The sequence below is a fragment of the Sarcophilus harrisii genome, chromosome 1 (assembly GCF_902635505.1).
Source record: "Sarcophilus harrisii chromosome 1, mSarHar1.11, whole genome shotgun sequence".
NCBI lineage: Eukaryota > Metazoa > Chordata > Mammalia > Dasyuromorphia > Dasyuridae > Sarcophilus > Sarcophilus harrisii.
In genome coordinates this window covers 384937844-385009932 of record NC_045426.1, presented here as the reverse complement: position 1 = coordinate 385009932, position 72089 = coordinate 384937844, and the positions used below count along the sequence as shown (strand labels likewise).

At 34.1% G+C, this 72089-nt stretch overlaps 1 protein-coding gene across 1 annotated transcript; it reads left to right on the top strand.

Annotated features, from left to right (window-relative positions):
• The first annotated feature begins 22445 nt into the window (after nucleotides 1-22445).
• Nucleotides 22446-55492, top strand: CLPTM1L (CLPTM1 like). Its single transcript, XM_003759584.4, has 17 exons — nucleotides 22446-23077; nucleotides 24025-24125; nucleotides 26220-26409; nucleotides 29524-29669; nucleotides 30806-30884; nucleotides 35825-35942; nucleotides 36513-36607; nucleotides 37437-37521; nucleotides 40445-40548; nucleotides 41500-41565; nucleotides 43348-43398; nucleotides 44138-44220; nucleotides 46638-46672; nucleotides 48108-48163; nucleotides 48277-48321; nucleotides 50323-50438; nucleotides 52388-55492. The coding sequence occupies exons 1-17, from the start codon at nucleotides 22916-22918 to the stop codon at nucleotides 52470-52472; spliced, it is 1617 nt and encodes a 538-aa protein (XP_003759632.1). The 5' UTR covers nucleotides 22446-22915; the 3' UTR covers nucleotides 52473-55492.
• The last annotated feature ends 16597 nt before the right edge of the window (nucleotides 55493-72089 follow it).

Below are 72089 nucleotides of genomic sequence, written 5' to 3'. Positions count from 1 at the left end.
GAATAAATGAAGAAGGTAAAAAAAAGAAAGAAAGAAAATAGTTCTGGATTTGCAGTCAAAAACCGTGGGTTCAAATTCCAACTCTTCTATTTAACAGCTGAGTAATCTAAGGCAAGTCACTCTTCTTGTGGGGCCTCAATTTCTACAGTTGTACAATCAATGAGTTGAGTTAGTTGGCCTTTATGACATGATTTGGTAAAAAGAATACTGTACCTGAAGTCAAGAAACCGGATTTCAAACCCCAGTCCTGTCACTTCCTACTTATATGACCTTAAGATAGCCATCTCTCTGATCTTCTGTTTATTCAACCCTAAAATGTAGAGTTGAACTAGATGAATGACCTCAAAGGTCTATTCCTCCTAAATCTATGATTCTGTAATCCTAGTTTCTTTTATATCTAGGTTGATGATCTTACATAAGTCATGAGAATCGCTGCTAGATATGACTATGAGGGTTCTTCTTGTGTAAGACCTCCTTCTCCTCCTAAGTCCTACATTGGTCCACTCCACTCTAACGAATGAAGGGAGGGATTGTGTTAGGGGTGACATTCCCTTTTCTCTTCCCTTCCCACAAGTCTTTATGACTTTGTAGAATATAGCCTATAATTTCTCAATCAAGACCAACAATTCTTCATAGCATCCATCAATCCTTTCATACCATATCCCCAGTTAAAGATGAAGGCAAAAAATGTTTAGCTTTTTCTTCTAGTTTCCTTCTATTTCTCAATACAGGAGAGCTCCCCCACTTCTGTTTCACCTATTCATCTAGTTATCACCTGAATCCCGATGACTCTGGAAAAGAGAATGAGGTTGGTGACTTTGCACAGCCCTGCCCTCACTTACAAGTTATGGAATCGCTTCTTTGATGTTATGGTCCACTTCAAGAACGAAGGACAAACAACAATATCCCTATCCATCAGTATTTATATCTCTTGAAGAGGATACTTAATTTTTTTAATTACTCAAATAGGAAGGAAAAAAGCTTCTCATCACTCTTTATTTATGGCTTCATCTTTATAAAGCTCCTCAAAGATGAGAAAGGTTGATATTTCCATTTGAAAAATGGAAGAAATTAAACCTAATGGGGTTATGTGATCTGCATAGCAAATGAGCAGCATAAAGTCAGAACTAGTGTACAGATCTTCTAACTTCCAATTAAATGTTCTTTTCACCAGAGGTGTCAAACTGGAACCAGATGGCAATGGTCTGCAAAACTCCCTAGTGCAGCCAGAATCAAATTTTAATATAATTAGGAAATGTTTAACAAAATGAAATTTTAAAATGCAACATATTGTGTTAACTTGCATTTCTAAGTCAACATGAGCAATGTCCATTTCTAATTGAATTAGACAAAACTCTAGCAGATCAATTACCACCCTTGCCAGACTTCATCCCTATATCAGAGTTACCTCCATGTAAAAGTATTGACTATTTGACTTTATGCTGTGTAATATACAATATAAACAAAATTTCATTAATAGATATTTATCATTTAAAATCAAGATATAGCCTACTTCAGTTAGCAATCAGTAATCTTACTTATTTGATGTGCAAATAGAGAATTATTCATTAAGTTGACAAATATCTTTCCCCATAAGCACAACAAATTAGTACTTTCTATTTGCCATCATATATTTATTAAGATTGTGTAATTTTTTCTCCCAATCCCTTTTACCTATAGCTCCAGGAAGTGGCACAGCCACTAGAATAAGAGTATATGAAATCACCCAACATATACGTCCAGGAACTCTGATGGGATACCATAGCTATCTTTCTTAAGTACACCATATTACAAAATTCTTTCACAAACTACAAAGAAAAAAAATCAGTTAGAGACCAATCAATTTCTTAACGTAGGAAGAATTACTTGCCCCTTCATACCTGAGGAATGTGTACTTCCTGAAATTAAGAGGAAAAGAAAATCAAACTTATTTCTATTGTTAAAATTTTTTAAAGGAAAGCTAGACTGCAGCTCTAACTAATTTGCAACTGACAATCATTAGCCTTTATATAGCTATTATTTTATGACAACTGGAAGATAATAAAAGCAGAAAAGACTGAATTCTGTTTGATGTCAGTTCTATGTTAAAAAAAAAAATTTGGAGTGTATTGAATTGACTAATAGACCCACTTACTTAAAGAATACTTAAGGAATAATTTATTTTCTATCTTCCAAACTAATGTCATGAGTTTGAATATATTAATTTCATTTACAGCCTTTTGGTTTGTATATATTTTCCCATATATTATTGATTCTAGAGCAAAGCAGAATATAAACAAAAAAGACCACTGAAAAAATATTACAGAGCATTCTGCAACTCAATTGAATGAAAAGAAAACTATAACAATATGGAATCAAGGAAATGCATTTATTTGGCCTTTTTAAAAGGTACTATCTGGGAACGATGTTCTCTGTGGACCTTTGGACTGTTCTGCTCCCTTGGAGCTTCCCAGAGTGCTATAGATTTTAAGGAAGCAAGTGGCTGCTGAGAAGAATATCTGCTGAAGGGAAACCGAGTGAGGCTGAAGAATGAGGCTGGTCACTCCTGGTTTCTACTAAAACTTCCTGGCACCTGCAGGCCCAGAGATTATGGCAGTCTGGGATCATTCTCTTTAATTCTTTGATTGTGCCAAACTCACTAGACTTGGAGCCTGAATCTTGAATTTTATTTCTCATTATCTACCTCTTGGATCTTACTGAAATTTGTGCCTTTGGTCCAGCTTCCTTTGATTGGTTCTATCTGCCTGGTTTTTAACCTAATTTGTTTGAACTGTGTTCCTCATCCTTGTCAAGAATTTCCAGGCTGTCTAATCCTCCTGCTACTGATCATATTCAGAATCATGAATTTCATACAACTGGAGCTCTCGCAGCCATAACCCTGGCTTTGCTCTGGGCCAGCATTTGGGCAATAGTTCTTTTTTGTTGGACTCTGGGCAAATTCTTCATTTCTAAATATGGGGGAATTGGTAAGTATAACACTTATCCTTTGTAAATTTGTAGATTGTAAAAGTCCCACTAGAAAGGCAAAATTTCTGGGGGATGAGGAAACAAGCCCCAACTTTGGCAGAACACTAAGATTTAAACAAACAAACAAACAAACAAACAAACTGCATGATATCCCTAGGGGGAAGTAAACTTACTGCCATGGCAATCATTTTTGATTGCCCCTTTTTGGCAAGCCTAAACCACAGAGTGGCCACTGGGCAGCCACAGAGCCCTGCAGGAAAGTAGAATTCAACAGAGGAAAAGAAAATAGCATTGACTGTGGACTCCTATGAATCCATTGAGTTTTCACATTCCTCTAAGTGAAATAAAGGTTGTTCTATATTCAGTTTTTCTCTGTTAGCCTAGATGCTTGCATAGAAAAATGAGGTCCCTCTTACATTTCCTATAGAAGCCTAGATAACTAAGCCAAGTTCTGATGTCCATAGGAAAAAATTCTGGGTTGACCAAAAAGAAAATCAAATATTGAGGTTCTTAGGTGATTCAAAATGAAATAATGAAGCAAAGAGTGATTAGTGTGAATTCGCAAAGAGTAAATACATTCCATACAAATTCAGAGCCATGAGCTCTTACACAAGTTAAAGAAGTTAACAAGATTGTTTTTAAAAATTATTTTTAAGTAATTTAGTGGCAAATGATGTCTTGCAATTGACTTTGAACAGGGTGGAATAGTGATCTATGGTCTTACCACCTTTGAGGAATTTGTTACTAGTCTGAGAAGGCTAGCTGGAACCCTGTCTCTCCCAGAAGGCTACAATGACCTTAGCACTGTACGGTCTGGGTATATAAGAAATCAAGAGCAGTGATTCCTGCTCTTCATTTATAAATGAAAGTTTGACTAAATCATAATAAAAAGGGTTGGTAAATCTCGTAGCAGCCACCGTGATCATACGATTAACCCAAATTAACAGAAGAACGGCATAAAGGGTGTTTAAGCATTCAACCTACCAAATAAAGTTAAAGCTCAACTGCGCTGTAATACACCCTAGTTGATATTAAAATACGCAACTTACGGGTAAAATAGGCAATCGTGCTAAAAATTATAGATCTGAGATTGAAAGAGAGGCTAAAAGCATGAACACTGAATAGAAGCTGTTTGATAATATGTGGCAGCAAGACAGAAGATTTTTCTCCTGCCAAGTAAAGAATAGTTACCATTTGTTTGTTGGTTTTCACACATTGTTTAGCTTTCCATTTGCTTCAAAAATAGGTTTCCTGAGGTAACTACAAAACACATAATATTGACATCAAGTCATATTTAAATGTTAGTATTGCTTACTAACAGCCTGGGGTTTTGGGGTTTTTTTTTTTGGGGGGGGCTGTTTTTTCTTTGCAACACAATGAAATGATTAGGCTCTGAGTTGGTTACCTGAAACCTTCATTTGTACTGATTTCTCCTCCAATTAGAAATTTAAATATCAGTGAGGAAATGGAACTAATACCTTGTCAACTTCTGACAGACTTGACAAGTCTAATTTTTTTAGCACTAAGAATTGAACAGATCTAAATTTCAATTACTTTGGAGAAAATTCATCATGTATTATATACTAATACTTCCTTTCCCCATCAACATTCCTTCCTTCTAATTATATATAAATATACATATATATATATATAATTTCATACATATGTACATACATACCATATACAAAGTTAATATGCTTTGACATTCATCACCTATGAAATATTCATGTTTTTCAGCTTTTACTTTGGGATATTCCAAATCTTATGTATTCAAGTGAGTCTACTTCAGAAATTTAATCCAAGTTTAGGCTGATTAATTGTTTCCTATGTAAACCATATTTAGATATTAATATCATTCAAAATCAGAACTGCTGTCTCCTTTCACAGATATATTCCCAAAGTCTTAGGAATTTAACATCTTTGGATTTTGATAGTAGTGTATTTTTGACAGCATATACAGCAACTCATACAAACAAATTTCTCCTTGAAAACTGGGGTATATAGCTGTCCAAAAAAGATATATAATTGAGCATTTTGGAATAATTAGAACTCAAAAGCAAATAAATAAATATTTGTTCATCAAAAAATTGAAAGTTATCTCAGCTAGAAAACAACTTTGCACAGAAAACACTCAAATAATCCTAACAGCTATCCACATTACACGGTCTTTGAGAGGGAGAGAAGTACAAGGCGAGAGCAAAGGGAATGTCTTCTGACATATGAAAGAAAAGAAAACTGTTATTTTTGTTTTTTTAATTTTTTTTATTATTTTCTCAGTCTCATTCAAAATATTTTTTTTTACATTTGTTCTTAAGATTTTTGAGTTCTAGGTTCTCCCTCATCCCCACCTACAATTAAGAAACCACATGTGAAGTTATGCAAAACATTTCCATAAAAGTCAATTTGTGAAAGAAAACATAGATCTTCCACCCATGAAAATAAAAACCCTCAAAAATTATTAGAGAGAGAAAGAGACAGAAAGAGATAGAGAGTGACAAAGAGACAGAGAAAGAGAGAGAGAGAGAGAGAGAGAGATATTTGTGGATGATTGTACTACTGAGAATAACAAAATCATTTATAGTTGGTCACCCCAGAACATTGCTACTACTTTGTATACAGTATATTTCATTTTGTTCATGGAGGACTTTCCAGGTTTTTTCCCTGAGAGCATTCTACTCCTCATTTCCAGAGAACAATAATATTCTATCACAAACATATACCACAGTTTATTGAGCCATTCCCCAGTTGATGGGCATCCCCTCAATTTCTCATTTCTTTTTGTCCTGAGAAGAGAGCTACTAGAAAGCTGCTATTATGTGTGTGTATATATATATATATATATATATATATATATATATATATATAGTGATAGAATAGAGCAATAATGATACTTTGCTCAGGTACTAGTGAATTTGTCTTATAGGAAAATGGGTTGAAGCATTTTGGAATTCCTGGTAGAGTAAAGAAACAATGTGGGGGTTGGTGAGAGAAAGGTATCAAAAAGAAAAAGGACAAAGTATCACTCCCTATGTCCATTTGTTTTTATAATGACTTTACTTCTGGGAGTCATGTCTCTTTCTTAGAAAAAGAAAGGAATTTGGAAGGCAGATCATTTGAACTAGCTTCCAGGATGAGAAATCCTAACTTCTTCACTTTTAAGAAAGTTAGAATGGGAATGACCTAAGAGGAAATGCCTTTACTGTTTCTGATTTTGGGCAAAGTCTGGATCCCTTTCATTGGAATATATCTTTATTTCTCCTTTTCCTTTTGTTTACATATCTTTTAAGGTTCTTTAGGACCAACCTGGGACTGAGGGAGAATAGCAGGAACAAGAAGACTAATCTTCCATTGGTTAATGGGTCGTTGGATAGACAGACAGAAAGATTAAAAATAAAGCATTGTGGTAAGGCATGCTAGAACAATTACAAGGAAGAAGATAGTCCCTGCCTCAAAGAGCTTACTTTCTACTGAGAGAAAACATTTGACAAGTTGGGAAGGAGGAAAGATAAGGTGAAAACTCACATATATCAAAGCTCAGAATAGATTACTAGATAGGGGAATACATACAAAGTCCCTGATGGAAAGTAGTGGGGATAATAGCCAAAGTGGAAATGTTACACTTGGAAGTAGTAAAAAAAGGGTTTAATAGGCAGATCCAAGATCATCCTTATTTAGTACTGACCTCATCAAGGGAGAATAATGAAAACTCAGAAATGTCCTTCCCCTAACTTTGAGTAACCACTTCTTCAGATCTTCAGTCTGATCTTTAATGTCCAAATGGGATCAATTTGATGGTCTGTCGAACACCTCAAGATTTTTATTATATCTTCTATAGGCCACTACTAGCAATCTAGAAAGCAGCTAGAGTACACTAGAGGACATAATCACACCTAGATTTCCTTTGAATTTATTATGTGATGTTGGGCAAGTCATTTAATCTATATGAGCCTCAGTTCCTTTATTGGTACAATGGAATGATAGGGCTAAAGATCCCTTCTTCTAAGAATGTTCACCACATGGATTAGTCCAAGGTTTAATATCCTGGGCTGAATATTAGAATTGGAAAGAATCTTGGTGAAAACTTACCTAAGATAACATCTTCATTGTATAAATGAGGATACTGGAACCCAAAATGGTTAAGTGCCTTATCCAAGGTCACAGAAGTAATTAATAATTAAACACAAGTCCTCTCTTTTCAAATTCATTGGTTTTTTTTCTAATATACTAAGTAATTATGGAATTGGATATATCTTGGGAGTTTTCCAGGAAACATTTTGCCAGCCAAAAATATATTTAGTTTACATACCTCATTAAACTCATTGCATCTCCTGGTCATACTGCTTATAGGAAACTAGGTGGCACCAAAACTGCATCTCTGTTACTGGTTTCAGGCTATCAAATTCCCTTTTTAACCTAACCTTTTTCTTCCTGTATGACATCCAGTATATATATACTATAGTACAGTTTTTACTGATGGTGCAATGTGATTAACTAATTGTCATTAATGTAATGATAATGGCCTCTAAATGCTGAACATATACTAAATGTTAGTGAATTTCAGAGGACTGATTTTTTTTTTTTAAAAGGCAAATCAAACATTAAATCCAGTCAGAAAGATTTCTTGGAAACAATTTGTAACTGTGTGTGTGTGTGTGTGTGTGTATACATATGTATATGTGTGTAGCTATGTTTACCTATATATGGATTTAATGTTTGATTTGCTTTTTTTAAGTAGAAGCTATACTATAGTACATCTATACTGGATGTGTATGTGGATATATATAAATCCATACCTGTGTTAACACATATTCATATATTTTAAATCAATTTTCATTCATATCTAACTCTTTGTGATCCCATTTAGGGGTTTCCCTTTGTTAGTTTTGCCATTTCCTTCTTCAGCTTATCTTATAGATGAGGAAACTGAGGCAAACAGGGGTAAGTGACTTGTCCAGGATCATATGGTAAGTTTCTGAGGTAGGATTTGAATTCAGGAAGAAGGCTTTCTCTTGAATTCAGGATTCCTGGGCTGGGGTTCTATCTTAGTGCCACCATTATACATATTCTCATGTGTGTAAACATTTTTAGATCACAAATATATAAATATTTGTGTGTTACTTAGGATCACAGAAAGTTATTACAATCTCTTCATTTTGCTAATAAAGAAACAGAAGTCCAGAGAAGTGGAATTGTTCTCCCAAGGTGACTCAAGTAGGCGAAAGTCAAGGAAGTAGCACCAAGTTTGAATCCAGGTATTCTGAATCTAAATCCAGATTTCCATGACAATAAAACTATACTATAATACACACTATAATTCTGATTTCTCTTTGATTTATGCCAACTTTTCCCTAATACATACAAGTTGATGATATTTTATTCAACATTTAAATATAAAAATACCATAAGCAATAATAACCTATTTGAAATTCTTGACATTTGATTCACTTTCACTTTTGTCAGACTAGGTCAATCTCTAAAAGCTTGGAGGGTATATATAAAAGCAGATTAGTACTTTAAATGATATATGCCTTACTAATACTTCTGAGGATACTTTATTTCCATTTTTCTTACAAACACGCAATAAACCATGTTTGCTCCCCTATTGCTAGATGCCTCTGACTCAAGGAAACTCACATCGGTGACATTTGCTTAGAGCAATGTTAAGTCCTTGTCCATAGGTTGTACAAATAAAGTCAAGGATAACCCATTGCCTTAGGGGCTGAAGAATTCATCTTGAGGGGATTTGTGAGAGTTAAAGGGAGAGAAAAGTCAAGGAGGATTGAGGTAGGTTTCATAGTCTCTTCTGTAGTGTTTTATGAGTGTGAGGGGAAAAGTGCCTCAGGGATTTGGTGATTTGAATTTTGATTTCTCAGTTCTGAATGAAAGAAAACCACTTCAAGGTATCCATCTCACCCTCTTCCTCACCAACCCTCATACTCTTTTGTACAAGAAACAGCATGTCACAATAGGTAAGTATCCCAGACCAATGAGGGTTCCTATCCCAGCTCTGATGCTCTTGCTACTTTCTTCACCTCCTCTACTCCTTCACAAGAATTAGAATGGAATAGTGGCAAGCACTCAAAATGTAAAGCCAGAAAGTCTGTATTCAAATCCCAGTTTTGGTGCTTTCATGATTATACATGATTGTGACATGATTATAACTCAATTACTCAACCATTCTAAGGTTCAGCTTCCCGAACAGGGAAATATCAAGATTTATACTACCTATATCTTTGGGGGCATTGTAAAGAAAAGCACTTTACCACTAAATATTAGTTGTTATTTCTTTTCCTCCTTGCTTATCTCCCCTTTCTCAACCAAGGATGAATGGACAAGAGAGGCATTATTCTAACTTGAGGAGTATTATTCCTCCTCCCTAATTCCCCTTCCATCAAGGACTCAAGATACTCCAACTAACCGAATCTCTTAGCAGTACAATTTTCCCATTTTGTACTTGATTAGCTTATTTAATTACTATTTCACTCTTTAGAAAATATTAAGAATTCCTTTGGGGAGTTTAGTGCTTTCATTCATTCGCTCAACATTTATTAAGCACAAACTAATTATTTTTTCACTGTAAAAATATAAATAAGACATAGTCATCAAGGGACTTAGAATAAAAGTTGTACATTTGAGTTTTCAGTAATTAAAACTTCTTCCCTTGGATTACTTGCTAGCTTATTATGCTTCATTATTCCATCTAGTATTGAATACTGTTTTGTTTATGTGGCACCTTGGTCATATTATAATAATAATAGCTAAGATTTCTGTAGTTCTTTAAGTTTACAAAACACTTTCCTCACAACAACTCCCTGAGGGAGGTAGCAAGCATTAGTATACCTCTATAAAAGATAAAGTAAGTGAGGTTTTGTGTCAGGATCTCATACAACTAGAAGCAAAGCAGGAACTCACATCTTTATTTTCATATTTCAAGTCATAATCTGCTTAACTTTTTTCTTTATTGTTTTTATCAATCAGACACTAAAATTCATTTCTTCCTTCCCCCAATAAAATCCTCTCCTGTAAAACATATTCTGTTCAGCTCTGGACTCTTACCACTTACTACTAGGTGCAATAGGGGAATTAATACTATATTGATGCCCTTATCCAATGTGTAGGGATATAAGCCCTGACCTTAAGTCTCTCCTTACCAAGATTCTAGGCTGTTATAGATTGGGTTCAGTCTTAGGAGCTGACCAATCTTATCCCCAGAGGGTTGGATTTTCTCATTGGTTCATTTCCCCCCATTTAAAATTAATCCTGGAAAATCTCCAAAATAAAACCTATGATCTAAAACAAAAATGTAAAGCATTTAGTCCATCAGTGTCAGAACAACCTTCTGTCCCTTTTTCTCATAGCCCAAAACATTCTCTTCAAGATGGTTCTACCATCTTGTAAAACAATAAGCTGCAGCTATGTGACCCTAGGCAAGTCATTGAACCCCAATTGCCTCAGCAAAAACAAAAACAAAACAAACAAAAAACCCAATAAGCTGTCATTACTGCCTCTGGGAGAAAGCAGGAAAAGAGAAGCCCTCTCCTGCCCCTTTAAAGCATTTTGAAAGAACGCATAAGGGAAAAGGCAAAGACAGTCAAAAACATCTAGAGTCCAAGCAATTTGCTGTTGCTTCTTCTTCTTTTTTTTAATAGCCATAAGGGAGGAGGCAGATCCTTCTTCATTATGTGGTATTTAAAAAGTTTAAGAGATACAATTTCTGGGTGATTTAATGATAAAGGCTTGCTATGAATCAAACTTTGTCATATTGTTACCCTTCACTGTTAGAGCTAGGACTTGCTGAATATTGGTGTAAGTATTAAAGATTTCCCCACACTGCCTCTGGTCTTCTTACCACTAGATTGGAAGTTTGGCACATGTCTAATTTGCCTCCTTTGAAGCCATTTCCCTCACTTTAAAATTAAACTTCTGTTTGATTCTTGACTCTCTTGTATCAATATTTTTCCAATTATTTAGATCTGACTTTATTTATGCCATAACTATTTTATAATTGTGTTCATATATCTTCTAGATTTGTCTTGCCAGGAAGACTCCCAACTATTTTATATTATCTACATTTATTTTAAATGGAACTTCTATTTCTCTCTTTTGCTGCTGGACTTTGTTGGTAACATATAAATACTGATGGTTTATCTTGCCATATAGAAATAGAAACAGTTTGCCTTATTGAATTTCTTATATTTTCTCTTTCTTGAGTTTTTGCGGTTTTTTTAACTTTTTATGTTCCCTTTGAGTCATATATTTGGATATCAAAAAATTTTAAGCTCTAGTTTTTTAATTAGATATGCTTGAAAGTCCTCCATTTCATTAAAGATCCATCCCCTCCCCCCGCCAAACGATTATATTCAATTTTCCTAGGTGGAATCCTTTTTCCTTTGCTTTCTAGTATATCATATCCCAAGTCCTATTGTTCTTTAATAAAGAAGCTGCCAGGTCCTATATAATCCTGACTGTAGCTTCATGTTATTTGAATTGTTCCTTTTTGGCTTCTTTTGATACACTCTCCTTGATTTGTGAGCTCTAGAATTTAGCTATGATGTTCCTGGGAGTTTTCATTTTGGGATCTCTTTCGAGTATTAATTGGTGGACTCTTTAAATTTCTATTGTGTCCTCTGGTTCTGATATATAAGATTTTTTTTTATTATGGTTTTTAGGTAGTCCAGTAATCTTATCTCTCCTGGATTTGTTTTCTAGGTCAGTTGGTTTTTCCAATGAGAATTTCACCACTTCTTGTTCTTGTTTTTCTTCTTTCTTTTTTTCTTCTTTTTCTTTTCCTTTTTTGATTTTGTTTTTTCTTATCTTGATGTCTCATAAATTCATTAGTTTCTACTTTTTCGATTCTAGTGTTTAAGGAATTATTTCCTTTAGTGAGCTTTTTACTGTCTTCCATTTGACCAATTCTATTTTTAGTGAGTTTTTTTTTTCTCAGTAACTTGTATACCTTTTCCCATGCTATTGATTCTTTTTTAATGATTCTCTTATATTACTCTTATTTCTTTTCCAAATTATATTACTACTTATCTAATTTGCTTTTTAAAATCCTTTTTAAAAGCTCTTCTAGGAATTCTTTTTGGGGCCAGGAACAAATTAAATTTTTCTTTGAGGCTTTATATATAGCCATTTTGACACTATTGTCCTCTTTTAAGTTTATACCTTGAACCTCCCTGTCATCCCAGTAACATGGTCAAACTCTTTTTATTATATTTATTTTGCATGAAAAGTTTGTTTTTAGGTGAAAATTGGGCTCTGGTATTATACTGTCCCAAATGTTTATGCTGGGGCTCTGGGTCTTACTGCTGGCTTTCACTTGGTTTCAGGGCTTAGCTGTTTGCTTTCTCTGGAGGGTAGGCTTCTCTTCTGGCTTATACTGGGGGAATGGGAGCTCCCTGGTGGCCTTCCCTAGGTGGGGGAATTTATCTACTGACCTGCTCCAGAGATGGGAACCTAGCTGCTGTGTTGTTATGGTAACAGGTCTTTCTGCTTGTAGGCCCCAGGGGACATTTTTCCACCTGGTTAATTCTGAATCTTGTTTTTAACATTCTGTGACTAAATGATTGACTGTCAAATATGACTCATGCTTGGAATCATACAAAGCTAAGGGAGTTTTTCCTCGCTGTTATGACATAGCTATGTCCCTATTTTTCTTTTTATAGCAAATTTCTATAATCAAGAAATTTTTAAAGTACAATACCAAATTTATTAAATAATAGATTGATCCTGGAACATTTCTGAGTTACTATAATAGAATGCAAGTATGAATATCTTATAATTTTAACTTGTACTTTTGGTCACATTAAAATATAAGGATGATATCCTTCTAAGGGGGAAATGATTAGACAAAGTAATAAGATAGAAATAATGTGAAAGTTTTCTAATTAAAATTTTGAGTAAAGCAATAGGATAAAATGGTTTTCTCTAAAAACTAAATACAAATGGGTATAGTGTTTGCCTTCTCACTGGGCAAGGGAGAGACTAGAGGAAGGAAGATAATTTTTAAAAATAAATGTTAAAAAATTAAGTAAGTAAATACTTGTCAGGAAAAAAAAAGCACTATATACATATACATATGTACATGATTGGCTTCCAAGTTTATTTGTAATGGAAATTCAGGCTTTAAACATGTTTCAATAAGAAGTTTTCCAACTTAGATTAGATCTTACATAGTAAAGAAAGTGAAGTTATTACCCCACGTAAAAAGCATCTGATATTTTAAAAAGCAGAAGAACTTATTTTAGTTTGACCCTCATAAATTTTTAAAAGATTCTTATATCAGGTACAGGATTTAGATAAGGATAGAAACAGCAAATAAAAAATATAAATTGAAGTTTTTCAGAAGTTTCAGAATAGAACTAAATTTACTAAATTGTTTAAGTCTCCCTTCTCAAAATTAGTCCATTGTGAGCCCGTTAAGTAGTTTCATCTGTACTTTAGTGCAATTCTGATTATTAATTTATGAAAAACCTATTGAATTATGTGATCCTAGCTCTCCATGGCTAGGAAACTGAACTATCCCTTTGTGCTATATAAGGGACGTCTCACAAACTGAAATGAATCTGTAAGGATTTCTAATGTGAAAATGAAACATATCAATTAAACTTTTTTAAAAAATTAAATATTTTGCAAAAGAAAAAGTGGCTCTTAAACCTGGAAAAGTAAATCCAGAGCTAGATTCTGGGAATAGTTCTGAATAAGAGAGGGAGAGCTCAATTTCTAAAGTGAATAAGTGACAATTTTTTAAATTGAGAAATAATTTTGATATCCTGTTTTTTTAAATTAAATCAACAAATCAAGGGAAATGATTATGTAAGAATTCTTTGCATTTCTTCTTTACATATATCTGATATAAATGCAGGCACATATCAACCAAGATATTATTAATCATAATCATTTAATCTATTGAGAAAATAAAACAAACTAACACTTGGTTTTCCTCTGGGTAAAGGATTGCTTTATCCATTTCTTGTTTTAAGAAGACCATTGCTGTTTATTTATCTCTTTGTGGACTTCTTGAAGAGAAATGAGTGCACTTCTGACGTCAAGATATATTCTCTACCCAGATGCCTAGTTGCTATTTACATTTTCAGCTCCTGGCAAGATAAGGTAGTTTGTGTTTCATCTTCTCCACATAAGGGAATGAGCAATGGAATTGATTCACCTCTGATATTTGCAGTTCAAGCCTGTCAACTATACCCACTTCATTCATTCTTTAAATGGATTTTTGCTTCCAGTTGCACTAGAAAGGCCAAGTTGGAATGGTTACTGATGTTGAGGTTAGCCAGGTCTGTGAGCTGCTTTCCAAACATTGCCAATCCCTGCTATGAAGTAAATCAACCTTTCTAGGGCACCAATGCCACACTAATAAATAAGTTTGTATTTTTCTAGTTCCTTAATATTTCATTAAGTATTATTCTCATTTTAGATAAAGATGAAGCTCAGAAAGGTTAAGTAGGGTCCAGTCTCTTTCCTGCCTGGTCAAAGATTGGATGGGAGAGATGGTGATATGGGGAATAAGTCTTGCTCTGCTCCAGTCTGAGGTCAATGATGTGACCTGGGATTATGATTTCTGAATATGACTGGGAATTTTTTAAAAAGGAGAGCAATTTACCAGAACATCTGGGAGTGGAATCCATACTTTGGCCTCCAAGCCTGGAGGAGTCTATGGAATCAGGTCCATGATGACTCAAACTTGGATTCACTTGGCTATGCTGAATATGGAAGTGAACTTGGTGGTACCAGTGCAATGGAGAAACTTAATTACCTCTGAACTCATTATGTGGAGGAAGACTGTGGTCCCAAATATTGGAGGGAAATGCCTTGTTTTCTCTCCAAAGTAAATATCACTTTGTAGAAGTTATTGTTAACTAGTTGGGGTTTTATTTTTAAGGTTAAGTGACTTGTCCAAAGTCACAAGGCAGGATTTGAACCCAAGCTTCGCTAGTTTCAAAGCTAATGCTTTTTTTTTTTTCATTATATAGCATTATCTTTGTAGCAAAGTATAACATAAGCTGTTTACACACTTTCTGACATTTAAAATTCTTCACAGCCTTTCTCCCTTCCAACTTTTTTAATGTTACTTTTTTCTCCTCTCCACAAACTTTACCATCTAACCATATAGACATGTTCCTAATTCTTCAAACATGATATTCCATTTCCCATCTCAGTTCCCATACCTAGAATGCTTTCTCTCCCAACCTCTCTTTGGCTTCTTTTATGAGTCAACTTTATTACGACCTTACCCCATTGGCATTTCTGAGTCTCCACATCATCTCCAGGATAATCTTCCATCTACTTAGTATTTATTTTGTATGTACAGATTTATATGTGGTTTGTTCTTCATTCTAATATAAGCTCCTTGAGGGTGAGGCTGTTTTTGCTTTCCCTTTGTATTTCTAGCAATTAACACAGTGTTTGACATAGTAAACACTTAATAAAATGTTGATTGATTTTGATTATACACAGTAGATGTTGAAAAAAATACTTTTCATATTGTATCAAGGGCAGGGCATATTTCAGTTTTGCCTTTGTATCAATACTATCTACCATGATGTTTGTGGCAGTCCTCTTTGTAGTGGCCAGAAACTGGAAACTGAGTAGATGCCCATCAATTGGAGAATAGCTGAATAAATTGTGGTATATGAATATTATGGAATATTATTGTTCGGTAAAAAATGACCAACAGGATGATTTCAGAAAGACCTGGAGAGACTTACATGAACTGATGCTGAGTGAACTCAGCAGGACCAGGAGATCATTATATACTTCAACAACAATACTATATGATGATCAATTTTGATGGAGGTGGCCTTCTTCAGCAATAAGATGAACCAAATCAGTTCTAATGGAGAAGTAGTTAACTGAACCAGCTACAACCAGCGAAAAAACTCTGGGAGATGACAAAGAACCATTACAATGAATTCCTAATCCCTATATTTTTGCCTGCCTGCATTTTTTATTTCCTTCGCAGGCTAATTGTACAATATTTCGGAGTTCAATTCTTTTTGTACAACATGTTTGGACATGTATACTTATTTTGTATTTAATTTATACTCTAATATATTTAACATGTATTGGTCATCCTGCCATCTAGGGGAGGGGGTGGGGGGAAAGAGGGGAAAAATTGGAATAAAAGGTTTGGCAAATGTCAATGCTGTAAAATTACCCATGCATATAACATAAATAAAAAGCTATTATTAAAAAAAAAAAAAGTACTACCTATCATGGTGCCTTGCATCTAAAAGGCAATTTGTAAATGCTAGTTGAATTCATTAAATTGAATTAAATGATGCTGAAATGTCTTCTCTTGGGTGAGAGAGAGTGCAAATTCATCTATGAATATTATATAATTATGTTAAGATACATTATATTAAATGTGAGCCCATGGGAGAGATGGAAGACATCTTTTCTACATTCATTTGTATAGCAAAATGGTCTAGATAAAGTTCATAGATTTTAGAGCTGGAAGGAAACTTAGAGGCTGGGGTTTGCTGCAAGCAAGTTGTTAAAAATCAATTGTTAAAAAAAAAAAATCAATTGTTAAATTTTCAGTGTCAGCATTAACAGTTTAGTAATCTGAAAATATTCAAATCAGGGATTAATTTTTTTTTTCTTTGCAGATTATCTAGACATAAGAAAGTGATGGAAAAAATGTTTATGTTGCAAATTAAACTAAATTGGTGCTGCTTAAAGTCTCCACTCTATTTTAAAAAATCTTTCTCATAGCTGCCAGTAATTTTCCTTAATTGCAGATCTCTACTCAGTTAACTCCAATGACTTCTCTGTTTGGCACTTAAAATCCTTCATAACTTAAGATCAATTTGCTTTTCTGGCCTTGTATATTACTCCCCTGTGCACACACAATACAACTAAACTAGCAATCTCTCTATTCCTCCCACATAATGCTTCATCTCCAGTATTTGCACCATTTTACTGTCTGCCTCCATTCCTAGAATAAGAATCTCTTCCTTCAGAACCACTTTCTATCTGAAGCTTTTCTTGAAAACCCCTAACTGCTGTTGGTCTCCCTTCCCAGCACATTTGTATTCATTTGAATATATTCTTTGTACATTTATTCTATTTATGCTTATCTACATACATGTATATATAAACACACAAATAAATGTGCATACACATACACAGTGAGTTGATAAAGAGAGATTCCCTAACAGCAGTAAAGACCCAGTTGATGTTATATAACATAAATTTGTAGGAACCCAATCAGAATTGTTGCCATGATTTTTTCCATCTTTGTTCAGCAGCTCTCCTATTTTTTCAGTCTTACACTTACTCCTACTATACATTCTTTGATTATGTGACACTGCCCTCCTGGCTAGTTCTCAAACAAGACATTCCTCTCTTAGTTCTGAGCATTTTTTCTAGCTATCCACCATACCTGGAATGCTCTCCCTCCTCATCTCTGCTACCTCTGCTCCCAACCAAAATTACAAATTTTACAGATAACCCTATCCAAACTCTCTTAATTCTAGTGCTTTCCCTCTTTTAATTATTTCCTATTTGTCTTGTATGTAGCTTGTTTGCACATATTTGTTTGCTTCTTATCTCTCCCCCCACCCCCCATTAGATTGTGAGCTCTTTGAAGGCAGGGACTGTCCTTTGCCTCTTTTTTGCATCCTCTTAGTGTTGGCATCTGCCACATAGTAGGCCTTTAATAAGAGTTTGCTGATTGATTGAATTCCAGTGCCAAACAAAGTATTCTGTGGATAGCAGATACTAAATAAATGTGAAATTTGCCTATCTATGTGATTATACAGGCAGAATAATTTTTCCTGCACCAAGGACTGAATATATGCATGCTCACCGAATATCAGAACTGGAAAAGGATCTTAGAGATCCTTTTATCCAGCTTCCTTTCCAAGATAGACAAAGTGTGACTTGCCCAGTCGTATAATTAATAAATAGCAGAACTGGGTTTTGAATCAAGTTTATGCAAAATATAGTACTTTTTTCCACTCTATCTTTGAACCTTCCACATGTAAATAGTCCATCCTGTAGGTTACAATTGGTTTGTGGTCTTTACCTAAATATTCAGAACTACTTTCTGAGCAGATTTTTTTCAATCATGTGATGGGTAATCACCACCAGGGTGTTCTGTCATTTATTCTCTGAAAAAGGCTTTACCCACTGAGAGTTATGGTGTGGCAAACATTTTAATTCTGTTTATGTTTGGATTTGATTTTACTTGGTTATAAAATGATGGAGACTAGATAATCTATAAATCTTCTACATCTAAGAACCTAAATGCTGTCTGTATGCCATAGATTTCTGTTGAAAGCTTTGCCTTCCCATTGCCATATAACATTAACTTTGGCTCTCAAAATATCAGGCTAAGATCAATTTTGTCTTTGATTCCAATCTAATAAACATTTAATTAGTAACTCTTATGAGCAAAGTACTATGCTAGGCCTTTAAGTGATAAAGAATTTTGGATCCTCATTAAGAATTGATTCACTTCATAGAATGAGAGTTCATGGCTCAGGGTCTGTGTATGTACTTATAAAAACAAATTGGTAACTATTTTAATAATAGTTTAAATAGTTTAAAAACAGTAATTCTACTTTTTTAATCCTTGTAATCTATTTAATGCATTTAAAATGTTTATAATCTATTCTTTTCACTGCGCCCTCAACCAAAAAAAAAAAAATGAAAAAAGAAAATTTTCATTGCAAATACACGTAGTCCAACAAAACAAGTTCCCACCTTGACTGTGTCTGAATATATGCCTTTCTGTATTTCAAGTTCATCTTTTTGTCAAAAGGTGAGGGGATATATTTCATCTTCATTCTTTTAGATTCCTAGTTTAAGATTGCCTTTATCAGAGTTTTAAAGACTTCCAAATTGTTTTTTTCCCCTATAATGTTGTCCTGGTATAAATTGTTCTTATTCTGTTAATTTCATTCTTTTTTTAGGAACCTCCTCAATTTCCTCTGAAACTGTCCATTTTGTCTTTTTTTAAGGCACAACAATATTTCATTACATTCATATTATCAGATTCATATACATTCATATACTATAATTTGTTTAGCCATTCCCCATTAAGACAGCTCCTTAGTTTCCAATTTTCAGCTACCATGAAAAGAACTGTTATAAATATTTTTACACATATTGATTCTTCTTCCTTTGATCTCTTTGGGAATATATTCCAAACATATATTGATGGTTTCAAATTATTTTCTAGAATGGATGGACCGATTTATAATTTCACTAATAGTGTGCCTTGTTGTTGAATCATTTCAGTTGTGTCCACCTTTTAGAGACCCATTTGGGAGTTTCTTGGCAAAGAAAACTGGAATGGTTTGCTATTTCCTTCTCCAGCTCATTTTACAGATGAGGAAACTGAAGCAAACAGGGTGAAGTTACTTACTCAAAGTCACACAATACCTAAGGCCAAATGTGAACTCATGAAGATGGATCTTTCAGATCCCAAGCCCAGAGCTTTATCCATTGTGCCACCTAGATGTCCCATCTAGCACATGTGCTAGTGTTGCTGTTTTTCCAGCAATCCCTTTCAAAATGTCATTTTCCTTTCTTGTCATCTTTGTCAGTCTAATAGGTATGAAGGGGAACCTCAAAGTTGCTTTAATTTGCATTTCTTTGTTAGTGCTTTAGAACATTTTTTCATATAGTTGCTGAAAACTTCCTTTAGAAATACCTGTTCAAATCCATCAATGATTTATCTATTGACAAATGACTGTTACTCTTATAAATTCAAATAATTTCCTTAGTAATCTTAGATATAACAACCTCATCTAAGAAGCTTGATGCAAGCATTTTCCCAGTTTCTTATTTTTAATTTTAATTACTCTCTTCCCTCCCTCTTTCCCTCCTCCCTTCCCTCCACTTTCTCTCCCTCCTTTTCTTCCCTCCCTTCTTTTCCTTCCTTCCTTCCTCCCTCTCTTCTTTCTTCCCTTCCTTTCCTCCCTTTCTTCCTTCCCTTTCTTTGTCCATTTTTTTACAACATAATATTAGAAATATTTTGTATGGCAACATGTATAATGGGGGCAGCTAGATGGTACAGTGGACTGAGCCCTTGCCCTGGAGTCAAGAGGATCTGGATTCTAATATGATCTTAGACATTTACTAGTTGTGTGACCATGACGGGAGTGAACCCTGAAACTGTCCTCCTTGATTTTTGGGGTGAACTCTGAAACTCTCCTCTGACAGAGACCCACCCTTCAGGGCAGTTAAGTGGTTTCATTAAGATTAGCGCAGGACCATTCTCTACTTAGCGCAAATTTAAATGGTCTCATTCAGCTGGAGATCTGGACCTGATATAACTTAAGTGGTAATATTCAACTGAAAATCTAGGCCTGGGAGCAACATCGAAGGAATCTCATTCAGTTGAAACCCCAGTCTTGGATTTCTTATAAAAAGACAATTTTAAACTCATATCTTTGCAGAAGTCCAAAATTGTATGCTTTGCCAAAGGACCTCTCCTCTTGGCACAGCTGCCTACCAGGACTCCTGCCCACTGTGGAGAGACCTTCTCAGTGATAACCTTTTGTTATTTCTCTGCCAGGACTTCTTGCAACTGAGGAGTCAGTCTTCCTAGCAAAGCTGGCTTCTTAGCCAACAATAAACTTCCCTCTTGCTAATCAGACATTTTCGGGTTGGTGAATTCTTTCATGTTGGACCTGTTTCCCACCAAACGGGATTCCCACAACTTTCTTCACTGCCATTAACTGCATCAACCATAGACAAGCTGCTTAGCCTTGTTTACCTCAATTTCAGCTGAAAAATGAATTGGAAAAGGAAAAAATAAATCATTCCAGTAATTTTTGTCAAGGAAACCCTAAACAAGAATTAAGATACGATTGAAAACAACTAAACAATGTGTATAATTGCTATCTTATTGGCAGCCTTCTTGAGGGAGATAAGAAAAGAAAAGAATTTGGAATCAAAATTAGTTTTAATTTTATTTAATGTGATTGGGAAATATATAACAAAACATCATTTTTTTTTAAAGTGTAGAAAAAAAAAAAAAAAGCCCTAGATTTGGTTTGGATGCCTATGATTTTTCAGAACGGATGAGAGCTCTTTATTTTGTTGTGCCAAGGAAACTGAAGCAAATAAAAACTGATTTTATTTTAACGTGGAGAGTTTACCCGAATGGGACCGTTTCTAAAGCATATGGGTACCAGAGAAACTGAGGCACAGAGCTTATATGGAGTTTTAGCTAATTAAGGTTTGCAAGCAGAATACAAAAGCTGAGTATGCACTTAGTCTAACATTTTGCAGATGTTATCTTTGGGGAAACAAAGGCAGATTTGGGAGACAAGGAGACTTGGAAGGATAGGAGACAGCGAAGTGGGGGACAATAAGCAAAGTCCTGAGGGAGGAAAGGATCACCCTGGCAAGGAGGCAGAGATAAGGAAGAGGGCATCCTTCACTGTGACACACTGGTATGTGAAGGGAGGGTGGGGAGGATCGGAGCCTCACGGTTTAGGGCTCTCCAATTTGGAACTATGCCCAAAAAGTCATCAAACTCTGCATACCCTTTGATCCAGCAGTGTTACTACTGGGCTTATACCCCAAAGAGATCATAAAGAAGGGAAAGAGACCTGTATGTGCCAAATTGTTTGTGGCAGCCCTGTTTGTAGTGGCTAGAAACTGGAAAATGAATGGATGCACATCAACTGGAGAATGGTTGAGTAAATTGTGGTATATGAATGTTATGGAATAGTATTGTTCTGTAAGAAATGACCAGCAGGATGAATACAGAGAGGCTTGGAGAGACTTAAATGAACTGATGTTGAGTGAAATGAGCAGAACCAGTAGATCATTATATGATACTGTATGAGGATGTATTCTGATGGAAGTGGATTTCTTCAACAAAGAGAAGATCTAACTTAGTTTCAATTGATCAAGGATGGACAGAAGCAGCTACACCCAAAGAAAGAACACTAGGAAATGAATGTAAACTGTTTGCATTTTTGTTTTTCTTCCCGGGTTATTTATACCTTTTAAATCCTATTCTCCCTGAGCAACAAGAAAACTGTTCGGTTCTGCACAAAAACATTGTATCCAAGATCTACTGTAACCTATTTAACATGTATAGGACTGCTTGCCATTTGGGGGAGGGGAAAAATCGGAACAGAAGTGAGTGCAAGGGATAATATTGTAAAAAACAAAAATTACCCTGGCATGGGTTCTGTCAATAAAAAGTTATTAAAAAAAAAAAAAAAAAAAAAAAAGGTTTAGGGCTCTCTTCTAAACTCAATTTTCCTAGACCTAATTGCAAGAAGGGAGGGGGAAAAAGGGATGGACTATTATCCAGGCCCAGCAATTTATCCTTTGAGATCTGGAGGAAAAAGGTGGGGAAGGAGATCAAGACGCTTAAAGGGAGAAGTCCTCCGAGGCGCAAGGGATGCAGGTGGAGAAGACTACACTTCCCAGAGCGTAGCGGGGCAGCGGCAAGGGGCGGAAGGAGGGGTGGGGCTACTTCCGGAAAGGCGGTTCCTCCCTCCCCGGAAACGTTTTTTGAGTGTCCAGCTCGGCAAATCCCGCAGTGACAGGTTAGCGATGCCGCCGTTGGCCATAGACGAACTGGGAACATGAGAGGTGCCACGGATCCTCCTCGGGCGCAGCCCCCTTACGTGTCCCCGCGGCGGGGCCCGGAGCTCTCTCAGTGATTGGCTGCAGGCTGCGACAGCGGCGGCGTCCTCGAAGGCAGCCCAGGCTCCCGGTAGCTCCCTCTCGGGCCCGGGGCGGGGGAGGCGCTGCCTCGGACCTGGGGGAGGGAACGACCCTCCTCTGCTCTCCCTCACTCCCTCCCCCCACCGCGCGGGTGCGCGTGAGGGATTCGGGAGGGTGCGCGCCCCCGTCCCGCGGCCCCTCGCTCGCCCCCGTCCCGCGGCCCCTCGCTCGCCCCTTGGCCCACGTGCTGGGTGTCAGCTCCCCCTGAGGCGGCCCCGGCGCCATGTGGAGCAGCCGGAGTTCCTTCACTAGCCTCATCGTCGGCGTGTTCGTGGTGTATGTGGTGCACACCTGCTGGGTGATGTACGGGATCGTCTACACGCGGCCGTGCAGCGGGGACAGCAACTGCATCCAGCCGTACCTGGCGCGAAGGCCTAAGCTGCAGGTGAGTGCCCCTCCCCTGCCCGCCCCGTTCTGCGCTCGCCCTTCGCGATTCGTGTCATCGCGCTGCCTGAAGAGCCCCTTCCGGGCTCCCCAGTCAGAGCTCGCAAGATGTGTGTGCATTAAATGGGTGTCCTGTACATAAATCTATAACATGCTCAATCACATGTAACCGACACAACGTGTGTTACAGGCGTGTATGCATGCACACAGTAGATAAAATATACGCATAATCTGAGTATATGCACATATAGCAGCTATGGTATATAGTGCGTGCTGTGCGTTTTTGCGCACATATAACGGTATAACATGCCTGGGCACACACATAACGTGTTTGTGTGAGCATGTACATCTGTGTATGAGTTAATGAGTATATGTACAGAAATAAAAAGTAATAATAAGTAACAAATAACAAGTAATAACATGTGTTGTGTTGCATTATGCACTGTAACATTGTGTTGTTTATATAAGTGTATATAACACATGCGTGTCTGGTTATAAACTAGACGATGTCAGTCTACTGACCTATCTCCATGGGTTCGTGTTTATCTTGCTCTGGGGAATGAGGCAAAGTGAGGACTCCAATTGGGAGGATGACTGCCGCTCTATACTTCTGTGAATGAGAAAACAAATTGCTACTTTGAGAGTTTGTTCCTTAGTTTCTTCAAATAAATAAGATCTACAGTAAGGCAAAGATATTTGATTCCCTTCCTCCATTTTCAAGTGGTTTTTATTACTAGCTTTTGTAAATATATTATCAGGCCATCCCCAGGTGTTGCATATGTCGTCTTTAATTTTCAGAGATAAAACTTGTTGCCTATCTCTTCATCTGGTCATATTTTAAACGTATCAGTAGTTTGTATAGAATGGGGAAACTTTGTTGAATATGTGTACATTTTCTAACAAGAGTCCCTTGTGCACTAATTTTCCTTTATCATCATTGCTTGCCAGCTGAGTGTATACACCACTACAAGGTCCAATCTTGGTGCTGAGAATAATATAGATCTGGTTTTGAATGTGGAAGATTTTGATGTTGAGTCTAAATTTGAAAGGTATGATATTAGTGTTGTACATTTTTAAATGAACTTTTGTGTTTTTCTTGTTGAAATGCATTGTTTAAAAGCTAAGATCACAAATGTGACATTCTATTCTGCCTTATCTAATTTTATCAGGTTTAAGAACCAAAATATTACTATGTTCAGAAGTCATCATTAAAGCAACATGCCAGAGTGCCTAATATGTCTTTAGAAATCATACTTTATAATCACCCACATCCCAACCCGAAAGTACAGCAATCGGTGTGGTAAACAGGAAATAAAACATTTTCTAGAACTGAAAATAACTAACTTATTTGACAGAAGTTAATATGACTTTTTACACTGAGTATGTTTATGTTGTGTGTGGGTAGTGTATTTCACGCAATATGAAGAACTTGTGTTATCTTTGCTTGGTTTTGTTGACATATCTATATAAAAGTAAAGATTCTTGAGATAAGATTGAGTATGTAGAATTTATATATTGAATAATAGAAGATTGACTATGTAGGCTAAATAAGAGAAAAAGTCTAAATTATGTGAAATTAAATTATTTTTTTTAAATTGGAGACAAAAATGAATTCTATCTCATCCTCATTTTAAAAGTAGAAAGGTAATTCTTTTTAAGATTCTCATTTATCTTGTTTTCACAGTTATTCAGTTTTAAATGGAAATCATCACTATCAATTAAGGCCAGAAAATCCTACATTTCTGCTATAATAAAATTCTAATTAATATTTTTTGGCTGAAATTTTGGTTTCCTTAATATAAAGAACCCCCTAATGTAGAAGCACCCCCTACCTATGCAAATCAGCAACTGTCAGTCTTAGAGAGTTAGGAACACTGTGAGGTTATTATATATTATACAGTGTCAGGAGTGCTTGCTTTTGTGGTAAGAATTCAAAATTTGACAATAGAACATTAGATTTTTAAAACATACTGTTAGTGGATGCATGTTTTTTGTTTCTAGTAGAATGATCCTATCAAGAAAGTCCTAGAGTAATATTTGAGGAATGTATGAGACAAATACTTCTAATTCACTCTTTCTTTGAAGCTTGTAGTAAAATCCTACATGTGGAGATTTTTTTTTTTTAATAATAATTATGAGGTGTTTTTCATTGTATCTGTTACTACAATAGGAGTTATTTGGAGATAAAAAATGTTTGCTGTTTAAAATAATAATGTTTGAATGCTTTAATGCTATAAAAATTTAATGCAAGTGGAAATTGAATAATTCACTGCATTGGAATAAAAAATGTATGTGGTTCTTAAAAATTTTTATAGAGCAATAATTTAAGAAGCTGCTATGTAATTTAAACCTGTAATAGTTAACATAGGCAAAATTTGATTCAAAGATAAAATAGACTTGCCATAGGCCTACATATTTTTCTTTGGTTTCTACTAAAATATAATGTTTGGTGGATGAAAATGAAGCTTGGATATTAGCTGTATATTGTTTGCCACTTACATTAAAGCGAAAGTAAATCTAGAGAATGGTTTTAAAACTAGTTCTTATGTTTGTTGAGACTTTGTTGCTTTTTGAATTATTTAAATTACTTGGTTTCAGTTTGAAGACTTAAGTTCATATCCCTCCCCAAGCACCTGTTTTTTGGTCACATACACATTACTTAACCTCCCCCATCGTGGAAAGAACTATGAATTTGGAGGCAGAGTCAGAATTTGAATCCAGACTCTGCCATTTATTACCTCTATGACCTTGGACAAATCCCTTAACTGATTTCGACCTGAATTTTCTCATCTCTGTACTGAGACGGTTGGACTACATGGCCCTCCAAGGTCCCTTGCTGTTGTGTATTTGTGATTCCATGATCTGTGATTTTATAACCTCATTTATAAAATTGTGGTAACAATTTTTGCAGTAAATACACCAAAAATTGCAGTTATGAAATGAACATTTTAAGTAAAATATAAATATAAGTTGTTTTTGTTATCAAAATGTTTATTACAAAAATAGATATGAAAAATATACTACTTTCAGTGAAGTCATGCAGTCTTTTTGGTTAATTCTAAGCTATAATTAGTTGGTTTGAAACTACTGTTATTATTCATACTATGCAGGTGATTTTTATCTTTATTTTATTTTTGCTTTAGGACAGTCAATGTATCCGTGCCAAAGAAAACAAGAAATAATGGCACCTTATATGCTTATATATTTCTTCACCATGCTGGGATCTTGCCTTGGCATGATGGTAAGCAGGTGCATGTAGTCAGTCCTCTTACTACATACATGGTTCCCAAACCAGAAGAAATCAATCTTCTCACAGGAGAATCCGCTACCCAGGTAAGGATAGTATTTACTATTTGAGTTTTTGCTGTTCTTTGTTGTTTTAGAGATGTAACAAGTCTTTTAAGGTAGCATAAAAATTTTAATTATAAAACCATATAATTTTGAAAGTAATGTAAATGTTTTGAATTTAATCTTTTGTAATGGAATTGTAGTGTAATCTAGCATTTAAGTCACCCAATTTAGAGTTAGAAAGATCTGCATTTCAATTCTGTGTTGGTCACTTACTACTTGTATGAGCTGTGCAAACTCCTTATCCTCTCTGAGTCTGTTTTCTTAGCTGTGAGATAATGATAACACTTATTTCACTCAGTTATTGTTTTGCCACCTTTTTTTTTTCCCTTGCCAAGCCGTTGGGGTTAAGCGATTACAACTAATAAGTGTTAAGTGTCTGAGGCTAGACTTGAACTCAAGTCCTCTTGACTTTAGAGCCAGTACTCTATCCTCTGCACCGTCTAGATGCCCCAGATTTACCACTCATTTGTGGAGTTCAAGTGAAGTAACATATATAAAGCATTTTACACACCTTAAACTGCTATACAACATAAACTATTATTTAAGCTTCAAGACATTTAATAGTAGGTAATACCCCCCCCCCAAAAAAAAAAAAAAGGCAGGGGGGGAGATAATAACCTAAGTGGTTTGCCCAAACTACCTCCTATATTTGTAGCATGTCCAGATTTCATGAAATTATTTTTGAAGAAATGTCTATAGTCAGTTTTTCATCTGTTAGAAATCATTTTGAAGAGTTAGTTGCATACTTTCCAAACTAGGCTTATTTTCCCATGACTAGTAACTTCACAATTTAATAGGGTAGTAAAGCTAAAAGGATTTGGAACTTTGTTTACCTTTGATATCATACCTAATTGTTTGTTGATTAAGATTGTTACAGACTTGAAAAGGAATGGAAAGTAAATTAAAAATGAGATAAGACTTAGAACAAGATCACTTGCTTTGGACAAAATGCTTTAGAGGAGTGACTTATGCAAAATATTCTACTGCAGTCAGTCAGATGATGGGTTGATCAATTAAGGAAAAAAACTGATCAATTACTTATACATCACTTGCTCTGTGATCTTAATCAGCGTGAGAATTTTCTTTACTAATGTAGACAGCAGACCACCCATACTTTTTCATCACATCTAGTCCTTGTCCTTTTTTCACATAAAGGATCAATTGAGTGATCTGGAAGCCTTTTTCTAGAGGTCTTTTAAATTTTCATGGGTACCAATGCAACACTTGAACTCTCTTGATCAACTCAACTCTTGTTATCTTGATGAGTGCACCTCCCTTTCTGGTCATTCATGTCCTCAGTGATAGCCAGGTCTCCCACTCTCACATATAAATCACTAAGATCACTTTGTTTTAGAAGGTAAATAAAATAATACAGGAAACTTCTTTCTAAATTTTATGTTAAGTCAATGTAAACAATTTTTTTAAAAAATTTTCTTTTTCAATTAATCCTCTGGCTATCTGCAGTATTTCTACTCTCAATTCCTTTTCTGAATTTTTTAAAATAAAGATTTGTTGTCAGTTACCTGCTTTTCTTTCTAAACAATTTCTGACACTTGTCTTTGGAACTAAGTTGTTAGTTCAATTGTTGATTTGTTAAAGCAGTGAACTACCAGTACCTGCTCTTTTATGCCTCTCAGAGGGCCTGAGGAAAACAATTGGGAAGGCTTTCTGAGATGGGTCAAGATCTCATTAGTAACTCAGAACTACAAAGGTTGATTGTGCACAAAACATGAAAGCCTCATGACTTTCCCTTTCAGCTGGCAAGATAGAAATGAGAGAAAATAAATTAGGGTCTAATGGTTAGATGTTAGTGGGCTAGAATGGATTGTTCAGACTGAGCCATTAGCAGGTATTGTGAGATCTTTATCTACTTTGTTACCAAAATCTAAAGATCCCATATGCTGCTGGATTTTTTTTGACAATATAAGAACATAAACATGATACATTTATATTTTGACAAGTAACATAAACATTCATGTACGAATTTTCCATTCATTCAGAAAATATTTATTAAGTGCCCCCAGCCACTTGTACAGGGAAAGATTCCTGTATTCAAGGAACATGGAAGCAGGCAAGTAACACAGCAGAGTCCCAGAGTACTGGAAGCCACTTTATGTCTTGCCTCATTACTTAATAATTAACTGTAACTCTTAGCAAATTACTTAACCTTTCTGTCTGCACGACTTCATCTGCAAAATGGGGATAATAATAGTATCTTTCTTATAGAGTTGTTGTGAAGATTAAATTAGATAATGTATGTAAAGCATTTTATAAATGTCAATTATTAATAATACAAGGGATGAAAGTACAAATTTATCAGTAGTTACAATACAGATTAGATTATTTAAGAACTTATGAGAAAGGAACAGGGCACTCTGAGCTCAGAGAAAAGACATTACTATTGAATAGGAGGTTGACTAAAAAGATTGCAGAGAGGGATTTTAAAACTCTAACGAGAATAGAAGAATCAATTGGAGAATGGCTGTGCTGTGTGATTATTTTTGAATAGTATTGTTATGTAAGAGAAGAAAAGCAGGATGCTCTCAAAAAAAACTTTGAAAGTCCTCCATGAGTTCATGCAAAGTGCAATGTAATATGTACAAAGATAAGTTGATCAGCTATGAATGACTGCTATTCTCAGCAATATAGTGATCCAAGAGTACTGTGAAGGACTTAGGATGGAAAATGCTATCCATACCCAGAGAAAGAACTGATTGTATCTGAATACAGATTGAAGCATTTTTTTTTTTTTTTTTTTTTGCTTTATTTTTCTTGAGGGTTTTGTTGGGGAGAGGAGGACTTCACATATGCCTTCTCAGTGTTGGTTGTGGGGGGAAGAAGGATGGAGAAGGAGAAAAGGAGAAAGACTTTTTTTTAATTAAAAAAATCTTAAAACAGTTGTTAAAAAACATGTTTTACATGTAACTGAGAAAAATATTAAATAAATGGGGGATTTTTTTTTTTATTTTAAGAATAGAAATTTCAAGAGGCAGTGATGGTATAGGGAACAATATGAGTAAAGTTAAGGACGCAGAAAAGTCTTGATTGTACATTATTGATTGTGATTAATACATGGTTCTTTCCCTTATTTCCAAGCAAATTGAAGCAGAAAAGAAACCAACAAATGCCCTAGATGAGCCAGTTTCTCATTGGAGATCAAGGCTAACACTCAATGTAATGGTGGATGATTTTGTCTTTGATGGATCCTCTCTCCCAGCTGATGTTCATAGATACATGAAGATGTAAGTAGTGATTCAGTTAGTAAATGGATATTAGCAATGCAGTTAACTCTGGATTCTCCATGATGATGGGGACACCAACGTGGGGATGATTCAAAATATTGCATGATCAAAAAATTACTTAGAATTCATAGCTTCAAATAATTAAAGTAAATTTGCATTCTTTCAGCTCGTACAAATTGGAGGTAGAGGGAATATGTAAGGCAAAAGGTTTTTTGAATGACCAGCTAAAATTCAGATTTGAATATAGATAATTAAAAATGTATTAATTTTTGAGTAGTTGAGCTTATTAAGCTCACTTTTCATCAGACCTGTTTATACTGCTTCCCTCTTGTCTTCTTTAGTCATTAGCCTCATTAATGGGATGTTGGTTAGTTTTGCTATATGATAAAGAAGTTATTGTGGAGAAGAATGTTTACATTAATTTTTTATATCATGAGTTTTATTCTTTTTTGCTTTCTCAAGTCATTACTGTAGTGAGACTATTTCTATTTAATACCCTATAAATTATCTCTTCTTGTATGAAGATTTTGCACACTTTTGTCTTTTTAATAGATAAGTGGTTATAAAAGCAGACATTAGGTAGAATTGCCTTTTATATTTAAATGTAGCCACTGGCAGGAGTGGTCTGGGAAAGACTTAGTGAAAGACATTGGAAAATTATATCAATATCTAGCTAATATATACAGCCGACAATTTAAATTCCATATTACCAAATGAAAGATAACAGATAAAGACTCATGCAGAACGAGACCTGGAAAAAAAAAACATATCGGATTAAGATTTTGTACACTTTTGTCTTTTTAATAGATAAGTGGTTATAAAAGCAGACTTTAGGTGGAGTTGCTTTTTATATTTAGCTGTGACAAAATCAGGATGTTTGAGAAAATGTATTTGCCTTTAGAAGTTTTATGATAATGAATTAGAATTGATCCTTATTTATTTAGACATAAATTTCAAGTTAGACCACTAAGAATTTTCTAAGCTAATGCTTATGTTCTAAAGGCAAAAATAATCATAGGCTAGCATAATATAATTTGCTAATTTATTGTATACCCTCAGATTGTCAGACTAAACTTTTTTCTTAGATGGTTTAATATTTAAGAATTCATATTAAAATCCTTATTTTAATATCACAGGATTCAATTAGGAAAAACAGTACATTACTTGCCCATACTATTTATTGATCAACTTAGCAACCGAGTAAAAGATTTAATGGTAAGTGTCTATTCATTGTTTTAATGAATTATGTAACATTTTGTTATTTGAGACGTTAATTAGCAACTCAAAGGTTTTCTTTCTAAGAAAAGGAACATTCTTATTTAGGTGTTATTTTCAGAATGTATAGTATATTCTGTGTATAGATAATATGTAGGTATATAAAGGAATAGTATATCCAGTATTTAGGTACTTTTTAGAACAATGGAAGGGGCAGCTCATCAGCTGGTGCTTAGGGAACAAAACAACATATGTAATGTTAACATAATCTTTTGTAGCTATAACAGAAGTTAGATAATCCAGAGTGATGTTTTAGGATATTTTTCCCTCATATGAGCTCAGCAAACTAATGTAGTAATGCACACACAGATATTAAATGAATAGAAACTATAACATATAAATAATGTTATTTCCTTCTAGGATTTACAGTAATTAATAGTAATAACATTTAATAATAACAAAAAGACAATTTGTTTATTTTATTTACCTATGCAACAGTTCATAGCACATTAAAAGTAAAGGAATGATAAATAGCAGAGTGACAACTTTTCCAGTGATCATTTCTGTTTGAACCCATCAAAAAAAAATTAGAATAATTATGAAAAAACTCAAGAAACCCTAGCAATACCATTGATTGGGTTAGCATCTTCAACAGTATAAAAATAAGAAATAGACTGGAAAGAACAGAGCTGTTGGAACCATTATAATGAATGTCCTGGCTAGAGTATAGCAGAGAGAATGGTGGTGTTGCTTCATGTTCCAGTAGAAGAAAAATATATCGGAAACAAATTAGAAGTACTAATATTCTACAGGCTGAAAATGCTTGGTATATATAATCCTGATTACTAAAACAAGTAAGCCATAAATTCTCAGGAAATAAGGTTGAAAATAAAATTTTTTTTATTATGTGCCCATGCATCATAATGACAGAACTGGAAACTGGTTATTAGTTATAGGCAGGAACTTTATACTGCTTTTTACCAGTAATAGCCTCAGTCCAGTATACATAGAAGTATATTGAAGATCAATACAGAGTGATTGTAAGAAATAACTTCATTATTAAGCCCAAATTAGGTGAAACAAGAGCAGAAATTAGAAGTTAATTAAACCTGAAGATCCTGAAGGCAATGAAAATCTGTCTTTAACATAAATTTCAGAAGTGCTCATTAATAATGAAAGAATGGTTAAAAAAATAAAATAACAAACAAGTGTCATTATCTTGAATGTTTTTAGAGAGGAGAAGGGCATTAGTGGAATTTGAAATGCCCTTTTAAAGTTTGATAGCACAAATCAAACTAAAATTAAATAAGTAACTCAAAACAGAATAATTTTAAAGACTGATACTCTAAATCCCAGTTTTTTAAACTGGTTTGCAACTCTATCTGGGAATCTCATAATTTAATGTGGGGGTCACAAAATTATGATTTATTATCAGTAAATGCTAGATTTATATACCTGTTTTATATACTAACATACCCATTGTCACATAAAAATTTATTGGGCAAAAAGAGGCCCTGAATGGAAAAAGTTTAAAAAACTATGCTCTAAAACCATCAAGAACAAAACGTCTTTTACAATATTTACATATTATATATACACTGTACACACCAATATGCAGAAGTGTATGTTTCAACTATTACCATGGTACAGAGGAAGAAGAGAGCAGCCCAAGAAAGCTTCTAAGGAAAAACAGAATACCACTGTGGCTGTAGTGATTTGAGAAAGATTTGGTGAATGACACTGGAAAATTATATCAATATCTAGCCAATATGCACAGTAAACAATTTAAATCCTGTATTACCCAAATAAAGACAACAAATATATGTGCAGAAAAGTATCTGGGGGGAGAAATATCACAAAAGCTCGAAAAACAAAAAATTTAGAGGAGAAAGGAACCCCTGAAAAAAGGGAATGTGAAAGATTTTCATTGGTCTTTGTGGTTGGAAAAAAGTCTCTAACAGAATAAAAATACAATTTGAATTAACTGTTAAGCAGATTGAGTACCATCAAAATTTTTTAAATGATTAAGGGAAATGACTTTAAATTATAGCTTCACTATAAAACAAAATTAATGATTATGAATGAGATCTATACTTATTGATTGAACTACTTCATAGCATATGAATTACAGTTCTCACTTTATATAAATTTGATTTTATGTAAAGAATTCTGAAAGAAGTCCTTATTTTCCAAAAATATCTAGGTTAACTTTATAGTGTTGTGCTCTCTCTCTCTCTTGCACTCCTATTCCTTACCTCAGTGCTTCAGAACCTCCGACCTTCTCCATTCCCCCTCCCAAGAACCCTTCCAAATGAAAGCAGAAGAATGGACACACAAAGAGACCGTTACCTCCAGTTCTGGGAGATACCTTTATTTCACTCTACCTGTTCATCCCTTTGCTGGCCCCTATGTGTCTGTTGTCTTTCTGTCTGCGCTTGGGTATCACGTGCCTGTCTCCAAGCCCAGCATGTGGCCCATTTTCTTCTGTCTATTCCTTTGTCCCAGTTCCCATATGTTTGATTCCATATGTTCTTCCTTTTAGTTCTGACCAGGCCTCCACATAGGTGGCTTCAGCATCTGTGTGTTCTTCCTACTCATTTCTCTGTGTCTATTCCCTATAAATCCTCCGGAACTGGGTACTGGACCCCTCCCTTCATGGACATGCAACTTCCTTCTGCTTCTCTCCTTTCCACATGTCCAAAAGCAAATTTGTATTACATAAAAATTGTGTTATATAGAGGTCTGCAGAACAGTTCACATATGTGAAATATGAACTATCTGTACTAGCAAAGCACTTTTATAATCTTTATCTCTGATGCAAGCTTGATCCCATTTTAACAGAAGACATCATATATTAATAAAAATAGAGAACATATTACTAAAAGTGACCCTTCCAAATATAGACCAGCTACATGTTTAGGTATTTTTGAGCAAAGCAAACACATCAAGTCTTCTCAAAAAAAGTCAGTACTTAAAAAAAAAAAAAAAGTACTCTGTTGGTGGAAAAGCAAAGAGTGTATCAAAAAATCCCAACACATTTTTAATTTGGAGGTTGAACAAGTCACCCAAAAATGCTGTCACATTTTACTTTGCATATATTTATCACAAAACCTTTGACTAAGTTCTTCATTCTTAATGATATGATGTACAATAAATATATAAAGTAGATCCAAGCATAGTGAGTATTTGATATTCACATAGAAAACTTTTTTCTCTGAAATATTGACTTAAAACATACCACCAACACAATAACGTGTTGAACAGTTGATATAAAACATACCTTCCAGGGAAACAGCTTACATTTGTTGTAGTTCTGCCTAGTCTTAACCCCATTAACAGTAGTCCTGACCAGAACTGATGATGACTTTTTTTTTTAATTACAACTTTTCATTTTCAAAATATATACATGGATAATTTTTGACATTCAGCCCTACAAAACCCTGTGTTCTCATTTTTTTTTCCCCTCTCTATTCATATTTCCACAAATATCATCCTGCACAAGAAAAATCAGATCCAAAAGGGGAAAAAAAAAAAAGAGAGAAAGAAAACAAAAGGCAAGCAGACAACTACAAAAAGAGTGAAAATACTATGTTGTGCTCCCTATTCAATTTCCATAGCCCTCTCTCTGAGTGCAGGTGGCTTTCTTAATTAAAGACTGGATTTGAATCTGTAGATCAACATGAACAATTGATGATGGTAATCATTATTGACTGGCCTTCTCCAGGATGTACAGAACAAATATAAGGCAATCAAAGAGAAGCTTTAGCCAATATATGTTGTGAAACTGATTGGCATCTCAGAAGGCAAAGTTTAATGAGGATTATATATTTAAATCAGTTAATGGCTTTGCATTACCAGTTTTAGCATATAGGTTGGGCATGATAAATTAGGATAAGAGCATATTTAGGTGTCTACACAAAGATCTGTAATCTTAAAAACAAACATGGATTTATCACCCAAAAGAGTTATAGAAAGATTAATATTTCTTTTCAAAAAGAAGGTATAGTTTTGCTAGATATTCCTGATAAAAATACTTTTTTGGAACAGACAGAAAAGACATATATATGCCCCTTGATTTGATCAGTATGTCTAAAACTGGTTTATATCTGCACAGAGCCAGTAATAATACTAAGATCCAAGAGATGAAACAAAAAAGAATGCCATGACTGGTACCCATTTTAACTCAACCAACAATATGTAAACAAATGGCTAAAAAGTACAGGTTTGCTTGGAGAATCAGAGGAATTTTTTGATAGTGATTCTGGATCAAATGATTGCCATCAGAAATTGCAGAAGGATTAATCTTAAGAAATCTAAAACAATGCACCTTATGCATTTAAATGGTCAGATCAATCTTCAGCAACGAGATGAACTAAATCAGTTCCAATGGAGCAGGAATGAATTGAGCCAGCTACACCCAGCAAAAGAACTCTGGGAGATGACTAAGAACATTACATAGAATTCCTAATCCCTCTATTTTTGTCTGCCTGCATTTTTGATTTCCTTCATAGACTAATTGGACACTATTTCAGAGTCCAATTCTTTTTGTACAGCAAAATAACTGTTTGGACATGTATGCTTATTTTGTATTTAATTTATACTTTAACATATTTAACATGTATTGTTCAACCTGCCTTCTGGGGGAGTGGGAGGGAGTGGACGGAAGGAGGGGAAAAATTGGAAGAAAAGGTTTGGCAATTGTCAATGCTATAAAATTACCTAGGCATATAACTTCTAAATAAAAAGCTATAATAAAAATAAATAAATAAAAAACAAGTAAAATAAAGTCCAAAAAAAAAAAAAAAAAAAAGAAAGAAAGAAAGTCAGGAAAGTAGTGTAAGCAAGAAATAAAAATCTGCACTATCATACTGATACAATGATCTCCAGGTTTGGTTTGGTTTCGATTTTTTTTAATTATTTGTTTTTTGGGGAATATTCAGGTAATAAATCGTTCGACAACTGAACTACCTCTGACTGTGTCATATGACAAGATATCATTAGGAAAACTCCGTTTTTGGATTCACATGCAAGATGCTGTGTATTCCCTACAACAATTTGGTATGTTGTGATAAAATCATTATTTAATGTTTTTTAAATTTGCATGTTTTTTAAGAAATCCCATGGAACACAGTATTGCAATTAAAGGCTTAATTGTGTTAGTCTTTGGCAAACAATTCCTACTGTTTTACATTATTTTTCCAAAAATATTTGGCTAATAATTGAACATTGTCATTTATTGACTGTACTGAACATATGAGTTTTTGTGTGTATTCAATACTTATGCTTGACTCTGCTTTTTAAGCAGAAGTGGATCACATATTTTTCTTCTCTCAGATACTTTTTTTAGAGATTATTTTACATTTCTGTTTTGAGCATTGCAATCAGTTATTTGTTTCCTCTGTTCTTTTGAAAGTGTGTAATTTGTAATCTTATTATTTTCTTAAACTAGAAATGTAAATTAAATGAAATGATTTTAATTTTTCCAACTGAACTTTGATTTTTGATAGATTGTTAAAATCTTTAGGGTCTCATACAGAAACTAAGCTAAACTAAAACTAAAAACTAACTTGAGATAAATTTAGAGCTGCTTATTCAACTTTATAATGCAATGTTTGTTATTTTCTACAGGATTCTCAGAAAAGGATGCAGATGAAGTAAAAGGAATTTTTGTAGATACCAACTTGTATTTCTTAGCTTTGACTTTCTTTGTGGCAGCATTTCATGTAAGTGAATTTTTGGTATTTTGCTATTTGTTCTCTGTCATTATACAGAGTAGGAAATTTTGCAATAATAGAACTTAAATATAGATGTTAAAGTAAGAATGTCTCCTTTTTAACATTTCCTGCTTTAGCTCTGTAGGCCAATGTCAATAAAATTACAGTGCTTTAATAAGAGCAAAATTTTATTGTGATCTTTTGTATTACAATCTTTGACTTAGAATTGTTCATTTTGCAATCGATTACACTTCTTCTGTTACATGTGACATTTATAGCAAGTAGAAGCAGACCAATGAACTTTAATGAGTTCTACTCCCTTATGCTCTCTGCATGAGATATCTATAAAGTAAAAAAAAAAAATCTAATTTTTCATAATCCTTTTCATTTCTGATGTCCTAATTTATTCCATCCTTCAAGGCCCAGCCAAAATTCCATTGCCAAAATTCTCCCATAGTTAATGCAGCCCACATTGAACTCTTCTTGCTGTGAATACTTTCTGTCCACTGTTATGTTTCGCATAACTCTTTTTTTTCTTTTTTGCTGAGGCAGCTGGGGTTAAGTGACTTGCCCAGGGTCACACAACTGGGAAATGTTAAGTGTCTGAGGTCAGATTTGAACTCAGGTCCTCTTGACTTCAGGACTAGTGCTCTATCCACTGCACTACCTAGCTGTCCCTTAAAATGACTGTTCTTACTTCTCTGTATGCCTAAGCTAATTTAAAATTTTATTTTTCTTCTTTAAATATGGTTAAGAATTTGAATTCATGTGTATTTAAAATAAGGAGCTCAACTTGTATGTGTTTTTAAATTTAAGTTTATGTCATACTTTTTTTCAGCTTCTTTTTGATTTTCTGGCCTTTAAAAATGATATCAGCTTCTGGAAGAAAAAGAAGAATATGATTGGAATGTCTACTAAAGCAGGTAATTATATATAATATTGAAGGTAGATATAGTGTATTTTTTTTTAAATATTCTCTTCCTATCATTATTTATGACAATGATAAATTATCTGTCAGCTTTGAATGATAGAACAGAATGATATCATTTCTGGTATGCTCAGTGTCATTGAGCAGAATGTTAATTATGAAGTATCTTTAGATACTTCATATCTTAGATGGCAACCCAATATAATTTCTTCCTAGTGTCATGTTCATTAGTAATATATGTCATTTCCATCTATCACATCACTGCCCAACCAAAACTGTAGTTTCTTTCTCTAGAAGAGCTATATAAATTCCCCTTTAAGAGAATTTCTGGCATATCTATTATAGCAAAAGTGGTAGTGATAAGAACTTTTGATATAAAAGTCCATTTTATATCCTAAAGATAGTGAGTGTTATGTTAAATATATATTGGATCACTTGCTAACTAGGGAAGGGGTGGGAAAAAGGAGAGTAAAAAATTAGAACACAGGGTTTTGTAGAGGTGGATATTGAAAATTATCCATGTATATATTTTGAAAATAAAAAGATTTGATTAGAAAAAGATAGTGAGTATTTACAGTTAATATAGAAGATTATAGATGAAAAAATTAGGGCAGATATCCCCAAATAGTTGATCACCTTTAAATTTTACTGTGTAAACTGTATATTTTTAAACACAGTAAACCTGGGACCAAGAGAATCCTAGATACTACAGATAGCCATTTAGAATTGGGGAGTCGAGAATTATAGATAAAAAGGTAAAAATCCTTCCTATGGGAAGATGATCTTGAATCTTTGTCCCAAAGCTTCTCCAAATTGCATGAAGATTGGGTTAGACATCCTAAGACTGAGAGATAGTGTAGCTGATATGTACTAATGGGATGGCAAAAGAGATTCTAAGGGTATTCAAAACCTAGAAAACCTGGAATTAGTGTTAAATGAATGGAGAGAGGAAGGAAGAAGTAGTTTTTAACCTTCAGACAGAGACAGGACCCACAGAAAGTTTACTAACAGGATCTACATGTAGATCATGTTTACTAACATGATCTACAGATCAGAGGTCTTCAGGTCAGCTTTGTCCTTCACTGGAGGGAGGAGGAGGGAGAAAAAGTACCAAATGGTGTCAAATCTAGCCTCTAGCCTTTCCAGTTTATTTTGTTCATGTCTGCTACTTGGTTGATGCAAAGCAATACAGAGAATGCAGTACTATCCTTTAAACAAAGCTAGGGGACACTGAAACTGAGAAATTAGATATGCCTTACAGGTAGTAGGATATTCTACAGCAGATATTCTACAATGGCAAGAGGCCATTGTCTTTAAATTTGTGGACTTGCTTGGTGCTCTGTCCTTTTGCTAATTTACTTTTTACTTGGGATTCCCCAAGGAAAATTACTTACACTAGTAGTGGTCTATGTGAAATATAAAAGCATACTCTTCTACTAGATTGTTAGCATTTTAAATCTTTAGGTCTCAGCACCTAGTAGTATAGTAGGCACTTAATAAATGTTTAATTAATAATTATATACAGTTAAATAATCCAATCTATTTTTTGAAGGCACTGGAAAAAATATTTTTATGAGATTTTTTTTTTTCCCCGTTGAAACACTTAACATATTCTGACAAAGTTTAAAGCTCTTAAATTCTAAAATATTGGCCAGTATTTTTGGACTGACTGCAGCTCTCTACTATATGCTGTAGTGGAGAGAATACTAGACTTTTGGTGAGGAAGATTTGAATTCAAATCTCACCTCAGAGAAATTGGTACTGGCAAGATTCTGTTTCTCTGCGACTCATTTTCCTCTTCTATAAAATTGGATTCAGTGTAACCTTTACTATCCCTTTAGCTGTAAACCCAAGATTCTGTGATTTAATAAGGACCCTATAGATTTTTATTATTATACTCAAAACTTATTTTAATTATACTCAAAATAATTACCTGTAAAAAAAAAAAATGGAAAATCTTGTCCTAATTACATGTCTTCTAAAGCTAGAAATAATTTTGCTTTGTCATTAAAAATAATTGAATTTATGCCTTAACTTTTAAATCTTAATTCTGAAACTCATGATAAAGTTTTAATTAAGTGATATTTGGAGGAAGGGTATAAATTTAGGATCATAGAATCTTTAGTACAAAGTATTCATGTATTTTAAATCCAGAAGTCAGACTCATCACTGCGTGAAACTCTTTCCCTTCATGAAGAGCAGCATTTCATCTTTAATGGATTATCTTAAATAACTACCTGGGACATTGGCAGATTAAGCAAATTGCCTATCTGTGGTCATCCAGATTTTGTGTGTGTGTGTGTGTGTGTGTGTGTGTGTCTGTCTGTCTGTCTGTCTGTCTCTGTCTCTGTCTCTGTCTCTGTCTCTGTCTCTCAGAGGGTGGATTAAACTCAGGTTTTCCTGATCATTGCTTTTAACTTCTGCAACAGTATTGTGAAGAGTGCTGTGGACTCTGAGTTAGAAAAGACAAGTTCAAATCCTAACAACTGACACATCCCTGAATAAGAAGTAAAATAATCAAAAATTTTATTTCAAGTTATAAAGAAAAAGTCCTTTGAAAATACTACATATGCATATGACATTTTTACCATGAGCCATTTTTTCTTTTCAGAGATATGGTAAATTTTATTTCAGAACATTTTGCTTTATATATATTCTAAATTTCTATTCAACTTTTCTTAAAGTGGATGAGAAAATAAATTGCTCTTGAGTTATCTTTTAGTTTTTGCCTTCCTAAAATCAGTGTATAAACAGCAAGATTTGGTCTTCTGTAAAAATCATTTGTGGTTTGACTTCAGGGATAGTATAAGCAGTCCAAGGCTCCGGAAATAGAAATGCAGAATTTGAGACTCAGAAATAAGATTACTCTGTAATCTTCACTATTCTTACAAAAAATTAATGTGTGGCTGTTTTTACAGTGCTCTGGCGATGCTTCAGTACGGTGGTGATATTTCTTTTCCTTTTGGATGAGCAGACAAGTTTATTGGTGCTGATTCCAGCAGGCATTGGAGCAGTAATAGAAGTGAGTTTCTCTTAGCAGCTATTAGAGGACAGTGTTTTAAGTAATTTTAGGTATAAAATTAAATTTTACTAATTTAATTTTTACTGTGTGCATTAGGTCAATTTTTTGTGAATTCTAATTTATAAAATCTTTTAACACTTGTTTTGGTAATATTATTTTTCAACCACGAATGATGCTGTCAGCTAAAAAATAACCTTAGAAATTAAATATGTACTAACAATTTTCACAGTGCCTTGAAGAAGGAGGAAAATAGGCTTGAAGTTTTTACTCTTGAATTAATCAACAAAGGCAATATCTATATGTCTGAAGAACCTCTGCTAATTTTTTCCATAGTTTCTGGTCATATAAATATAATTGTCCATCAATAGATACTTATTAATTGACTATTATTAAGCAATTAGACGTTGTACAAAAGAAGTATAGTATTGACCTGAATATAGAGCCCCTTACAAAATGAAATCTCTGAAAGGAGAAAAATATAGGTAATTTTGCATAATTAAAGATCTCATCAAGGATTTATATATACTGGATTTGGAAACATGCCATTGCAAATATTAAAATTCAAAATCTGAGACATTTGTCTTAACTTTTAGGAATTTATGTTTTTAATGGAGATTTAGGACTTATTATATACAAAACAATTAGAAATCATATTTAATAGTATAAAATCAAATAGTATAGTACCAACTCTTAATTTTATTCATAAACAGGAAACAAGCAGAACTCAAGTTGTCATGCCTGACTTTTAGTATAGAGAGCACTTTGAAATACAGTTGGAAAAAAATGGTTGAATTAGGAGTAAGAAAGGGAAAATAGTGTAGGAGAGGAGATTTCAGTAAGGTCAAATGCCACAAACACTATGTATTGATATCTTTGTTTAAATGTTGCTTAGGCTTGATATTATTTTTGTTCTTGGTATTAAAAAATTAAATGTTGCTATTTCCCTCTCAGTTATGGAAAGTGAAAAAGGCATTGAAAATGACCATTCAATGGAAAGGCCTAAGACCCACATTCCAGGTAAAATTGAAGATTTTGATGAAATAAATGCAGAAGAATATTTTATGTGACATCTATATAAAATTATATATACACAGACATATATTTATAGCTTTACTAGTCTAGAGTAACAATTTATTCATTTCATACTGGATAAAGAATATGGATTTAATTTACTTTTCTGTGACCTTTGATTAAGGAGGAACAGTAGATTTTGTTTGTTTATTTCTTAAGTTGGTCAGTTTATCATCAAAAAAGTTATAACTCATCTTGGGATATTGAGCACCATAGTACTGTGGGGGATATATTTAGAAAAGTATTAGTAGCTGTAAGGAGGATTAAAACTATTTACAAATAACTATTAAAACTATAATTGTATGAAATATGGTGATAGGATTCCATCATAGTACAATTTTATTATGTTAAACTATAATTTAATTCCTTAAGGTCCAGGGCCATATTTCATTTATCTTTGTACCTCTGTCACCCCCAAGGATGGTACTCATTTAATATTTATTCCATGTGTTACTGACTACTAGACATAGAGCAAAGAAGAGAGCATTTGTGTACAAGGATATAGAAGTAAAAATGCAAGCAGTAGTTATAGACCATCTTGTTCATAATAGAGGATTCACATAGGGAATTTGTGGAGAATAAGGTGAAAAAGTTAGATTGAGACCAGATTAGACAAACACAGGTGAAAGAATTTAAATTTCATCCAAGTAGGCAGTAGGAGTCTACTGAAGAACTTTTTTTTCTTTTTTAGCAAGAGAATAATATAATCAAACTGCTATTTTACCTACCATATTAATATGATTTGAAATACTAAACATGAAGGAAATTAAAATAAAACCAAGGAACTAAATTAAGTATTAAAAACTAAGAACACAAGTTTTAATGGAGATCCGCTTTAATGCCACAGCTCATACTTGCAAATTTTAACTTTACTTAGCATTGGTGTGTTTATTGAAAAGCCTGTATGTTAGAAGGCCAGACAGATGCCTGAAGAAAAGCAGAAGTCATAGGAAGGAAGGGAAACAAATGCTTCTCTTCACAATTCTCACTAGCTCTAGGGAGGATAGAGAAGTGGTAAATGATAAATCCAACTTGATTATTCCATCAATGGCTTCTGTAAAGTATCAGTTCTAACATAATAAAGGGGTTTCTAGGAAATGGAATTTAATTCATCCTTCATCCTCAGTTCACATTAAGTTATCCAGAATTTGGACAATTTTAGGACAAGAGAATTTGCAACTTTGAAAATATATTTCATCCTTAATTTTAAAATACTGGTTTCATTTAAAACTAGAATGTAGTAATATTAATTTTTCCTTTTGTAATAATCTACCAGACATTTTTGATATGTTGTTGGCTTATATATGTGTGATAAATAAAAACAATTTTTTCTCAGAATTAAGAGAAACTATTAAACTTGGGGGTTATCTGACACATAGTAAAATGTAATTTGTATGTTATGTTTAACTTTCAACTCAGAAAAATCACATTAGTTTAAATACATGCATATGTTGTAATGGATTATGCTTAAATTTTAGAACAGTAGATATAGTATAATATTCTATAAACTACAAAGATGTGGTATTATTACAATTACTTTCTAATTGTCTTTTCATAATCTTTTACAAGTTAGAAGAATATATACAGTATGATTTTTAATATATTACAATTTTGTGAAAATTATGAGGTTTTCCCTACCATTAAATATCACTCAATCTTTATATAATTAAACAGAATTCATAATCATTCCATAAATGAACTAATTTTAATTTTTTAAATTTAAAATAGTTTGGAGCTTACAATGAATCTGAAAGGAAAACTGAGGAATATGATACTCAGGTAAGATAGTGTCTCATAATGAGACTATTATTGCACATTCAATCAAGGCATTATATCAACAATGTGACACTCGTTTGAAAGGCTTTTTGGGGGGAGGGTTCAGGAGAGAATAATATAGTGAATAATTGTGCAATTTTAATAACCCATGTCAAAAATACTGACTAATAAAATATACCTTGGAAAACAAGGAACCTACAAAAAAGTGATTGTCATTCTTATAACAGTTTATATGAATTTTAGGGTTGAGTGGAACATTGACTAAGTTTCAACTTTGACAGATGAGAGTTTCTCTCATTTAAAAAATCTTTGAGGGAGATTCCATAACATCTCTTACAGATTCCAGTCTTTTTTATTGAAATTATATTACAAGGAAGTCATAGTTTAGAATATGTTGATGTATGTATTTTCTAATCCAATACTGAAATGGAGGAATAGTTCTTATAGCATATTGGCAGCATCATCTGTAGGAAAACACTCCCAATGTTTATGGAACTATTCCATCTTTTGGTAGCTGTTGTTTGACTAGCTGCCATTATGCATTCTGATTAATAAATGACACTTTGGGCCAAATAAAAATATTTTTATTTGTTAAGTAGTTCATCAGGTTTACCTGGAATTTTACCTGGAATTTTCTTTCTTCCTTAATCACATTTTCCATTAATTATATAAAATGTTTGAAATAGTTTCATATTTTGAACTCTTCACTGACAGTTAACAGTGGTTTTTCATTCTTCACCAGGCTATGAAATATCTGTCTTATTTACTCTACCCTCTGTGTATTGGAGGTGCAGCTTATTCACTCCTAAATGTCAAATATAAAAGGTAAGATTCCATAAAGTATCACATTAATACTGGAAGCAAGTTCAGTGGAAAATTTATCTTGAGCTACAAACTAGGTGCTTTTTTTTTTTTTTAACAAGAGCTACTATAAATTGGCATATAGAGATAGCTATGAATTTAAAACACCACTGTTCATTCATTACTAATAGTATTTTTCTTTATTAGTTGACCTAGGGATACCCAAAGATTAAATGGACACTAGGAAATGAGTGTGTGTGTGTGTGTGTGTGTGTGTACATACATATAATATATATGTATATACATATATATTATATGTATACATACATATAATATATATGTATATACATATATATTATATGTATATATACATGTTCAAGTGGTTCATCCTGCATACGTCACAGTGATGTGTGCTCTTTGTGTTAACTATTCTTATATAAATAATTCAGTGATGCATATAATTAATTTTAAGGCATTTTATCTAAACTATTGGTGAATCAGAATTTTTGAGCTGGAGAAGCTCTTAGAGGTGAGCTAATCATTTTTGTTGTTTAGTCATATCTAATTTTGTGATTCCAAAGACCATACTGTTTATGGGATTTTCTTGACAAAAATACTAAAGTGGTTTGCTAGTGGATTTTCTTCTCCAGTGGATTAAGGTAAACAGAGTGCCCAGAGTCACATGACTAGTAAATATATGAGGCTAGAGTTGAACTTGGGTCTTCCTAAGTGTAAACCTAGCCCTCTATCCATTGAGCCACCTGGCTGCCCCAATCTTACCCATTCATTTTACAGATAAGAAAAATCTTTAAACAACAGAACTAGATTTATTTTTTCATAAAAAAGGAATTTTAAGAGGTCATCTTATTTGTCCCCGTTTCTAAAGAACTCAGATGTAGGATACTACATATAATATGCAAAGAATTGCAATATGATTCATAGCCAGGTTAATTTTAAGAGTTTAAAAACTAATTTAAAGTATGATCCTTTAACCTCTGGATTATAGTCTAGGTAAATAGTATAAGTAATTAGGGATAAATTGTTATTATGTTAAAATCATATTCTCTTGCATATTTCTGTGGTCAGTAAAATCAAATATGTCAAATTAGTCAGGCTTATAAGCAAGCATAAAAATGCAGGATTGGTAGAACTAGCTAAACATTTCATTTTAGCCAATTTAACAATCTTTCCTCCTTCAAACTTACTAATGCTATCTAATAGGTAGTAAAATTGACTGATTTTAAACATACTTGTTTTATTAATCCCTTACACATTTTCCAATGGGAATTCTCATGATGAGCAAGAACAGAGGGATCTAGGATAACTAATTCCATATGAATAATCTGTATAATCAGTCCAAAGAGAATTACCTTGAGAAATATATTATTAAGTAATCTTGAAAACTAGTATTTAATATCTAAGATTTGTAGCCCAAAGATCTTGGATCTATCCTTATAATGTGCCTAAGCCAAGGTTGACAATACTTATCTAATCTCTTAAGTTTAAGATAGTTAATTTTAATGACATTGATGCTTAAATGATGGAGAATGCTCCAAACTAGCTTCAAGAGTTCATGACAAAATAAATAAATAAAGGCATTGAAATTTAAGTAATAGGGGCAACTAGATGGCGCAGTGGACAGATCACCAGCCCTGTAGTCAAGAGGACCTGAATTCAAATCCAGCCTCATACATATAAAATATCCTAGTTATGTGACCCTGGGCAAGTCACTTAATACCAATTGGCTCACAAAAAAGAAAAGAAAAAGAAATTTGAGTGATATTATCCTAAAAAGGAAACATTTTCAGTTCAATTTCAAGTCCATGTCCCTTTGTATGTGATGTAGGTCAATATAAGTAATAGCAGCATTTATAGAGCACTCTTTAAGGTTTTCAAAGAACTTTACACATATCTCATTTTGTCCTTACAATGAGAGAAACAATTGAGAAGTAGGTTCTGTTACTTGTCTTTATTTTACAGAGTAGGAAACTGAGGCACAAAGAAATTAAGTGATTTGTTCCAAGTAATGCATCTAATAAGTATCCTAAGTTGGATTTCAACTTATGTCTTCCAGATTCCATATCCAACATTCTCTATGCCTTCTCACTGCCTTTTTAGTGTGAGAGAGTGATCAAAATGAATTCAATGAAAGTTTGAATAAACATTGAAAATAAAAGCCTGATTAGCTCTTTTTGCTTGAGGTTTTTAAAGAATGGATTTTTCCCCCCATTAAGTTCATTGTATTATTTGATATTTGTCATACTAGTTATAAATATATCTCAATAGTTGTCTTTATACACCCAGCCTCTACCAACAAGGGTATTTCTATTACATTATTTGTGCCCTTTGAATCTTTGAATCTAAAAAGAATGTTATATAATGACACAAACAAAATAAAATAATGCTGCTAATAAGCTAATTTTTCTCTCCACTTTTTTAAGCTGGTATTCTTGGTTAATCAACAGCTTTGTCAATGGTGAGTCTTTCCACATTTTTATTGTATATTTATTGAATGATCTCATTTTTATTTGGCTAGATTTTTGTTGCTCTTATGTACAGAATGTTAATTTTGTAAATTCAGTTCCCAAGAAAGCCCAAATACAGCCCCTACATTGGTTTACATCCAGATGTGCAAGTGCAGTTATCAGGGGAGAGTATTTCATGAAAAGACATTCCGATTCCAAGGATGTATACTTTTCTTGTGACTAACCATAATAGACAGTAGTTCAAAGCTCTACACATTGGTAACATAATTTATATTTCCTTTTTATATCAAAAGTGTACATATAATTTATAAAAGCAAACTTTGGACATCTTATTTAAAGAAAATGCTTTATCACAAAATTGAAGCCAAGACATCTCTGAAGTGTATAATCATTATGTAATATTTGTATAATTCTTTTGTTGTCATTAACATTTATTCCTAAACCTTTCCCTCATTTTCATCCAATGTATAAATTTCAATTAGACTAACATACTTATTATCTAATTTTATGTTGGAAGGTCCTTCCACGATTTTATCCTAAACTTATTAAAGCTTCTTTAAGACCTTTCTCCCTAACCAAAAATACTTTTATGTCTAGGCTCTCCTTTTGGAGCTATTAAAAGGAAGAATTTTCAGGATGTTATCTTCTTATATTTATCTATAGCTGTCTATTCAAAGATATATTTCCAATAAAAATTCTAGAAAGTCTTTAAAATAGAAGTAAATTAGCTATCTATCATCTGATTCCTTTTGCTAGAGTTGGTTTCATTATATAAAGTTACTCTTTGCATAAATAAGACACTTGAAAAGATGAAATAAGTCTTTTAAGTCCATTAAGAAACCATGTAAAAATTATTAGAATAGTAATTTTGCAAAATAATCAGATATATAATTAAGCCGTGGTTTAAGTATTTGGCCTTATCTTTTTTTTCTCCTTGAATACTTGAGAAAAATCCATAAAATTATAACTCATGTTGCACAATCACTGCTAACTTGTACAAGTCATTTTGATTAACAAAAAATTATGATTTTTCTCTTGGGTACTTTTTACCTTGCTGAAATCCACTAATGAGGAAACTCTATCTTAGACCTTATAATTAATGTTTGTTCAGGTAGCTACTAAAGGTGAATATACTACCTTTTATTTAAAGAAATAAATATTTTGTGTAATTTGTTTTCATGGTACCTTTGATTTCACTGGTGTAAAAAACTTCCTCTGCTCAATTAAAATCAGAAACTGCTTTGCAGCTCAGCCTTAAAAAGTTGACAGGGATACTAAAAACTTAACAGTCTTGCTCTGTCACATAGTTAGTATGGCTTATAGGCAGGATGACGGGTTCAGCTTTCTATGCCCTGTGCCACTGTACACCTTGTAGAATATTGATTACTTCACAGACTTATCAAGTGTTTACATTTTCTCCTTTAGGAGTATATGCCTTTGGCTTTCTCTTTATGTTGCCCCAGCTGTTTGTGAATTATAAGGTAAGATACCAGCATGTTTTTATTCATGTAGTCTTCAAGCTGTTTCCTGTCTTTTGGGTCCCTCTTCCCCTCCACTTTTTATAACTTCTGTCTTTGTGGTTTTTTTATTCTAGATGAAGTCTGTCGCACATTTACCTTGGAAGGCATTTACATACAAAGTAAGTGGTGTGGTTTTTTTTTTTTTTAATATATTAATTGCTTCTATTTCTACATTCCCTTCATTTCCAAACTTACCCTTTCCTTTCCCTCTTTAGAGAGCCTTATAATAAAGAATTTTATTAAAAAAAAAAAAGCAGTTCATTAAAACTAAATGAAGCCATAATAGAGTCCATAGCAGATCTCCATACCCAAAGTCACCAACAGTTGCAGAGATGGAAGAGAGATTGAAAGCTGTTTACATCTAAAAGACTTTATTCTGGTATAGCCATGAGTATCTTTCAGTGTTGAACAAAATTAAGTATGTCTGAAAGATATAATTTTCAGGGATGTTTCTTGATAAATAACTTCAAATTTTATATTGCCAATTTGTCATGTGGTTTTTACCTTTTTAAGACAGTTGCTTCATTTATTTATTTGTTTGTTTGTTTTTAGGAAATGCCCTACAATAGCTCATTAATAATCCTCCATTTCTAGTGGTTGTAGAGCATTGCCTTGATTTATAACCACATTTCAGATACACATGAAAAGCTTTCAAACAGAAAGTAATTACACCAAATTGATATATTAACTCTTCTTAATTTTAAATACATTTCCATTCTTTTTTAGGAAAATACTTTTGGAACTTTTTTTAAATTTTAAAACATACAAATCAGAAATCCAGAGGATCAAGTCATAACCATACAATTTAAACTTCTAAGTGTTAGCATAATTCTGAAAATTGATTATTATGATTAGTCATGGGAAATCCTATGAAGAAAAAGCTACAGTAAGATTCTGAGTTATTATTTAAAGTACAACCCTGCCCAGTTTTAGAACAAGAAGTACTTTATATAAGTTTTTTGTTTTGGGCATGATGGTGGCTTATTTGATTGTACCATCGCATCATTCTTTGTTTTGTTTTGTTTTTTTCTTGATTCCTATAGAGACCTACTTTTATAGGAAAGTGCAGTATTACCTAGATCTGTTTCTGTTCTATTCAGTGGCAAAATCATAGTTCCTTAGGTCCTTAGAAAAGTTAAGTGAAAGAACTCTGCAGTGTATACTGATAATAGGATAACTTATTTCATTGAGGTAGAGTTCTATAATTTGACAGTAATTTGTCAATATAAAGTTGAACTTCTCCAATTCATCAATGATGGACAGAACCAGCTACACTCAGAGAAAGAACACTGGAAAATGAATGGGGACTACTTGCATTTTTGTTTTTCTTCCCAGGTTATTTTTAACCTTTCTGAATCCGATTTTTCTTGTGCAATAAGAAAACTGTACGGATGTGTACACATATATTATATTTAAGATATAGTTTAACATGTCTGAAATTGCCTGCCACCGAGGGAAGGGGGTGAAGGGAGGGAAGGGAAAAGTTGGAACAGAAGTGATTGCAAGGGACAATGTTGAAAAATTACCCAAGCATATGTTCTATCAATAAAAAAGCTCTAACAAAATAAATAAATAAAGTTGAACTTCAAGGCCTAGTAGATTAATTTTCTGAGAGGAACAAAGAGGCAATTTAGTACCTGTCATTTTTGGATTTCCAGATGTGTTTTTCGGTGGCAGCCCAATGACTTTTTCTGTGAGCTTGTTAAATTACAACTTTTTTGATGTATCTGGTGAAAACCTTACTAAGGATCCATGTGACCTGTTGTTTTCATTAAATTACCTTTTGAACACCTTCTGCAAGCTGCTGAGTTAATCAGATTGCTTTAGTCTTTGTCTTGAGGTAAGAGGGGTTGATTATAGTAAACAAGAGCATATCACACCCATTTGTTAGTTGGTCACTTTAGGATGTATACAAGGGATATTAAATGATAGCAGAGTTGTGAGTACTCATTTTCTGCTATACAAAGTATTTATTTCTATTTCTACTCAGCCACTGAATGCCACTGAATATTTACCTTAATTATTATTCAGTCTTATTCATTCACAATATGATGATATCAAATATTTATGGATATGATGTTAAATATTTATTAACCTATATTTTCCTTCTATTTTTGCAGGCTTTTAATACATTCATTGATGATATCTTTGCTTTTATTATCACTATGCCAACATCACATAGGCTGGCATGTTTTCGGGATGATGTGGTATTTCTTGTTTACCTTTACCAAAGATGGTGAGTTTTTCCCCATTTATTTTTGTGTCCCCATCTTTTGCTTTTAATGTGCTGTTATATATTTTCATATGGGATCGTGGGCATAAATACACTGTTCACTTGAAAAATAAGCATTTGCATGCACTAATCTCATATGTAGTGTCAGTAGTTTATTTGTTAAGTCACTGGCAATTTGACTCAAAATAATTGTACCAAATTTAGAAATGTTACTTCTACCTATATTTTATTTGTTTAGTAGAATGTTTCTGACTCTCTGTGTATTAGGACTCATGACATTTGTGTACCTTTTTGAACGGTACCATGAGCCCAGTTGCTGGTCTTCCATTTTACAAATTTAGAAATTTGATTTTATTAGTTCATTTAAGGTTGTCTCACTATAGGGAAAACATCTATTTACTAAGCAAGCTAATAAAAAAACAATAAACTATTAGAACTCCAAATTATGGAAGTTATAGCGTATAGGGGAGTTTTCAGGCTAACTACTGCTGTCATTTGAATAGGGCACTATCTCCTGTAGAGTTAATTCACTCAAAAGACCAAATCACAAATTAGAATGTGTTGTTTTAGGAGCACAGAATTAAATGAAAGGTAGTTGGATATATTCTTAAATGAAGCTATGATAATAAAAATGACTCTCATTTTTATAGCATGACTGCCCTTCATCCCAGGGTTTTGTGTCTGGATAATTGTACTAATTATAAAAATCAGAACGCTCTGATACACTACAAGTGAGATAATCTTCATATATTTTACAAGGAAATACATGCTAGCTATTCCTTGCCTCCTTCAGCAAAATTTCAATGGCCTAATCCAACAGAATTTTTTCTAACTGGCTTAGCAGACTGTATTCTTAGGACTATAATCAATTAGCAAATGTGTATCAAGCACTTATTATGTGACAGTCCCTGAGAATACAGAGACAGAAACGAAAGCCTCTGCCTTCAAGGAACTTACATCCTTTCAGGACAGAAAGTGTATAATAAACATTTTAAATAAGAAATAACCAGGTAACTTAAGATGGGGCTCTATCCCATTGAAGGAAGGCAGGGATGAGGAGAGATAAGGACAGAGATGAGAATTTCAGAATCTCAGATATTCACCAAGCAGTTAGAGATCTTCACTTGGATCTCAAGAGGGGGACAAAGAATGAATACATAGATGTCAGAATCATATACATAGAAATGGTCATTGAGCCTATAGGAGAGAAATGATGAGATCACAATTAAGTGTAAAATTGCAAAGATAGATGTGGTTTCAGAATGGGATCTTAGGAATGTGATGGGGACAATAAAATTTTTTGAAAGGAGCCTAAAAAGGTTCATAAAAATAGAAGAATTAAGAGAGTATTTACACAAAAATCCAGAGAGGAAAAAAAAAAGAATCCTTAGTTTGATTCTTTACTGACTGTCAAATTTTGAATCTTTTGTTTGTATAAGAGACTTAAGTTTATGGGTTGTTAATTTCTAATGACTGATGAGTCTATATAAATAAAAAATGTGGAATATTTGGGTTTTTTCCCAGCTGCTAAAAAGTGAGTGCAAGTTTTCCTTTCTCTTGACTGAAGTGGACGCATTCCTTTCCTTACTTTCTTCCTTTTCCTGCCCTCCTCTCCTTGCTTTGAATAGTTATGTATTTCATAGTGGTTTTTTGTTTGTGTTGTTTGGATTTTTTTAAATGGAAGAGTAATAAATTTTGGTTTTAAAAAAAAAAAAAACTTAAAAACAGCTGTTCTATCTCTTCAGAGTCTTGGATTCATTAGCAGCCAAGTCTCTGAAATTTCACATTTTTAATGTGTTAAAAACTGTTTAGCTTGGGTTATAAAATATTGGAAATGAATCAAGTGTAACTTTTTGTTTTCTATTTACTCCCCATCCTCTACAACAATAATAATTATAACTTGAAATGCCATGTGTAAAAAAACTAATTCTGTTAAAATTGTATTATTTCAGGCTTTATCCTGTGGATAAGAGCAGAGTTAATGAGTATGGAGAGTCTTATGAAGAAAAACCCAAAAGAAAACCCCACAGAGAATAATCGTTGAAATAATCCTAGAAGAGGCCACTCTTGGGACTGCCACTGGCTATGTGTGTTGAATTTTTGTTTTTCTTCTTTAAGCAAAGAGTAAAGTTTTGATTGTCAAGTAACTGAGTATTTTTGGAAGCGTCTCATGGATTTTCATGGACATCTACATCTTCTGCATTGCCAAAATATTTGAATGTTTCTCATAGATCTCATGATTTACTTATTTATCTTTGGAAAGAAGGCTGCCAATATTTATACCAGCTATCAGTCACTGCAAAGCACTTAGAACTTTATTTTCCATACAAATTTAAATACCAGTCTGAATCTCAAGCTTTTTAATGTTTCTCTTGTCACACTTGATGGTGCATGATGGATTTTGGCTTTGGAGTACCAACTGCTGAAGCAGCACCCTGTGCCAGTGACTTAACAGATATTAACATCAAACAGGCCAGATACTGTGAAATTCTAGCAGGGATAAGTAGCATTTCGGTAGGTTAAATTATGTCAGAACTTCCATTATAATCAGAGGTTTTTAAATTATTTTTATTTTAGATTTGAATTTTCACCTTACATAAATTCCAGATATCTCTATGAAATCATTCCATAGTGACACTTGGGATCAAATAGCTTTTTCCTCCATTTGAATTATATTTTAGTTGTATTAAAGCTGAGTGTATGTGTGCATTTTTAAATGAATTTTACTGGCTAATTTGCTTTTCTTGACTTGTTAAAAGAAGAGTCTCATTCAGACAATTAAAGCTTCACTTTTCCCAAGAAATTAACAAATAATATATATTTACTGTTGTGATTTTTTTTAAAGGTTTCATTTCAGAAAATTGAAAGTAATTATATATGTCCCACAAAGTTCCCATTCAGTTTTCCATTCATTTATGTTTTCCGGTTACTAAAATAAAGTTTTCGGTCCTGAAATATATGCTTGTTTAAAGTCATAAAGTATCATATGCATGCATTTTCATTTGCGTTAAGATTTGTCAAGAGATCCTGAATTCTAGCCCTCCCATTGCCACAAACTATGTAACATAAGGCAAGTCATTTAACCTCTCTAAGCCTCAATTTCTTCATTGATAAAGTAAAGGTGTTGAACAAGATGAAACTCTAAGGTCCCTCCCAGCTGCAATATGACTAGCATTTTCATAATTTTTTTAAAACATTACAAAGAATCCTCAATGTTAAAAAAAAAAAAAAATACCCTTCTTTTACAAGGGAGGGCAAGAATCAGTGAAAGAAGTTCACTCTGATCAGTGTCCTTGAGGAGCTCTCTTCAAAATGTGCCTTTATCAATATCTCTGTGTGTATGAATAATTGAGGTTCCTGGCACATGTTTTCAGAAATCTCAATACAAAGTGCATGGGAGGTTCAGCCTTAAATTCCTTTTTTGTTGTTGTTCAATCTGGTCCCTTAATATTAGGTTGAAGTGGACAGTTTTTAAACTCTGACTTGTATAGGAGTGCATCGTGAACAATCACCGACTACTTCTAATTCCATTAATTTTGATGGAAGAGAGGAGCACCATTTCTAAGTCATTGTTTTGAAGCAAATCACACAGTTTTGTCACTATGCAAAAATCTACTTACAACATTCTTAATTTCCCCACACCTCTTTGTAGACTGGGAATGCTATATGGATATTTAATTTAAAACTTGGAAGCAAATTCACTTACTAGTTTAAAGTATCAGCAGATTTCCAGTAAGGAGATGCAAATTTTACCTGGATTTAAAAAGAAAAATCACTTTGGTCATAAGTTGATTTTCAAATTCTGTATTTAAAAATAAATGCTAAAACAGATTGTTGATTCATAAATGATTATTTCAGATAATCAACTTACATTTATATAGTGCCTTTCTATTTAATGCACTCAAGGCGCTTTATAAGCTTCAGATTACCCAATGGGTAATTTACCTTTCCCCATAGACTACAGTTTCTACAGTTTGCTTTTTGCTTGAATTTTTATTTATTTTACTCTAATGAATTCTGTCTTAGAGAGAGACAGAATTAATTTTCCACTATACTTTGATATGCCAGTAATTAAGATATTTTCAGTCGGGAGAAATATCATTTTAATGTTTACAGAAAGCCTTTTAAGTGGATGCATTATCTGAACATATTTGGCTTATTGAGAATTTTTTTTAATCATGTGCCAACACTGGAAGTTTGCAATTCTTTTAAAAATTCTTTTAATTTACTTTTAAATCCTTAAAGAGATAAGTATGTTGTTATAAAAGACATCCTTAAGAAAATTAACTTTGTGCACTTGTCCTGACAAATATAAAAAGGAAAGAAAATCACATCACTTTGTGGCATTGTCATTTAGGGTTAGAAACCAGCAGAGTGGTATTTTTAGAAAGACTACATAAGAAATCCAGATTCATGTTACTAAAATGTTTGTTTTTACATACATATATTTTAGTTTTGATTTTTAATATCCACTAGATTTTTTTTTTTTTATCTAAGGTTGATGTAATTGCTATTAACAGGTGCTGTGTTGTTTCTGCCATCAAATCTACTGATCAGTTTTGTTTGGTTTTTCAAAACTGACACATAATTTAGATAAATAATCATAAAGGTATTACTATAGTTAGACCATGACCTAACTTTACAAAAGAGTATGGAATGATCCTGTGTTTTAAAGTCTTCAAATGGGAATTCCCTAAAATGACAAAAATGAATTCCCCAGTGAATTAAAATTGGCTTTTCGAGGACAGATTCTCTTACAGTTGTTTTATTTCTGAATTTAGAAGACTTACAACATTCATTTTAAATGATCTGTCAATGAGTCTCCAGTACCCATTTTTTTTGTGGTTTTTTTTTTTTAATCCTATTGTAAATGAAATGTGATGATTCAGCATGTGGAACTTTTTTCTGTGACTGCTAAGATTACATTATATTTTAAAGAAGTGTGTAATCAGTAAGTTACAGGTTGTTTCTTAAAGTAATTAGCCATTGTAAGGCTTTGAATGAATTAGTTATTTATGCTGTGTTCCATGTGCTAATAAATTATTTATGTAAGGTAACTTGTGCATCTGTCTTCTCTTTGGCAAGAAGTTAAACAGAAATTAAATTCAAATAAGAGGTTTGGACTGGAAGATCTTTAGTTTCCCTGCCAGCTCTAAGACTACTGGCATTCCTTGTATGGTCATTGATACAATGTTCCCTCACTCTCCTTTTGACTTTTTTTTTTTATGTTAACAAACTTTATTTTATTAACATTAAATTCAGTAGCATTCTTGATGTCTGTCTCACACTTCTGTGCCTTCACCAGTATGATATTGCACATTCACTTCTAGTACAATTTAATATTTTTTGTATCTGCATTCTAATGAAAGTTCCAAAATAGCAGGGACTATATTCTTTAAACTTCCTATTTTTTAAAATTAAAACCTAAGTAAATTATCCATGCTTAATAATTTTCAAAGAATCTAGTATGTGCAAGAATGAAAATAAATTTAATCTCCTCTTTCAACTTTAACATTTCTTACTAAATTCAGAAGCTTCTATCTCCCAGTCTTTATAACTGGTTAACTAAATTCTTTGCTGCTTCATCACATGGAGATTACTTTCACTCCTTGTCCTTGAAAGTCATACCAGTCAAGCTTTGGCAGATCTTGCCACCAAAAAAAAAAAAAAAAAAAAAGTATGGATCCAGCAACAATCCTTGAGCCAATCTCCATAAATAAAATTTCAGGGTGAATAATTTTTTTTATTTTACCTTTTAAAGACAGTATCATAAGATGTAGAGAAATTGTAACCTGTATCATTTGAGAGAATTGCACAAAATTTTGCAACTTTGAGATATTAAAGATAACTAATTATGAAGCAAAATTCTGAGAATAATTATTCTAAGAGAAGTTGTTGCTAGAAAACTTAAAAATTTTGAAAAGATATTAAACTATCCAAACCTAAGAAATAGGTTTGCAAGGGGGAAAACTTGAAATTTTTTTTTTAAGTTTTAATTCCTATTAGACAAAATTATATGACAGCTTAATTTTTCCTTTTGAACAACAAATGAAAGACTAAATGTTGGAGGGCTTTTATTATTCCAAGATTTTCTTAAGACTGAATTTTTTTTAAAAAATAGAATAGTATGTAGGCAAATAATCAAATTTAAAAATATGTATTAAATTGTATATGCAAGTTACTAAGGACACAACTGAAAAAAAAAAAAAAAAAACAGCCCTCAACCTCAAAAATCTTGCATTCTATTGGGCAAGAGAAAGAGATACAATTCATACCGTAAGAAGGGAAAAGAAAAGTTGGAAAGATAGCACCTGAAGTAAGCCTTGAAATAAGCTAAGGCTTACTTCCTGATAATCGGAGATGAGAAGAGGTGGTGGCTTGTGGCAAATCCACAAAGACTGGAAATGAAATGTCATTGAAGTGGGCTTATTGGTTACTTTAGAACACCTTTAAATTCAATTAGTGGACAAGAAGGGATAATATTGGTTTTACTTGTCTATGTTTAGAAAAGAAACTACAAAAAGGGAGCGAGAAAAAAGGCTTATATGGGGGATTGGCTTCTGGTGAAATGATTATAACCTAGCATCCAAATTATTTTAGACATTTCATCTTGCCCTTATTGGGAAAAATCCACCTAAATTAGCATAACAGAATTTACCACTGTGTTTCTTTTTCATATAAATTATTGGAATCAGGAGAAAAGTACATCATTGTTCTAATCAGTAAATTTTTCAAGCATTTAGAAACTGGAATGAAAAATATGCAGTTGACAATCATGAAATGAACTGAAAAGCTTTGCAAAGGAAGTGGTTTGGAGGGGAAATATGTAGGTAGTGATTTGAAATAAATGTGATCAAGGGAGTATGGAAGAAGCACTAGTTAGGAACTTAATGTTAATAGGACTCTTTGGATATGCTTTTAGATAATCTAAGGGTCTGGTGAAATTGGGGTCATTTGACCCAGGCAATAATGTGACAATAGAACATAGCCAATAACTGCCTTGGAGTAAGGAGTATAAATTAATAGTAGTATTTTTGTAGTACTTCAAGCTTTGTAAAACATTCTCCAAATAACTCATTTAATCTGAGTAACCCTGTGAAATAGGTGCTATTGTTATCCCTACTTTACAGATGGGAAAACTGAGGCATGGGGCATCAGAGATAGTGTCTAAGTTTGGATTTGAATTGGATTTGAATTTGTGATTCTAGGTCCAATGTTCTATCCACTTCACCATCTCTCTGTGTTCAATAAAACACACAAAATTAAAGTGTGTGCTGAAAATATTAGGGGAGTTTTGCCTAAACATTGCTCATAAGATTAAAAATTAACTCAATCAGATAACTTGCATTAGAAGTTCAACATCTGGTATTAGATCACATGATTTCATAGTTAACACTAGAAGGGAGATGAGCAGAATCTCAACAGAACATAAAATCATTCCCCAAAGAAGCAATAATATATATATATATATATATATATATATATATATATATATATATATGTTGAAGAGCTGAATATTCAAATGGATCAGTGATGTCATCAATTCAGATGTGCCCTCCAGTAACACAGATCACAGCCCATTTTGAGAAATTCTTATAGAAATCTTCCTGAATTTCTCATTGCATTGTGTGGGAACCTTTAAAACTCTGGCTGTCTATCTGTTATCCCTCCTCACTATATGACCAGCCCATATTCTCTATCATGTGCTTTTTTTTTTTAAGATTTATTTTTTAAGTTTTATTTTAAAGATTTATTTAATATTTTAATTTTCCCCAGTTATATTTAAAACTATTGTTTTATGTTTGTTTTTAAAACTTGAGTTCTAGATTCTCCCTTATCACTACCTTCCATTATAAGAAAGCACATGTGAAGTTTTGCAAAACATTTCAATAGGTCACGTGGTGAAAGAAAATACAGATCCCTCCTAAAAAAAGAAAAGGAAAGTTTAAAAGAGAGTATGCTTCAAACTGTATTCAGACATAATCAGTACTTTCTCTAGGTATGGAGAGGATATTTCATATAAGTCCTTCAGAGTAGTCCTAGACACATATTTTCTTAATGATGTTTTTTAATCCTTTCTTTTTGAGTTCCTCATTGGTATATGGTGCAGATTTTCCCTGTGTGGCTGGTTAGAGCAAGTTACTTTGAGTGATTATAGATTTCTCCTAGGAGATTCTATAGTTCTAGGACCTGATTTGATTATCACAATGTCATCCATAAATAAAAAGATCTAGAGGATCTCACCATCCACAAAGAATCCTTATTTAATATGCCTCTCCTCCATCCCTTTGACAAAATTTTGGTTAGCATAAAAATTTCTTTGTGGCTTACCTATTTATGATAAGGCCAAAAAATAGTTATTTATCTTGTTTTATGTTCCAAGAAATCTCATGATCTTGTGGAAATTTCTGTAAGAGAGCCTATAAAGCAGTGTTTTATTGTACCTAATCAAATATTTTTTATAATCAAGAAACTACAAGCACAGCAGGATTTTAAATTGCCTACATTTTTCAGTTAATTAAGAAATGATAAAAAATATTTATTGTTATATTGAATATCTCCTGTGAAAACTTGCTCATTGCTGACTAATATCCTCATTGAGAATGTTTTCTCATTCAACATACTGAAATGTAGTGATGGAAGAATAAATTTACATTCATTAAATTTATGGATAAAATTCTTATAGTCACTGTTTATTTCAATTTAATTTTCCATTTCCCATTTTTTACTGTCCACCATGTCAATCACATGTCCACCAAGTCAAGTTTGAACTTAGCTCTGATGAATTAATAGTCAGACTATACCTGAACAGCTAAGTTATTCCCACAGTAAGAACAATTCTTTTTCCATTAAAATTTAATGTATTATATTACCAATGTTATTTGGTACATACAGTATCCAGCACCTATCCTTTTTTTTTTGAAGAGTGATTCAGGATGTAGAGATTTGAGGCTTTTGTGTATTATATTAGTCGGTGGCCTTTCTCATTACTTTTTCCTAAGCTTTGCTTTTCCATAATTTTCTACCTATACTTATCTTCTATTTTTTTTTCAGTCTTTTGACTTTTAAAAAAATATTTTCTGATGTCTGATGTCTTGTGGACAGCATTAGCTTCTATTTGTCCAGTTTTAGTTTTCAGAGTTAATTTTCTTGGATAAGGCTTCTGCATTCCATTCCAAGTTGCTGATTCCTCTTCCATATATTTCTCCCATGACTCTCATTTCTTTTCTATTTCCCACATTATCCCCCAACCACTCTCATGGTTTTTGAAATCATTTTATCTCTCTTAAAAAAATTTTTCCTTTATTTCTTCCAAGAGTCTTGGTTGAATCTGTGCCCAAACTTCATTTTTCTTTAAAGTTTTGCTTGTGGATGTTTTGGGATCATTCTCTTTTCTTGGTTTTGTGTTTTGAGCTTCTCTGTCACCATACTAGTTCTTTATAGTAGAATTTTTTTTTTTAATTGCTTGTTATTCCATCCTCCTTCTTGACTTTGAATTTTATGTTATGGATACAAATGTCTGGGCTAAGCATTTGTCTCCTTGAGTCCTTCTGCTGATTTTTTATGAATATTGAATATTGTATGATTCTAAAATCTCAGCAACAGCTCAGGCTGGGGACCTGCAAGCTTTCAATGATCCCAGAGTGATGTGGTCCAAGATGAAATCTTACTTCTCTTCTGGTCTGAGTTCTGCAAGTTCCTGACCTAGATTTGGGTATGTCTGTACAAAATGCTTATTAGCTTGTTCCTGGTTTAAGTAACCAATAGATGTTTCCGAACTTAACTACTCTTTAGCTTGATGGGAAGTTCTTTCTGTAGGTTCAGAGTGATCAAACTGCAGACTTGCCTTTGGTCTGGTATCCTATTTATTTCAATGCAAGTTTTAGCCTGAATTGGAGGCTGGAACTGAGTCCCAGCTCTGCTCCTAAGGTCAAAGTCATACAGCAACTATTTGTTTCTGAATTTATTCCCCAGTCAGTACACAGCTAAGACCTGTGACCACTCCTCTTCATCACTGCTAGACATAGTTTTTCCTCAGTCCTTGTATCTGTAATCTGCAAATGGCTAGCAAGCAACAAATGGCACCTGCTTCTGCATCCTGCACTTGGTCCAGGTTCCCTCTGGAACTTCTTCCTATCTTGGCATTTCCTGTCCCAGTGTCTACCACCTCAGTCACCCTTCAGTTCCTGGGTGCTGAAATTCTCTGTGACAAGTTCATGGCCAGAACATGTCCCTAGTGTTCACAGACTTCTTTGTCTATTTTCTTATGCCAACCTAGGCTGGAAAAAGGACACTGTGATTTTCTTCATCTTGGATTTCCTGATCAGGATTTGTTCTGATGCATTCATTTTCTGTATCTTTGTGGTAGTGGTGTGGTAAGGGATATGGACTATATTTCTTCTTACTATTTTGCCATCTTGACTCCATCCCTTTGCAATTAGGAGTATTTTTTTTTTTATTTAATAGCCTTTTATTTACAGGTTATATGCATGGGTAACTTTACAGCATTAACAATTGCCAAACCTCTTGTTCCAATTTTTCACCTCTTCCCCCCCCCCCACTCCCTCCCCTAGATGGCAGGATGACCAGTAGATGTTAAATACATTAAAATATAAATTAGATACACAATAAGTATACATGACCAAAACATTATTTTGCTGTACAAAAAGAATCAGACTTTGAAATATTGTACAATTAGCTTGTGAAGGAAATCAAAAATGCAGGTGAGCATAAATATAGGGATTGGGAATTCAATGTAATGGTTTTTAGTCATCTCCCAGAGTTCTTTCTCTGGGCGTAGCTGGTTCAGTTCATTATTGTTCCATTGGAAATGATTTGGTTGATCTCGTTGCTGAGGATGGCCAGGTCCATCAGAACTGAATCAGGAGTATTTTGAAGCTCAAATGAGATTGTGAATGCAAAATAGTTGGTGACCCTTAAAGAGCTATATAAATGCTATTATTATTATTATTAATATCACCATTATTTTAATTCTTGTTATTCTATAGCCCCAAGATGTCTAACACGGTGATGACTACATTCCTTGAACCTCCTATTGTCCACTTGCAGAGTTCAAGCAATGTTGATAGAACAATTCGCAGATGGGTTAGAATGCTTAATAACACTGAAAGAAAAATATATGCATACACAGACTTTTCATTTTAATTCGTATTACTAATACTTTCTTAAATCTAGACTATCAACAAAATAAGCCACGCCCTGATTTGTAGTAATTGATGATTTCTAAGGCGTAAATGCTCATGCTGAAAATTTATTAATCTACTATCTCAAGATGAAACTGATTTCAGTATATCCCTGCCTACAATATACTTCATTTATCTGAGAGGGATTGATAATCAGCCCTGGCACATCATACGTACATAATAAATATTTTTTTTTTTCCCCTTCCTTCCTTCCTGTGATCAAACAAGTCAAAATTACCCCTTTCAAACGAAGAGAACGAGGTATTTGGGAAAGTCTAAGCATTTCTGGTACAGGGATAATTCTTCACTTGTGTTATACTTTTTTGAGGTTACATGATAAAGGGGTCCTTCCCTTCCCACCTCCTGCTTCAGAGCAAATCCTCTGCTTTCTATTTGACACAACATAAGAATACTTTTTAATTGGGAATTGAGCTCGAGTTCCATGGACATACTAATGAGGCAATCGTCACCCATCAGATACCTCTTTTCTCAGCTCCAGAATCAGAAGGGGGATGCCCTCACCCCTCTGGATTAAAAATCCTGAGTACACAGCCTAAGTAAATCAGTCTGGGATGTGACTGCCTCCTATTTGCCTTATTGGGCTCTGCTCAGTAGAGGTGTTCATATATTCATTCACTCATCCCCATGCCTCTCCTCATCTCTTCTTCAGCTTCCATAGCTTCAGTCCTACCTGCTGCAAGAAGCCTTGTCCCAGTCCTCTCAGTTTTAGTGCCTTCTCTCAGAGACTCCATTTTATCTTCCATATATCTTGTTTATCCATAATTGTTTGCATGTTGTCTCTGTTACCTAATTGTAAACTCCTTAAAAGCATGGGTTGATGTATTTTTTTGTCTCTGACATTGAGTAGGTGCTTAACAAATTGAGTAGTCTGACTGATTAGAACAGATTGAATAGATAGAATACACAGAGTGATTATTACGGTTCTGATGTCTCTCAGGAGCACTCAACTCAGCAGTTTATTAAAATTAGGCAAGGGATCCAAGGGGCAAATTCTCATATCAGCAGTCACAGTTTGGTCAGAACTTTGAGATATGATTTCAGGGTGAAAAGGTAAGGCCATGATAGCCCAAGAGTTCTTTCAGCTCATTTATTAAGCACCATTTATAGACTAAGCATGGGAACATAGTGGGATCTCTCTATAGGAATGAAAAGAAAGCATTAGATTGTTGGGAATATGATGAAAACAAGCAGTTAATTGGATTCCTGAGAGTCAGATTCAGTGATTCAAGACTCTGAGTCTGGTGAGAAATAAAGGTCTTCAGTGCCCAACAGTAAAGTGAGCAGGGGAAATGCTAAGGGGAAAAGATGAGGATAATATTCATCATAAATTGGCTCTGTCTGTTCAGCTCATGTCTTTCTACATCAGTTGGTACAAGTTTTCCTAGGTTTTTTTAATCTATATCTTTACCTATTATAATAATAATCTATTATATTTATATAACATAATTTGTTCAGCCATTTAATTGAGAATTTTTTTTCCTTTTCTACTTTTTCCTTTGGTATTGCATAAAATGCTGCAACATTTTCCTACATATGTCCTATTCCTTTTTAAATATAGTTTTACATTTTATCAATATTTTGTTATGCCATAGTAATATTCTATTACATGCATATCCTACAATTTATGTAGTCATTTACCAATTTATGAATATTGGGCAGCTAGGTAGTGCAGTGGATAGAGTGCCTCTTTCCATCTGAGTTTTATTTGTTCCTTATGGAAAAGGAACACACACACAAAAATGATATCTCAAAACTAAGGCCAGCAGAACTAACTGAAGGTGAAGAGACAAAGGGGGAATCTAATGAGAGAAAAAAGTGAAAATAAATACACACACACACACACACACTGAAATATATAATCAGATAAAAGCAAAAAAGAAAAAGGGACAAATAAAACTCAGATGTTACAGTATTTCAGGGTCCTTTGTAGCTTCCAGTTACACTTAGGTTTCTATTTTCCTTATGATGGTTTGGGAGAAACATGACATAGTAGAAAGAACAGTGGTAGTAGAGCAGAGGTAGTTGCTAGAGCCCTGAGCCTGGAGCAAGGAAGACTTGAGTTCAGACATTTAGTAACTGTTCCACCTTGGGCAACTTCCTTGCTCCAGATATAAAACTGGAAGGGACCTCATGTAATGCCAAAGTTCACTTTTAATGGGGTAACCAGTTCCTCCATTTGTCCTATTTCATAATTCTACCTTAAAGTTATGGCCGTCCCCTCTTAATGGTTGAGATAAAGGTGGTATAGACATTCCTTAATGTCATTAGAATATCAGTAACCTCACTCTATCAGGTTATCCCCATCTAGGTCCCTCCCTTCTGTCATTGTTCTTGGTATTCCATAAAAGGCTTGCTATCCTGACACTCGGGGCTAGACTCTTTGAGATGATAGTCTCATTTAGCCCTGGGATTCATTGGTCCCAGTATTTCTCTCCATTTAATAAACTACTGAATTGGTCTCTAATCTCTGTCTTGCTCAGTTTCTTCGGCATTAAATTTGGAGGCCCCCCAGCGAGATGATTAGAAAATGAGCAGGATTAGAGATGAGACTTTTGGGTTTCTGCCTTGGGCGGTGTGGCTGCGAATCTGAATTCTTGGCCTGGAGAGGTCAGGTCCTCCTGGATGTTTTTCCAGAGCCTCCGGGAAAGAGAGCAGTTTCCAGCCACAATAGCCTGATGGTAGATAACCCCATTTAGGCCACAGGAGAGTAAGTTTGTCTGGGTACATTTTGGGGTACCATGTGGTTATGTCTTAAGACTTGTTTTGTTTGTTTGGTTTGGTTGATGAATAACCGGATTCACTGGGTTGCACGGTTGTACAGTTGTCACTTTTGGGGTGCCCTTGGGGTACCAGTTGGTTTGGTTGATTAGTGAATAACCGGACACGGGGTCACTTGGGGTGCCTTTTTGGGGGGTGCCATTTGCTTGGTTGATGAGTGGCCTACTGGATGCAGGGGGTCACTACTGGAGTGTGAAATGTGGAATTTTGGACAAGGTAAAAGACTATCTTTCCTTATCTTGTGGTGGACACTGCAGTCATCAAGACTGCAGCCGTTGTTTGGAGCTCTTGGGAACTCTGGCACAATTCTTTAGGAATTGCTGCGGCTCTATCTCTAAAAAGAGATATGAGGGAGGTTACAAAGATTGGGAAAACTTAAGTTTTTACTTGTCTGCAATCTAGACACTCCGCCACCTCAAAACTCTTTTCCTGGAGCAGATGCTTTGCTTGAGGAAACTCTTTCTGTCCAACTCTTTTCCAGAGACAAAGGCCCGTCCTTTGCATTTCTAAGAGAGGTCCTCCCACTTCTTCCATCAAGTGGGAAGTATATACATTTGAAAATGGGACTCAGTTTTCCTGTTTGGGTCATCCTGTGTTAGTTAGAGTAATGCCTGGCCCCTCCCGCTTTTGCATGGTCAGGGGGCTATCTACAAAGACTGGGGGTTTTGAAAACGCCATTTGGTTTGGTTCTCCGGAACATCAACAGGGCTCTGAGACAGAACACTCTGGAAGAAAAGACTACTCGCCACAGACTGGAGATTGAGAAGCCAAGAGTCGGAGCTGGCTGGAGGCTGAAGAAAGCAGAGGCAGAAGCCAAGGACAAAGCTGCAAGATCTCTTGGAGCCAGGCAGAGAGATAGGCCTCAACTAACCGGGCTAAATTTGAAAGGAGAAATAAACGCTAGCATTTTTAGCAGTTAGTGTCCTACTGAATGTTGTAATTGTGCAGTCTAAGTGTGATCAATGTTCTGTATGTCTTGTATGTTTTTGGACAGTCTAGTTGTGCTCTGTGTTCTATGTGAAATTGTTTGTAATTTGTTTGTCTGTTTCAGTAACTTAAGAGCTCTGTTAAATTTAAGAACAATGATCAAATTTGGGAATTGGTTATTTCAATACTGAACTCCAGCTGGTGAAAACATTTGATTAGGAATTTAAAGATGATTCTAAATTTGGGAAATGAATTGGTTTTCCTTAAGTATAAGATCTTAAAGGAACAATAGCTTGTTAAAGAAGTTCTGTAAACTTGCCTGAAAGAGGTCATGTGCCTCTAATTTTACCTAAAGTATGTAACAAGGACTTTTCTGAAAGCTTCATCCCTGGCCAAGCTGGGCTTAGGAGAAGTCCATTGGGAATAATGGCCACATGGGGCCAGAAGAGAGAAAGAAACTATGTTGTTTTATTATTTGAAATGAGATAGAAATGGATTATATGCTTTAAATCCAGCTCACCCACCCACCCACTGATTTCTGCTACTTTAAATGTTGGGTGGGGTAGGGATCTTTTGTAAAAGATTTAAACTCACCCCCCTTCTCCCTCCCTTCCCCTCTTCCCCTCCCCCACTGCTGCTACTTCAGCTATAGGAGCCATTTAGTTAGCCTGGAGTGATTTCGCTCTCCACCCTTGTGGAGTTGGGGGAAAGGTAGTCACATGGAATTCTATGCTGCCCCCTTCCCCTAAACTGTTCCAGACATTTTAAAAGCAGCAAATTGATAAGGTTATGGTAAATATCTGTTTAGGATTTGTTACTAGAGGTAAAATATCTTGGGTTTGTAGTTAATATGCACTGCATTTTTTTCCCTCCTGTAACTGATTTCTATAATGGTCAATAAGAAGTCATACCTTGCTGTTTCCAATCTGGTTATGTGTAATCACTATATCCTAAATACTTGAGCAAATAAATATTTAGTCTGGTCATCTATTGGTTACCAGATATTGTGTCTGGACATTCAAGTTTTTTTTAAGGTTTTTAACTAATGAGAGGCCATATCTTGTAGCAGTCCTTGTGGACTTTCTATCTCAGACTGTTCTAACTTTTCTTTGTAAGATTTGTTTTTATTTCTAGATTTGGTCAAATTGCAGATATATTGACTTGCTTCTGGGACTTAGATCAAACCTTTGTCAGCTAGCCACACTACAGACCCATCCCCATCGTGGACTGAGCATCATCCCTAGCATCGTCCCTGTTCAGCTTGAAGAAGCAAATGACAGCCATCACCCATTTTCCTGATATAATTTGGACTCATGGGGAGGGGGGGGGGAAAGTGGTTGACTTGTTAGAATTTTCACTGTATTACTGTGCTGTGTTTAAGACTTGGAATGGAAATTGTTAAACTTGTGTAACTATTGCTGTTATGTCTGAAGGACTTTTAGTCTGTTATGTATATGCATATGTGTATGATTTGTATGTGAGATGGCCATTTGATAATTCCTTTCCAAAAGAAAAAAAAAGGGAGGAGAAGAAATAGGAAATAGGGAAAACGGGTATCTTGCTAGTTCAGATTTAATTGGAAGTTGGGAAAACTGGTATCTTGCTAGTTTAGATTTAATTGGAAGTCCTTTACTCCTTGCTTAAATTTACTAGACTACAATTTGCTGGTTGTGCTTTAACTTGGAAATCCCTTATTCTGTTGGAATTGCCCTGGCAGACTCAGTTTTGGGGGATTATTTTTTTTTAGAAACAACCAGAAATTGGATACCTGTCTTGGAACTGGCAATCTCTCTGAGCTGTTTCTCCACTCCTGTTACCCCAGATCCTTAATTAGTATTTCAGCGTACTTAAAAGGACCTTGTTGATATCGAGGCCTCTAAAAAGTTTGGGGTTGCCTGCCTTGGTCTAACTGCATAATGTGCTCAGAAATCTGTATTCTAGTGGCAGCCCTGTTTGTTCCTCTGGGTAGGACAGGTGGGGCTACTCCAAGCCTCTCCCTTCTCTCCTGGAGCCGGCTGCCCCTCTGAATGGGCAACACAACTAACTGCCTTGAGCCTGCTGCTCTCTGTAAGCAGAGGCCGAGTCACACACAAATGACCACAGCTGTCCACATGCTCCCCAACTGCAGAGGATCTCACAATTGATTGCCAGAAATAATTGAAATAAGGAACCTTGTGTATTGCTGATTAATTCTGGGGTTATCAGGGAGAGACTTGTCCTTGCATTGGTCTAGCTTTATTTTGATTTTTATTTACTTCACATAGGGTTGTTCAAATTATAGTGCAAAGGCCTTCTAGAGGAAGGTAATTCAAAGATTTGAATAGTTCCAAGAGAAAAAGGAGGGAATGTAATGCCAAAGTTCACTTTTAATGAGGTGACCAGTTCCTCCATTCGTCCTATTTCATAATTCTAATGGTTGAGATAAAGGTGGTATAGATTTTCCTTAATGTCATTAGAATATCAGTAACCTTTCTCTATCAGGTTATCCCCACCTAGGTCCCTCCTTTCTGTCATTGTTCTTGTTATTCCATAAAAGGCTTGCTATCCTGACACTCGGGGCTAGACTCTTTGAGATGATAGTCTCATCTAGCCCTGGGATTCATTGGTCCCAGTATTTCTCTCCATTTAATAAACTACTGAATTGGTCTCTAATCTCTGTCTTGCTCAGTTTCTTTTGGCATTACACTCAGACCCCGTCTAGTCTAGTCCATCCATCCTCCATTTTACAGATGGGGAAACTAAAGCATAGAGAGGCTAAGTGATGTGCCCAAGTATAAAAATAACAGACAGTATTTGAAAAATCCCACCCTGTAACTCATTCCAGCCCCCTTTCCCATGCACAGCCACTTGCACAAAGAGAAGCTAATTCCATCTTTCCCTCTACCAGGATTATAGGATGGCAGTACTTCATACATATACACACGTATTTGTATATATGTATGCATGTATATATATTATGTATGTATATGGTTATTATACATACATGTGATTATATATCACATCATATATATGCATATAATTAGATTATATACAAAAAGCTTATACATGTATACATATGTAACTAGGTAGAGCAGAGGATAGAGTAGTAGAGTTGGAGTCAGGAAGACCTGAGTTCAAATGTGACTTCAGACATTTTATTAACTGTGTGATCCAGGCCAAGTCACTTAGTCTCTGCCTCCCTCAATTTCCTCATCTATAAAGTGGGGATAATCATAGAATTTAACTTCCAGGGACATTAGGATAAAAAAAGATAATATCTGTAAAGCACTTTGCAAATTTTAGAGCACAATTTAAATGCTAGATATTATACAGGTATATATACATACATATATGTGTATTACATATAGCATATATAATACATATATATGCATATTATACATAGCATATATATATATATAAAATACACATATATGTATATACATTTGTTGTTCATTCAAAACAAGAGTTGTGTCCAATTCATTGTGACCCTATGGACCACAGATAGCATTAGCAGACCCTTCTATTCTTCACTATCTCCTGAAATCTGTCCAAGCTCATGTTCATTGTTTTTATGACACTATCCATCTCATTCTCTGTCATCTCCTTTTCTTTTTGTATTCAACCTTTCCTAACATCAGGGGCTTTTCCAATGAATCCCATCTTCTCATTATGTAGCCAAAGTATTTAAACTTCAGCTTCAGTATTTGATCTTCCAGTGAATAGTTTGAATTAATTTCTTTAAGTATAAATTGATTTGATCTCCCTAATGTCTAGGGGATTCTCAAAAATCTTCTCTTACACCACAGTTCAAAAGTGTTGATTCTGTGGCCTCAGCTTTTCTTATAATCCAACTGTCACAGCCATACATTGTTCCTGGAAAAATTGTAACTGACCATATAGACTTTTGTTCGCAAGGTACTGTTTTTGCTTTTTATTATGCTGTCTGGATTTGCCATAGCTTTCCTTCCAAGTAACAAGCATTTTTTAAATTTCAAAGCTATAATCACTGTATGCAGTGACCTTTATGCCCAGGAATATAAAATTTGACACTAATTCCATTTCTTCTCTATTTGCCAGGAAATGATGGGGCCAATTGCAATGATATTAGTTTTATTGATGTTATGCTTCAAGCCAGCTTTTATACTCTATTCTTTCACCATTTTCAAGAAACTGTCTGCCATCATAGTGATATCATCTGCATATCTGAGGTAGTTAATATTTCTCTTGGCTAACTTATTCTCAGTAAGTTTAAGAACTTCATCAAGCCTGGCATTTCCCATGTAGTATTCTGAATGTAAGCTAAATAAATAAGGTGACAACAAAACGGTCTTTTTATGCTTCCTTTCCTAATTTTAACCCAATCACTTGTTGCATGTTCAATTCTTACTTGTTTCTTGACCTGCATATAGATTCTTTGGAAAAGAAATAAGATGATCTGGTTCTGTCATCTCTTTGAGGTCTTGCCACATTTTGTTGTGATCCATACAGTCAAAGCCTTTAATCTAGTCAATGAAGAAGTAGATTTTTTTTTCTGGAATGCTCTTGCTTTCTTTATAAATCAGGAAAGCTGTAGTCTCTAGTTCTTCTGCCTCTTCAAAAACCAACCTTCTGATAATTCTTGGTTTGTATGTTGCTGAAGTCTAATTTGCAATCTTGTAAATATAACTTTGCTGGTGGTAAAAACAAGCACAACTGCTCAGTAATTTTAAACTTTAGGGTTGGAATATAAGGGTCTTTTCTCTCCCACAGACCCCGGGGCGGGGGGATAGAAAATGGGGTGGGGGGATCATGGCCTCTGGCCAGAAGGAGATTTATTCAGGACTTCAGGGGATTGCCAAAAGACCTACTTGTGGGTGTCAGCAGCACACCATCTGAAAACATCATGAAGTGGAATGCAGTTATACTTGGTCCAGAAGGCAACTCCTTTAAGGATGGTACCTTTAAACTCATAAAAGAATTCTAAGAAGAGAATCCAAATAAAGCTCCCATGGGTAGGTTCTCATCAAAGATGTTTCATCCAAATGTCTGTGCTGATGGTAGCATATGTTTAGATATTCTCCAGAATCGTGTCCTCTATTTTAACATCAGTTCAGATGAACTTAATCCCAACAGTCCTGCCATTAGCCAGGTGGTGCATTTTTATCAGGAAAACAAACAAGAATATGAAAAAAGAGTTTTAGCTATTGTTGATGAAAGCTGGAATGATTCATACCAGACAACTGCTCTATTCATCATCATCATCATTGTATACAATTTACTTCTCAGTAGAAAGGCTACCAGAAATTTTAAGTATCACAGTTTTTAAGGACTTGCATACCTAATGTGTCTGAAAAAAAAAAAAAAACGAAAAGAAAAGAAAGAAAAGAAAAAAAAGCCTTCAGTTTAGAACCTTTAAAAACTTATATATCTTGATTAACATACTTTTTATTGCATGGTATGAACTAAGTTATTGCTATATAAATTTATAATCTATCCTGTTTGTATTTTTTTCCAAGTGTATAAAATTGGTGTGAAGTTTTCATGACAGACTAGACTATACACATTTTGTAATTTGTACTTTTTTCAAATATGAATGCCTTATTTTTGAATTCTTTAGATTTTTTAGTTGGAGAACAGCATTTAAAGTTTTTTAATATATAAATATTACATGCAAAATATTTAATACATAATTTCAGTGTAAGAGATTTTGTCACTTATTTCCTTATCTGATTAAGGACTGATACATAAGTATCTCTTTCCAGTCACTGGTATTTGTTTTATCACCCCAATTTTAGGGGAATAATAATATCTTCTCAATAGTTTGCCAGGAAATGTAAGTCAAATGCGTGCTTCTTCAACAATTCATAGTAATTTCATGCCCCAGTTCTGAATATGCATATTAATTACTCTTAATAATCACAGTACAGAGCTATTTGATTTCATTATGATGCTTAATTATTGAAGGATCACTTGCCTTTTTTGTTATTTCACTAATTGTTCTAGGAAATTTGGTGAACTCTTGATCTTACTATTTATTAGCAGTTTTGGTGGGATATTGAAAGTTGACATGAATTTTTTTAAATTATTAATTTACTTCCTAGTAGAATGATAAATCAAGAACCAAAGTTTTTGTTTCATTCAGGCAAAGTTTGTGAAAGAAATTATTATTTAGTCTATTTAATGCCAACCTTTAATATAGGCCTATATTTCTTTTTCCCCCAAGGAGGTCTTCTAAATTGCTGTCATGGGGAAGAAAAATATCCTCCAATTTGTACAAAAGCTAATTGCACATGAAGTTTACAGGGTCATTACAATGCTTCAGAAAGCTAATGCTAAGATGTATAAGAATAAATGGGAAACAACTTTCAAAAAAAAGGAGGGGGGGCGCAGATCGGGATGTAAATTGATCTTTTATAATCCAATGGCCACTGCTGAGTTTTCCAAATTTGCTGGCATATTGAGTGTGGCAATTTAATACCACCATCTTTTAGAATTTTAAATAGCTTAGCTGGAATTCCATCACCTCCACCAGCCTAATTGATAGCAATGCTTCCTAAGGCCCACTTGACTTCATTCTCTAGGAATCCAGTTTATCAATAATCACATCATGTTGGTTATTGATGATGTTAAAATCTTTCTTATATAGTTCTGTATATTCTTACCACCTTTTCTGAGTTTCTTCTACTTCTCTTGTCTCTACCATTTGTTTTTTACCATGCCCATTTTTGCATGAAACATTCTCTTAATATCTCTAATTTTCTTGAAG

What these genes read in the sequence shown, in the direction of transcription:
- CLPTM1L (XM_003759584.4), top strand. Translation starts at nt 22,916, where the DNA reads ATGTGGAGCAGCCGGAGTTCCTTCACTAGCCTCATCGTCGGCGTGTTC. An exon ending in TGGAATGTCTACTAAAGCAG is followed by an intron (nt 37,522 to 40,444) that starts GTAATTATATAT and finishes CTGTTTTTACAG; the next exon opens with TGCTCTGGCGATGCTTCAGT. An exon ending in AATCAACAGCTTTGTCAATG is followed by an intron (nt 46,673 to 48,107) that starts GTGAGTCTTTCC and finishes TTTCTCCTTTAG; the next exon opens with GAGTATATGCCTTTGGCTTT.